General features: G+C 45.3%; 1 long non-coding RNA gene across 2 annotated transcripts; it reads right to left on the bottom strand.

The window, feature by feature from the left end:
- Positions 1-22,427: 22,427 nt before the first annotated feature.
- On the bottom strand, positions 22,428-43,891 carry LOC311603936. Of its 2 annotated transcripts, XR_014781331.1 has the most exons (4): positions 43,840-43,891; positions 43,194-43,437; positions 32,328-32,649; positions 22,428-23,672 (listed from the first exon to the last, which is right to left on the bottom strand). It is a non-coding gene; the product is annotated as an uncharacterized lncRNA (long non-coding RNA). The 2 variants fall into 2 exon arrangements; XR_014781332.1 differs by lacking the exon at positions 43,840-43,891 and having other exon boundaries at positions 43,194-43,617.
- Between the last annotated feature and the right edge of the window lie 28,198 nt (positions 43,892-72,089).

The raw sequence follows: 72,089 nt of genomic DNA, 5'->3' as shown, positions 1-72,089 counted from the left end.
TAGAAACAGAAATATGGCTCATTGATTAAGATAATCATCTCCTAAATCCATCCAACTTTATAAAATATAATCACCTGTGTAACTCTGGAAAAAATGAACAAAATGTGTGGTGTATATATCTTCCTTGTGCCTGTGTCCTTCCATGGCTAAAGGGAGCACTGTTTTACTGTCAGATATGGCTCAGATTCCTTCTGTGGCCTCAGCTCAAAATAGAGACACGCTGCAGCTGTAAAGAGTTGGGACTATAACAACTTGATACCATATATTGTTACCAAGTTCTGAAAAATCAGCTTGACTCTCTGGTATGATACACATTAAATAGTTGCAGAATGAAGGAAAAACTTCAGACGCACTCCTGGAAATAGCTTTGTGATCAACTGCAAGCTAGTCTGTGTCTCTAGAAATGCTACACTAAGGGAAAAGACACTGGAAAAATACTCACTCCAAAAAGAAAAATTAGGGTCTGTATATTGATATTTTTGGGTATAAGTGTGATTTAGCCTTGCCTTATACAGGAGAACTTACAAACAACAGAAATTATTGCTCATGGATCTGAAGGCCAGAAAGGAGCTGGATCTGGTCCTTAGGTACAGCGTATGTCCTTACATGGCCTCCCTTCAGCTTCTCCTTTAAGGTCACTATTTTCATGAATGATGGTGGGGCTTTATGACCTCAGAATCCCACAAGGCTTCCTCACAGCATTACAAGAAGATGGTACTAGAATCTCCTGGATGAATGTGCTCCCTATGCACCCTATGTGTTGTCCTACCTGTACCTCTTGGGCTCTTCTCTGCATTACAAGCTGTACTCTCCCCAACACATTGATGGCCTTGGCTACACTTGCACTTGCTTGCCTTCTTGAAGTCTATGTGTAAAGCCAGGGTAAGAGTACTGAAGTAACCAGGAGTCTCCTAAGTTGTCCTGTAGTCCACCCTCCAAGTATCATGATGCTCTTATACAAGAAAGATGCTCCAAGATTGTCCACAAGGTCAAGAGACTTCCTTGTGGTCCCCTGGAGAGCAGAGCATTTGAAACTTAACACTGTGCAAAGATTGCATGCCCAGACAATGACACCATTAGAATAAACAGCAGACATGGCAGATGGGTGTGAATGTAGGTGGATGTCATCAGCAATGGTGGGTGGCATTTTCAGTATGGACTTTTGGTGATGATATCATCCCTGTCTTTGTGAGCATTTGTACACAGGTTAGCCTTGGATGGTGGCATGGAATGAATCATGTCTCCTGATACAATCTCTTGTTGACATCCATCCTTCACTTGTGGTTGTATCTAGAAAGTGGAGCCCTGGGTGTGATTGGGTGAGATGCATGCTTCAGTGCCCTTGGCTTTGCCCAAGTCATGTATGCCCACACTGAAGTGAAGACAGAAGACTGCAGAGATGAGATCAAGACAACAAAAATTAGAAAGGAACACAGTAAAGATTCTCCCCAGAGCCACCAGAGGGGCCATCACTGCCACCCCTTTGATCTCAGGTTCCATCCTCCAGAATTGTCAGATGAGTCACTGTTACTAAAGCCACGGGTGTCTGACTCACAGGACAGCTGCTGAAGCACTAATACTGATAGATAGACAAACAAGCTTTGCTGTAATTTGCAAAGTGAGCTGAGAAGGGAATGGCAGGGGCTCCCTGACAACCATGAAGTCTCTTCCTGTGGATCTGTGCCTTTTCTGATTGGACAGGAGGGAGGAAGTCATGACACCTGAAGGACTTCAGCTCTCCTGTTAGGAGTGTAGATGAATCCAAGAGAAAGAGCATAACTTATTTTTTTACACTGGGCACCTGACGCTTTGCCACACATGTTTATATCTCTTTCCTTGGTGGTCACAATGACCTCTCCTTACCTCTCTTCCTCTGCCCTGTCTAATCAGCATCCAAAGCTCAGCAGATCTGACATCGCAACAGCTCAGTGGTTGGACCCTTTCTCTCTCCTCTTGGTCCTGCATTTTGAAAGATGTCACTATATCTTGCCTTGACCACCAAAAATGTGATCTAATTCTTTTCTCTAAAGTCAGTCCTCTGTCTCCTCCAGGTTCCCATTTCCTATTGAAACGAAGAAAAACATGCTAAGGACATCACCAACCACATGGAGTGAAGGCTGGTCTCTACTTAATGTAGGAGAAAACATCTTACCTTTCTAGAAGGTGTAATGGCTAGAAAGATAGGTCACCTGACTTGCACCTGCTCTCCACACTGCCTGATTTTGTGGCTTTAGACTCTGTAATGTGACCAGAAGACTTCAGTTTTATTATTATAAAATCACCTAGGACCTTTCTTCTGGGTCCGATGGTAAAATGCATTGACCATTGAAGAGCTCAGAAAGCATAATTTAAGAAAGATGCTTCAAAAGCAATATGGAACTCATAAAGGTCTCATGCTTCAAGTGACTTTCCTCTCTTTATTTTAATTCAGAAATGCTTAACTCTCCCAAAATACCAGCTGATAGGGTCAAGATAGCTTAGTCCATGGAGAATTTGTCCTGCAAGCCTGAAGGCCTGAGCTCAAACCTCATAGCCCATGACAAAAATCTGATGCTTGTAATCCCAGCACTGGGGAGGCAGAGGTAAGAGGATCGCTGGTGCTCAATGTCAGATACCTGCAGAAGTAATCCCAGAGTATCGCTGGTGTTCCATATCAGCCACCTCCACCTAATCAGAGCTCGAGATTTGTACCAAAACTAGCAAGGTGGGTAACTTGTGACGAACACCAAGGAGTTGACTTCTGGTACCCACAGAATGCCTACAAATGTGACATACACATATGTACACATGCATATGCACACATGACCATACATACATAACCACATACATGGTCACAAAAAGCAAAAGGAAAACCAAGTAGTATTATTTTTCAGACTTCAGGCCTAGGCTTGGTAGAACCTTATCTGTTTGAAAATGTCCCTTTTAAATGTCTAGTTTCTCTTTTAAAATGTCTCTGTGGCTTGCGCACTTTCCACTCCTCTCTCTGAGATGGGGGCTTATGTAGCCAAGGATGGCCTGAACCTTGTTGTGTAGCCCAGGATAACTTTGAACTACCTTCTGATCCTCCTGCCACTGTATGTTCAGTCCTGGTAACACAAACATATACTACCACATCCACTGCATATGGTGTTAGGAATTAGAGTGTTTTAGGCAGTTACTCTACTGACTGAGCTGCATCCCCAGCCCATCTCCGTGATTTCTTCTTACAGAGCCGTTCCTGGACTCAGTGGAATTGGTCATATCTTCTTTGCGCTTCAGGGTATATGCAGAGAATCTTTCTCGGCACTGAAAAAATCTCCCTGGCAGGAGTTGGCTTAACTCTCCTCTTCAGAAGCCAGTTCTTTGTATCTGACCAGCCATGGAAGGTCCTTTCTATGCTTGTATACTTTCTCTAATGCTTTGCTTTTTAGCCCATATTGGCCTTGTACTCTCTAGTTTCCTCAGCTAGGATACTTCACAGGTATGCACTGTCAAGCCCAGGCAACATTTTTATCGATTAAAGTATACAACTCAATTTAATCACCATTCAAGGCAATGAATAAAAAAAATGGTGGCTGAGTCGGCTGACATAGTCTTAAGGCATGCCACACCTGAACATATGAACCAGGGGTGAACATTGAGGGACACCAGCAGCCAGGATGCTGCCCTAGCCCCTTTGACAGCAGGCTGTCATACGTATGAACACACTGGCTCAGCACAGAGGAACCCCCAACAGGCTGTCAGCATCTCCCTTTGACACCTGTGTCCTCTTCACACAGAATCCATGATCTGGAATGTGAGAAAAACACACCAAGTTGTGAGTCAAGTTCGAACTCTGTGATGTTGTGCTGATATTCCGGACAATTTGTGTCTGTTCCTCAAAAACGCCATGCAGAAAAGGTAAAGTGGGGGAGGAAGTTGACCATTTGAGAAGGACTCCACTGTTTCAAAAAGAAAAAACAAAAACAAAACCTTAATATGCCTGGGGAATTAAAATGGTACATGATAAGATGGTGAGGAAGCTCAGCTCAGTGCTCAAGGATTTGGACCACTCGGACCACTTGCCACGTTCCACAACATAGACTCTCTTTTGTAGCAGAAAATGTAACTGTAAATATTTACAAACTTCTCTTAAGGTAACAATCTCTTCCTGCTAGATCTCTACTGTGTAAAAATGTCTGAGCTTTGTGTATACTGCATATTATATGTATAAATATGGAAAATAGTACAAACAAGCTAGTGACCATTGGATAGAGATAGGAAACTTCTGTTATTTTTGTTTAAAATGTGCCTTAGTTAGTAAAACTAAAACTCAATCTTCAACTCTTCATTACTCATGCAACTTCTTTTCACATTCCAAGTCAACTCAGGATGAGGCACTGGGCAGGTGTGGACACTAAGAACAAACTCCAACATCTGAGGGTTCATGTTCGCTGCGACTAACGGTCTGTGTAAACATCCTGTAAAAAAGATACCGCTCAGCAACCAACAAGACATTAGGGAATTTTCTGATTATTAACAATACTTTGTTTTTATTCTATTGTATTATGTTTTATTATTTTTAATACCTGCATGTATTCTAATGAGAGAGAAAGGCAGAGTGTGCATTTGAGTGAGTTGGGGGCAGAGTAAGGAGGTCTGGGAGGAGGTGGGGGAGGGGAAGCCATAATGGGGAGACATTGTAAAAAATAATCTATTTTCAATAGAAAAAGTGGAAAATGGACTAGTTAAGCTATAATCCCAAATGGCTAAGCAGTGGAAAGTGCATGGATTCCTATGTGTTTTTTTATGTTCACATGTATGAAAAGATGCCACAAATGAAATGTTCCTTACCTTACAGTATGTGACATACCCTGACCTCAAGGAACGCTTCATTCCTTCCCTCATAGCCAAGCACTCTGCTATCCCCTCCTCAGCCCTCCTGGCCCCCTCCCTTTCATTTGAGAGTAAGAGATTTGCTCAAAGTCTTCAAGCTTGATGATGTAAGAGTACTTATGCATTGTCTGGGGCTCATGCCCACTCGGAGGCAAATCAACACTTGTTTCAAGGATACGTTTCAAGGGCATTCTTTTTTTTTTTTTTAACCCAGAAATGGCCTGCAGTTTCTCTGCAATGAGGAAGATATGTTCTGATTCAACCACCATGACTGCATCCTCTTTCTACTGCTGGGGATAGATTTAGTGGCCTTTAAATTGTCTGCAGAGATGACTTTTGGGCCTCAGGATCAAACATGTGAATTTTGAAAAGTGTCTGCTATTTTACATGTCACAATTTTAAAAGTGTTGTCCTTCTGAAGGCAGAATGACAAAAATTCTCCTCTTTGAATGTTTTCCCAGCATTCATTTGACATGTATATGTGTACACTGTGCATACATATATCATATTTATACATATTTAGCGCATGTATGTAATATCTCTTTCTCATGTACATGTGTATGTTACATTTTCTTTATTCACTGGCCTGCTAATGAACACTTGAGTTGATTTCATATCTTTGCAATAGTGAATAGTCCAGCAGTGCAAGGAGGTGAGCTATCTTTGAGATTCCATTGTAGTTTCTGTTGGTATGTACTCAGAAGTGGGGTGGGTAGATCATATTCTAGCACTGTGCTGTTTTCCTTGGTGACTGTAGCAATGTAAATTCCCACAGATAAATGGGTGGTATTGGCATAAGATGGAACGCTTCAAGCATTCATTGCAAAGAACTATAGAAATCAAATGTATAATGTGGTGACTAGAGTTAAGGATATTGTATTGTGTGCTTGAAACGTGGTACAAATAGAGGAAGATGGGGGAGAAAGAAAGGAAGAAAGGAAAGGAGAAAGAAGAAACATCAAGTGGGAGGGGAGGAGAGGAGGAAGAAGGAAGAATGGGATGCCAGGTAGGAAGGAAGACGATGATGTGAGAACATGCCTACTTTTCACCACACACATATATGGAAACATCACTATGTGTGCTAATTATGGAGTGTTCCTACCCGAGAAAGAGATCTTAATAAAGGTAAAAGCAGAGACATGGGAGGACTTATCTGAGCACATGTAGCATTTTCAATCAACTTGACTTAGAAGGAGTGAGGTGCTGTCACCAGCTCTAGTAGTCAGTGGAAGTTCTGCTCGGAGAACAGCGTTTCAGTGTAGCCTCTGAGGCTGTGGCAGGACTCAGTTTATAAAGTGCTCGGCAGATGTGAGGTCTCCACTAGAATCCGCGGAACCCACCTTAAGGAAGTGAGATACTACAGTATGTCCTGTAAAACCAGCACTGGGAAGAGACAAGCAGATCCCTGGAGCTCACTGGCCAGAGAGCGTGTCCATTAGCAAGTCATAAGACAATAAGGGAGCCCCCTCAAAACATAAAAAGAAAAAAGAAAAGTTGCCTGGGACCTGCACACACACACACACACACACACACACACACACACACACACACACACACACGCAGTTTGGATTGCACCAAGCAGCTACTGTACACAACCACCAGATGCATGTCTTTACATGTTCGGTTCCTTAACAAATGAGCAACAGCAGCCCTCTCTGTCCCTCATGAACGTCCAGTCATTTTCACGTTGCTATTCTACCAATTTAGCCCAAAGGTTGTCTTACCTCAAGGCCCATGTAGTAACAGCACAGCAGTGAGGGGTCATATTCATGGTATTTTATTATTTTACAAAATAGACAAGACTACATTCATTAGTAGACTATGAAATATCATTCTAAGTTAAGTAAAATTGAATTACACTTGTCAAAACAAAGGAACACTGTACACACTGTGATTCAGTGTCCCTAATTCTTTTAATTATGCTTTTTCTACTTGCTAATTTGTGGAATTTGCTAACTCACAATGGTCCCCTCTGTTGCTAATGATAGTGAACCTGGATTGCCTGTGGTGCAAAGAGGTTTGCATGCTTGGCTCCTAGCATTCCGACTCATGGGCACCACATAGACTAATCAATTGGTTTCTTTTCTCTCTTCAAGCTACTTCAAGCACTGGATGAATTAACACCTTTGAGATCAGCCATTAGTAGAAGGATGTTCACAGAAGGAGAGAAGAACACACCATGCTCTGAACTTGGAGATCCCCGAGCCTTCCTGTGACAGCTCACAGGAAGGTGTCTTATTCTTAGTGTTATACCTTTACTGATGAGTGTAAGAAGCACACTGAAGCTGGTTTCAAATCTGTTGCTCTCCTATCCACATCACCCACCCGTCCCCCTAACCCCAGACGTATAAGTCATATTAGTCTGGAGTCGTGTGGCAAGGCTGTAAGTCTGAGCAATAGTTACAGGTCAACTGGTGGTACCTGAGTCTTAGTGACCTTTCTATTGCTGTTATGATACGTCATGACCAAGGGAAATTATTAAAACAAAATATAATCAGGCTTATCATTTCAGAGTGTTAGAGTAGTTTGTGGTGATGGAGCACAGGTATGGCTGCTTACCATTTTGCTCTCTGGTTTATGCTGGCTAACTTTCTTACATAGTAATAAAGCTCACCTACCTAAGGATGGTGCCACCCACAGTGGACTGGACCCTCCCACACCAATCCTTAATCACGAAAATCCTCTCACAGCCATGGTCACAGCCCAATGTATTGAAGTAATTCTTTGATGGAGGTTCCCTCTACCCTAGACTGTGTCAAGATGACAATAAAACCTAACCAGGACACCAACCAAACTACCCTTTTGTGTGCCAGGCTGTCTTTCTTCCCCATGGGTTTACACACTGAAGCTAGGAATCTTGTCTTTGGGTTGATGATAGACTGGGTATCCTCTCAGGATCCTGGCACACTGTCCATCAAAACTCCATGTTTGCTGTGACTTAACAAATAAATCAATGATACCATTTCCCACACCCACAATGGAACACCATGCTGAAAGAATGAGCTCTTTTCCCATGAGCCACATGGAACGTGGCTCCTAATCTCAGGCTTGCACAGTGCACTTGGCTCTGCACTGAGCCCAGTAGCATCATCAACCAGGCAGCAGCTGGCACAAGGAAGCAGGAAAAAAAACACAGCATAAGAACAAGAAGCAAAAACCTAGCCGGTGCCCGGGCAGCCTCCTTGCACATCCCCTCTTGGGTTTGCTCTCCCACCATTTAACACTTGAACTTTCAGCTGCTGAGATTTGGAATGAGGGAGCTTAATTAGTCAACAAGACATGACAACATTCTGTTACAGTGAGATTACATACACCTACGGGGTGTTAGGAGACACACAGCAAAACCCAGCAACTTCAGAGACCCGAGAAGAGTGTTATCTTCCAGCAGCACATGGGGGTGTTCCTACAGATAAAGCACACAAGACAAATGGCGCCTCTAATTGAAATGCAATAGAAGAATGGAGCCACAGAATTCTAAGTATGTTTCCTTTCCCAGTGTTCTCATCCCAGTGTGCTGAACTGATTGACAAAAGAATGGTGAATATTTTAAAGTAGAAAACAGAATGTATATGTCTAGAGGGGCTCAGTACAAGAGCCATAAAAATCTTAAACACGTCGCCAGCCTGAATTTTAATTTCTACAACATCTCTGATTTACTCTGTTTCTCAATAAAAATGCAAAATGCATGTGTCTTTATTTATTGGGAGTTGGGTACTCTGGACCCACTAGAATCCCTCTCCATATAAGAGTGCTGCTGGTTATGACAGTGTTCAAGAATAACAGAAAACCGAAGCTCTGTGGATTTAGAATCACACTTCCTTGGCCTTATGAGTGCACAGGAGAGGCCAGCTTGACCAAGTTGGTCAGCGTTTCTTCTCTTTCTTTCTCACTTTCTCACCTTCCTATCACTGTCTTGTCTTCCCTCAGACAGGCCATGTAGGTTTTTTGTTTTGTTTTGTTTTGATTAGCATTTTTGCATCTGGACTATCCTCTTCACTTGGCTAACCAGCACAGTTTAGTGTTTGGCTTCAAGGAGATGGTGAAATAAATGTTCTGAGGGTTGCCTATATCTTGCAGATAGACAGAGATGGAGGAAGGTTGTGGTTGTGTCAGATGACCAGAGACTGTCTTTCAAAGAAAGGGAAGCAATCACAGAAAGAACATGTGCCATTCAAAGTCTATACCCTTCCAGTAGCTCAGCTTTACCAAGCCAAGCAGCCAAATGGAAGATTCAGCTTTAATCAAAATCTGTCTGTCTCTCTGTCTGTCTCTCTGTCTGTCTGTCTGCTTGCCTGCCTGTCTCCCTCCCGCCCACCTGCCCTCTCTGTGTCTGGTGTCTGTTTGTCTGTCTCTTCCCTTTCTTCTGTTTTTCCTCTCTCCCCCTCTTCTCTTGGCCTGTCTCCTTTTTCCCTCTCTTTCTCTCCTTTCCTCCCTCCATTACTACTCCTCTTCTATTGCTCCATCTCTCTTTCCCTTTCTCTCTTTCCTCTTTCTATCACTTTTCTCTTTTGTTGGTCGGTCTCTGTCGCCACTCCCCCAAATTTTTAGAAACCTTCTCTTTAAGAACACTGCTGTCATAATAATTTATGAGGCCTAATCCTGGATGTTATGAATGTGTGCTCTAGAGTTAGCTGTTGGCGGCTCATGCCTTTAATCCCAGCACTCAGGAGGCAGAGGCTGGCAGATCTCTGAGTTCAAGGCTAACCTGTTCTATAAACCTAGTTCCAGGATAGTCAAGGCTACACAGCAAAATCTTGCCTCAAAAAGCAAGAAGAAAGAAAAAAGAAAGGAAGGAAGGAAAGAAGGAAGGAAGAAACAAAGAAACAATGGTGAGCTTTGAATGAGTGTGATAATACTGTTATCTCAGTACTCTGAAGACTGAGAGACAAAGGTACAGAGTGTCTTTTTCTGAGTTTGAAGCCAGTCTGTGGTGTTGTCTTGGCCACTGTTCTATTGCTGTGAAGAGACACCATGACTAAGGCAATTCTTATATGAGGAGACATTTAGTTGGGGCTGGCTTGCAGTTTCAGAGGTTTAGTCCATTATCATCATGGTAAGAAGCATGGTGGCGCATTGGCAGACAAGGTGCTGGAGAAGAAGGCAAGAGCTCTACATCTGGATCTACAGGCAGCAGGAGGAAGAGAGAGTCTCTGGGCTTGGAATAGGCTTTTTGAAACTTCAAAGCCCAACCCCCGTGATTCACTTCCACCAACAAGGCCACACCTCCCAATCATTGTCAAGTAATGCCACTTACTGGTGACCAAGTATTCAGATCTATGAGCCTGTAGAGGCTGTTCATATTCAAGCCACGATAGATACATAGTGAAAACTTGGCCCAAAACAATCAAAATAGCAACCAACAAAATATTTAGTTAATTTTAAAAAAACGTTCTTTCTCTACAAAGCCCAAATTTCAGTTTGAAGTCTAAAAGACCCCACTTTTAAATGTAAAGTGCTAAGAACACTTATTCTTATCAGAGCCTGGCTCCCTTCAGCACTGGGACAACCCTGTGGCTCAGACTTAGAGAACACATGTAAATTCTTTTGAAAATAAGGGGGAAATTAAAACAATAGTTTACCATTCTCATTGCCGTTATTCCACATATCTGGGTACAGAGGTTCAACCAGTGAGGTTATACAAGGTGCTTGTCGCAGGGGATAGTAGCATATCCACCCCCTTCACCTGTAACTTATGCTTTAGGAGGCTGAAGCAGGAAGATCCGAGTTCAAGGTTAGGCCAGGCTACATAGGGAAACTCTAAGAAAACTACAAACTAAAAACAAATAAGTTCCAACCTTTCTCAGGTGGTAGTGAGGAGACATAGTGAAGGGTTGGGTTTTGTGGTCACTGTAACTACAGAAACTGACTCAATCAACAGTAGTCAGGTACTGGCGATTCCTACAGTGACTCATGACACATTCATGAGTACAGCCATGACTAGATGATACTCCCCTACTGAATGAACACATACGGTCAGCACAGCCTTCTCTATACTCTCTCTGGTCTACCTAGTAGAATCCACATCTATTCAGCTTCTTCACCGTATAATACACAGGGAGGGACTAGTTCCTTGGCCCTCGGGATGGACCTTGTAATAGACTTGAACTCAAAGTGTCCTTTTCTCTGGTTAGAATGTGTGATAAGGTTGAAAAGGCAACCTAGATCTATCCTTAGAACTCACCAAGAATTTGGATTCACAAGAAATAGTTCATTATTTCTGCAAGCATTGTTTCTGCCTAAAGATATATTCCTGTGATGGGGGTCTAAGAAATGCCACCACCTTGCCATAGGTCTTCTTCTTTGGATCCTGGTGGGACACATTATTCAAGTCTGCCTCCTAAGCACTAGTTCTTTCTTTCTGAGGGCTATCGGTGCTGTTTATCTCATCTAACTTACATAAATTTCACACATTCTCATTCCAAATGAGTTTCAAATTAGCTTAGAGAGGTGACTTCAGTATAGTTTCTTTTCTTCTGAAATGATTTATGATTGCTTTGGCCAAGGGGACAGTGCTGGTGTATCTTGATTTACTCTCTCCGTGGTGACCTTTTGTGAGTCAGAGTCACTGTTCCAAGCATTTGGGGGAAGTTTTTCTCATCTAGTTTTATTTAAACACCAAGATAGGTGGGCAAAGCCAAGTATTCTTGTCCATGATCCAAGTTGGCAGTTCGTCTCCCTAGCAGAATTCTCACTATGGGTGTAAGCTTTCTCCTGAATCACACCAAGAAAAAGGGAGGGGAGGGGGTTTCATCTAGGAGGCAAGTGGATTCAAAGTCTTAACTCTGTCCCCTATGGTTTTGGGTTTCACACTGAAGCCCCTTGACAAATACATTGAAAAGCATCCCTATGAGTTTTGTTTCTCAGTCAGTTCAATGTGTGTTCACATCTTTGGCTGCTACTCATGTTCCTAACTATCTTGAGAACCCAGCCATACAGCTAAAAAAGATTTGCCTCTAGAAATGCTAAAAAAGTTTCAAAGGCAGAGTTTTGGGACATCTGGTCTACCACAAGTTACAAGAAAAATTAATAGATTATAATTATTTTCTAAAGGGCTCCTTTCAAAGTTCCCGATGATAGAAAAGCATTAATTGTATGTTATTTTCAAACAAAATATAACAACAAATTTCCTAATGGATTTTATTTTCCTTTATGAATTGTTAAACTTCTATAAAATACTCACTTTATTACACAAAAGGGCAGTCTTCAGTTTTCAGGAACATGAACAGATATTATTTCACCTAGATTTATTTGATCAACTGATTTAACAAATCCTAAAATACATATTGGAGAATTCTTTACTTGTTGGTGATTGTTTTAAGAGAAGAAAACTAAATATCAGAATGAAACTCAACAGTTTTTCAAAGTTATGACCTTCAAAACAGGCAATGATGAATATAAACCCAAATCTACTTCAATCAATAGGATTTCTTCCTTTACTAGCACTATCTATGCACCCACCACCCTGCTCAGTCTCAGCTCTAGAAACAAGAGTGCTACATTTGCCAACAAGCCTACCAGGTGATCATTTTTAATATAGTCAAAGATATTCCATGTTATATCAATATTTAGGCCCTAAACCATTGTTCTATTTATGGGACAAACAAGAATGCCATCAAGTCCCCTGGAAAATATCAACTCTGACTATAACACACTACTTTGGTAAAGAAAAGGGAAGCAAACATATACTTCTTAATGCACATGACTTCTTACTATCACAGCAGAGATGATATGGCTTAGAAGCATGCTGTTTCCAGCCTTAGGGGAATCCACGGAGATAGGCCCTCTAGTTTCTGCTACCCACATCTCCCAAAATGTCACTTACAGGCATGTCAGTTTCTCAAGCCTTAGAAATGAAAAGTGAGCCAAGATATGAGTGGAGGTAAGGAAGAGGGTAAATCCTTACATGTCTGGAGAACTACGTGGAAGTGAGGAGTGTTTGAGGAAAGAGTGTATGTGAAAAGAGAGCCTGGATGAGAGGTAGAGTTTCCCGCAAGTTGACTCTCTAGTCAGGAGCTTTTGGGCTTTGGTGGCTGCCTTGAAAAGTTACCAAATCTTTCTGAATTATCTCATTCGTATAACAGGAATAAAAATCACTGTCCTGAATAAGAAAATGGATAGGAAGTGCTTTGAAAAGAACTTACGATGATAAAAATTGTGTCATTATAGCTAAGCAGGCACAGCTTGATACTGATAGAACAGGACACTCAACTCGGCTTGGACAGGATGAGAATAGAAGAGGAAGAGGCTCTAGAACACCAGTCAAGGAGGTTCCTTAGACATTTCCCTCATTAGCCTCCATTCTATTGACATGATGAAGGGTAGAGATCCAAGGAAGGATGCTGGGAGGGGCTTGTGAAGACTCCAGCCCATCCTCTGATTACATACTGTAAGTAGCATCTATTGTGCATCATGTAGGATGGACAGCACTTAGAGAGGCTCAGAGGAAGTATTATACCCACACAGAGGAAAGGCATTACCAGGGCATCTGGAGATGGGGTAGAAGCGCTGAAGGCGGGAGAAGAAGAGCAGACATCTAAACAGGTGCAAAGGCAGGCTTCTATCTATGAGAAGAAGTCTACATGACTACTATTAAACTGGGTTTACATGTCAGTATATGTGCACTCACAAATGTGTGTGTGTATCCATCCATATCTGTGCAGCATGTAAAAGTGAGCTCCTGACTTTACACCCCAGTATTGCAGAGCTGAGAAGCCGTCTCTTCAGTCCTGAACAGCCCCACTATGTCCATATCCTGTCTTCAAGGGTAAGTATTGGGAGGCATTTGAAAAAACAGATCTTTCCTTGGCGAATCTAGTTGTTTGTTTCCCTGTATTATCACCTACCAGAACTGATTTTACTCTGAGACATAGTTGATACCTCCTATCTTATTTTCCAGTTCTTTCTCTTTTGTGTGTAATATGTCGTCTCTCCATGGCTGACACTGCCCCCCTCCACCACCTCACCTCCCCGCATACGCATGTGTGTGCCTATATTGGAGGAGGCAAAAGTTGACATCAGGTGTATTCAATTCCTGTCCATCTTTTGTTTAAGTCGGGGACTCTCACTGAACCTTATGTGTATCTGTTTTTCTGTTCTTCTGTCTGCCTTTCCCCATCGTGGGATTACAGACCATACTCAAACTTTTTTTGTGGGTACTCATGCATATGGAGCAGGCACTTTACATACAGAGTCATCCCCCAGCCCAACAGTTGGCACCTTCAGTTGTTCAAAGAAAAGAGAAATCATGAGCTTTCTGTACGCAGAATGAACAGCAGGTGACTAAGCACACGTGGTCCGCTTAGAATGCTGAAAATCAGCAAGCCCTTTAAATCTGCAATTTTTAAAAAAAAATGTCTTCAATTGAATCGATTTTGTAAAGTGTGGACTTTTCAAAGTGGAATTGTGTTTAAATCTCAGATCTTCTCTAAGCTGCAGGATAAATCTGGTCCTGGGATTCTTTTATCTAAATAATTAAAAGCATATAATAAGAATGCTTTCAGCTCTATGGAGCCAGGGAGCTCTGGACCGCGAATGGGAAAATCAAATGAGTGGAGAATGTGGGACATCCGTGGGGTCCCTGAGCAAGCTGAGCCATTGAACAGCAGAAGGTGATGTCAAGGGCAGTGTCAGGCGGAGTGTGCAGAGATGTCACATGACGGGTAGCCGTGGTGGGGGGTGGTGCAGGCAGCACAGCATGGCTACTGACAGAAGGCCCACAGGCCAGTTGTGCAGGAGCAGGAGGTAGTTTTTCCAGAGGGGAAAACTCTGCTAGTGCTCCATCGATAGCTTAGGGCTCTGTCATTTTTCACAAGCCTCCCAGACAAGGATCTCTGATCTACACTTCTTTGTACCCTGCACACATTATGAGTATTGCCTTTAGTGGCTTTACTCAAAACACAGCAACTCTCCAGCTAGGCACTGTGAGAGATTTCTGGCAGCCAGCCATCTGGTTTAGCTGCTTTGAGCCACAGGGGGCAGTATTAGTACCTGGGCCAGGCTGGGCTCCCACAAACACCTCTCTCTTGTAAACACAGCATCGTTATAGAGAAGAGAACACAAGGATGCCTACATTCCAAGCCTAGAAACACTAGGAATCCCAGGAGAAAAGACAAGGAGGGTTCATGCTGCTACAGCCAATGCAAATTGGACTAGCTTGAAGACAGCATTGAACAGCATTGTGAACGAACTTCCAACCACCCCAGAAGAAGGACCACGAAGCAGCATCCTGGCTGTAAAGGAAATGAAGCCCATGACGCTGGCCCTCCACGTTTTCTAGGAGCTGCTATCGAAAGTGACTGTCTCAGGCAGAGAATAGTACTGCCCAGGCTCCAGGTATCAAAACAATTTAAGGAGTCAAGTGGGACCTGGGTTAATTAGAGATCCCCAGCCTTCATGCAGACCTTGGACCAGGTGTGTGTATAATTTCTTGGGATAGGATACTACTTACAGCCTTGGTTTTTGTGGGTGACTGCTTTGTTCAAGCTTTTTTATGTGATGGTTATAGGGTGCATTGAGTCTGTAGCTACCTGTCTTGGGAAATCATTATAGACTCAAAAGAAGCTCTGAGAGTCACAGTGTAGAGTCATTCTGGGTCTGAATGTGCCCCATGGCAGGTGGTAAGCAGCTGCATTTCTGTAGGATGAGCCTAGGAAGAAAGGTTAAAGAACGTGCTCACGGCATCTAAAAGATCTTGAACTGCCACTGTGTGTTTGGCTGGTTCTCCCTCCAGACTCTTTGGCTCTTTTTGTGGTAGTCAGTGACCTGCCCGCAGCTCAGCAACAAGGCTGAGCTGTTATTTCCCTGTGGATAAAGTGGCTCAGCTAGCAGAGAGTCAGGCCAATAGATTCGGATTGAAATGGCTCTCGAGCCTGGGCCTCAGCTGCTGCCTATCTGGCTTGTCTCTCATTGTCCTTGGGCCCAGCCTTCTGGTCAGCTGGCTCCTGCTGTCTGTACAGCCTGCTTCTCTCCACTGACCCCCAAAAGATGAGGTTTCCTTTAGTCACCCACCAGTTCATATTTTCATAGCCTTTCAGAATGGACAGCTAGAGAAAGGACCTTGAGGGATAAGGCAGTTGGCAATGTGTTTGACAAGCCTTTGAGCGACTCATTTTGCATCCTCAGCACTCACAAGAAAACAAAAACAAAAACAATAAAACCAGATGTAGCCTTTGCCTGTAATCCTGGCGGTGCTGGTACCACAGAGACAGGAAGATCCCTGGGTCCCGTTGACCAGCCCGTCTAGACAAATCAGTAAACCCCAGATTGAATGTGGCATCCTGCCTCAAAAGCAATGTGGTGAAGAGTGGAGGAATATATCCAAAATCAACCTCTGGCCTCTATATACACATGTGCATGCCCACTTGTGAGTGCTTACCTGACTCTGTAGGATTAATTTCAGACTCATAGGTGCATCTCCGATCAATATATGGATTCCCAATTTATGGCAAGGGGAGGAGCTAGCCAGGGTGAGGAGAGCTGGACCTTGCCTCTCACTTCTTCCCCCTTTCCCCCCTGTAGATGGAGTGGAAACGTAATAGCTCATAGGACTGGGGGCCACACTGTGGGAGGACACCCTGAAAAGAGACCCAACATCAACATGGCTTGTTTCTTGGCCACACTTAGCCAAAGAGCCAGGTGCTCCCCCCACCCCCCACCCCGTGCCCCACAGGCTACTGGTAGAGCAAGTGAAATAGAAAGAGGAGCTGAGCTTTTGACTCATACACTTCTCTCAAGACCCATATCCCTACCCAGACTCTCCACCCAAGTCACTTGCATGGTCTGCTGACAATTTGGGGGTTATGTAGAATGTCACTCTGTTTACAGTGAAAGACCCAGGGAGTCTGATTTGTCTGAGTCATTAACTGAATGCTGGGAAAGCTAAGAGGCTGTCTTATCTGTATTTTAAATCAGCTGTAATTATGGCCATTTAATGCTTAATCCAGAAGAATATACTTGCTTTAAATAATGTTAGAGGCATGACACCAAGTAACGTTCAGTCTGCCTTCTGTATTCACTGGGGATTAGTTCTCAGACCCACAACAGATGCCAACATCTGCAGATGCTCAAGTGCTTATATAAAATGGTGTGACATTTGCATGTAACCTACCACATTCTCCCGTGTGCTTTAAACTTTCTCTCTGTTGCTTACCACACCTAACACTGTGTAAAAGCCCTGCAAATGAGCCTTACACTGTGCAACTCTGGCAAAGAGAAACAGATCTGTATGTGTTCAGTACAGAGGGATTTTTTTTCCTGAATATTTTCAATCTGCCATCGTTAAATCCACAGTTGTGAAAGCACAGGCAAGGAAGGCTGCTGTGCACACCCAGGACAGGAAATCGCTGCTGTTTTTTAAGCTTCTGTGTGTGCTGCAGGATTTTCCTGCCAAACAGCATTCCATGCTCCAGCTCTGCAAGGCTACTTTGCTACTCATTGTATAGATGAAGGCTGCCCTGAAAGGGATGTGGCTCAGTGAGTAAAGTGCCTGTAGTACAAGCTTGCGGATCTGCCTTCCGGTCCCTAGTATATACCTGTGGTAGCCAGTATAAAAAGCTGCAGACAGTGATGTGTCTGTGACCCCAGCATTAGGGGAGGGGGACAGAGACAGGAGGGTCCTTGGAGCTCATTGAGACAGCTTAATTAAGTTCATGAGTTCCAGGTTTACTTAGAAATTCTGTCTTTAAAAATCTAGTGGAATGTTGTCTTAAGGAAACATCTGGTGTCAACCTGTGGTCTCCATGCAGACACATGCACATGCACACGTGCACATGCGCACACACACAAAGATGAAGACTCTCTCATTGAGAAGGATGAAGTCAGAATTACACAGACAAGTCATAAAAACAACAAACTGGAAATTCAGAGCATAAACTCTCCAAGGCCAGGGGTGAGGATTCTCTGCTTCCAAGACGCATTCGGTGTTGAATCTATTTAAAACAAAAGACAAAAATCTGTTGAGAATTGTCTCAACAGATTTGGTTTTCTTAATGTAAAGTGTGACAGGATGTCAGGAAAATGTATAGAGTGTGACGTATATACAAACAAAATTGGCAAGTGTTGGGCTAAGACCCATTGCCAGAATCTTCTACCCTTTCTTTGAAGCCAAGCAAGGCTCCCACATTAGCAGGTTTTCCCAGAGAAGAGGCCTCAGCCTCATTACTTCAAGTCACATGTTGCGGACATACAGTGGTTGGCAGGAACACATCAAGCTCTTAACATCATAGTCAGGGCTCAAAGGTGAATAGTGGGAAGAGGAACATGTGCTTTTGGCCTTTTAGTCATCACCATGGTTGTTTATCTCTCTCTATTCAGTACTGTCCTAGGTATACACAAGCAAAGTTTGCATTAAACGCTTTATTTACTATCCAAAGGGCACATTAGAGTTCCTGTGTCATCACACTCAGCATCTTGGCTCCTGACCGCAATTAGGTAGATGGAGTGTGGACAGCAGGCCAGCAGCCCCAACCAGCCAGCACCTGTGCTTTGTCTATGTTTATGCACACATATGTGTCCTGTTTCCAGCTATCTCACCCCAAGAATAAATATCTATGTTTCTCCATGATGATGTTTTTAACAGAAATGATGTTATTATATTGCCAGGATTACAAACTGCAGTATTTACATTGTTTATAATTATGGCATTGTGTGCATTGGGTGTATGCTTGTACATATATGTGCGCATGTTTGAGCCCCTACACACGTGTAAAGGGCCAAAGGGGAAGGCCATGTATGCTGCTCTATCTATGCTCTCTGTTTCCTTGGGACAGGGTCTTTCACTGAACCCAGAGCTCATGGCTGTCCAAAAGGGTTGATGGCCAGCAAACCCTGGAAATCATTCTGCCCACCATCAAGGCTTATAGGGATATGCAGCAACACCCAGATTTTTTGTGGGTTTTTGGGGATCTGAAACCTGGCCTTCATGCTTACTCAGAAAACTCTCTTACACAATGAAATACCTCCCAGCCTAATCATCACATCCATGCAGGGCTGTGGGAGCTTGCAGAATTTCCACCCAAGCCTTCCACCTCTATTAAATACCAGCTGTGTGCTTGTACCCCATAGTGAGAATTTTAGTTTCTTTTAAAAAAACACAGAAATGTTATATGAATGTGTTTTCATTTAAATCTCTGGTTGTGGGGTGTGGGGCTACTTCAGATTGACCAGAGCAGATGACTATGATTTGTCTTGTGCTCTGGGAGGGGCGTAATTTTGCCAGGTGCTGATAGTTTCTGCAAGTGTATGATAAGTGTTGGTGCCCTGAGAGGGGCTCCACTGGCCACTGATGCGGCTGCTGCTGGCTGTTTAGTGGTTGGAGATTTCATGACAAAACAAAGACCACATCTGTCCCAAGGGCCTAGACCCTCCTAATCATCAGGAAGTAGTCTAAGGATATGGATGTTCCCTTTCCTTTCTGATCTTCTTTCTCTCCTACCTAGTGTTGGGGGATTGGGAGGGGTAGGGGCAGTGCAGGGAGGCAGGAAAAAGAACCCAGTAAAGCAGCCAAAAGTTAGGCTACTGTGTCCAATGGAGGGATATGTATGTGTCTATGTATGTATGTATGTATGCATAGATGGACTTATCTGTGTAAGACTCAACCTCCTTTGAGAATTTTGGCACTAAAATCACCCTTTACTTGGGAACATGTGCAAAGGAATGTGTGCCAAGTGAGCCCCCCCCCCCCCGAAGACGAGAGTGGTGTGTTGCCCAGTCCCTCTATCTCTTCTGTCTGAAGTCCTCTGTGGGATAAAGTTCCAAGGATGGAGACAAACTGCTTCTGTGAGAATCTTCCCCAACACGTTATTTCAAGGGATCCCCAGGGTCCTCTCAGTCCTTACAAGGCAGACACAGACTGATGGCTGACTGAGGGCTCCCCTTCAGGACTCAGGTTTTCAAAAACATGCTCCGTGGTCCAGAGAAGAACTCTCTTCTGGGTGCTAAGGTCTAGGGGAAGGGAGACCAGACCCTAAAAGTATTCATCACAGCTTAGGTAGACTTTGCCCTCAGTCATATTTAAGCATACCCAAAGCATAAAAATGATATTTTTTAAAATAAAAATTATCATAGCTGGGAGATGTGGCCCACGCCTTTAATCACAGCACTCAGGAGGCAGAGGCAGGCGGAACTCCGTGAGTTTGAAGCCAGCCTGGTCTATAAAGCGAGTCCAGGACAGCCAAGGCTACACAGAGAAACCCTGTCTCGAAAAACAAAAATCAAATCGAAACAAAAATCATGTTTTTCCAGGGCTGAGAGAAAAGAAAGGGGGAGGAGGGAAGAGATGTATACAATGCTGGAAAGGTTTCTACCATCAGCTTCCACTCTGAGGTGACACACTCGAAGCCTCTCCTCCAGATGCCCACGTGGAAGCAGTTGCCAATAACCCTTTATTCCCAGAAAATAAAAACCAAACAGTTAGCAAATGTCAAGGTGAAAAGTAAAATCAGCTGAATAAGCAATCAGCCGTCAGGGGCCGCTCAGCTTTGGAAGCCCCAGGTGCGATCCACAGCTCTTTCCGACTGCACATCACTTCTCTGCTTGGAAAGCCCAGCCATCTCCGGGAGAGTCGAATCGATTAGAAGCCACCTTCTGTGAAAGCGACATTATCATTGAGGCTGTAATTTATGCAAAGAAATTCTGTGGCTAGGGATGATTAAATTAGAGTCTACAATGCAGGGATTTCTACAGCACGGTCCCCCTCGGGGCTTCTCACTTTTATCTACGTTAAGATCAAGTCTGTGAAAATTTGGTGCATATGGTTTGGGATCTGGAAAAAAAAAATTAGAACACTTCCACATGTCCCTGTGTATTTTTGAAGTGGAGAGAACACCACCATGGCTCAGAGAGCCAGCACAGCTTTGGAGGCTAAGGCATCATCCTTCTAAAAGGGAAAAACAGCCAGAAAGGGCTTTCCTTGAGACTTCCGGGAATGAAGCCACGCAGCTCACTTCACTCCAAACGAAAGCGGTTAATGTAAAAACGTTCCACCATATGGAGAGGACCCCCAGACAGAGCTCCCTGTGCTCAATGGGACAAGGGCGACCTGGACCACATCTCTGCTATAGCTGTGATCCCATGGGCATGCCCATTGCATTTCCATAGGCTCCACCATATTAGCCTGATGTTTGGATGGTGGTAGGAGGGAGGCAGAAGAGAGTCTGCAGGGCTCCCTGTGCGGAAAGCCCAGCCCCCACAGGCTCAACCTCTCCCTCCAGTGATGCATAATTCACCAGGCTCCTCCAGCTGAGTCAGGCAGAGCCGAGACCCAGACTGGACTGGCCTGCAGGAGGAAGAGCATGGAGGATAACAAAGGCCGGCTTCCTTGCATCAGCCTTGCCACATTGCAGGACACCAGAGCCCTGTTTAAAGTAATCTGATGTGGGCGTTTTAATAGGATGTTTGTTGTCTAGAATTTTTTTAAAATGCACTATTTGTGAGGGGTCAGTTAATTCCCAGAATGCGACCCCTTCTCTAAATATCATGGAAAAAAAATCCACCTAGGGAACAGAGGAGCTTGTTGGAGGCTGTTAGCTGGCAGCCTGCCACTAGGCCTGGTCAGGCTTGTACCCGCTTCTTCCTCTACACCTCCCTCTAGCCCTAGAGTCAGCAGCCGCCCTCTGGGTCCTTAACAAAGGAAGCTGCTGCTTAGGGTAGGGGGAGGCTGAGCTGGAACGGAATGAGGAGCAGCCTGGGCTCCTGGAGGCTACAGTGAAAGAATGGGTCAAGCTTCATTCGTTAACACAGTATGACCTTCTGGGCCCCAGGTCGAGCCTGCCATCTATCATGTCAGGATGGAGGTAGGCATGGGGGCGTTTGTGCATGTGTGCATGCCTGGAGCATATTAATCCACACAGAAACCCCAGGGGACAGCACAAGCCATAAAGTATTTTTCCCAAAGACAGATTTGGGAATAATAAACGCTCACTCTCTTCCTCCTGCTTGGCATTGCACATACACAGACATGTGCATTTGCCCTTCCACGTGTGTGCATATAAAAACTTCTGGTCCAAGGAAACACTGACCTTGAGACAAGTCATTTTTTTGCATGCAAATTGAAGTCTGACCTGGTAGGCTGTGTGCCCTTTACAGGGCCTCTCTCTTCCCTACAAAGCTATGGGACAACAGGCATGCACATGGCCCCACTTGGCCTTGAATGAGCCTGGAAAAAGCAGCAGCTTGGGAGCATCCCCCGTGAAGCCGGTGCAGCTGGCCTGAGCTGCCAGCTGCTGGGCTTCTCAACAATGGCTTCGCTGAGGTTTCCTCCATCCACGCCCACAAATGCAGAATGCCCGATGGCTGAGAAGTGCTTTTGTTACCCTTTCCCCTCCTTAATAACCGACTGCTGAGAACCGGTGGAGGAAAGCCCAAGCCATCCTAAGTGAATGGAAGCAGAATAAGCCTGCCGGCTGGGGACTCCCTGATGGGCTCTGAAGACCACTCATGTCACCTCTCCACCCTTTAGAGACCATTGGCCACCTCTTGCCAGTGCACCAGGGAAACAGGCAATGGCCATAGTCTTCTTTTTTTCCTGTATTTGGCTCTATTAGAAAAAGAAAACAACAAAAACAACAACACACCTCTTAGGATGTAGGCAAAGAGCAAGGTTACTAATGCAACTGTTAAAACAACTGGCACTTACAAAGCATTTGCAGCCTGCTTGTACTGTAGTAATAAATAGTTTTGTGTAAGTTATTTATCCACAGAAAACACAGGAAGTCTTCTGCAGTACCCACGTTCAGGGATCTGACAAAATACACACACACTAGTTTGTCTGGAAGCTTCCAGAGACCTTCGCTACTGGCTGGGTCCCTCCCTGCCATAGCTCATGAAGCCAAGGCCACATCTCCTGCTTCTGCGTGTCTGGAAGAGTGTCTTCTCTGTCCTTCTTTTCAATGTCAGCATTCACAGGACATTATTTCCAAAGATCATGAAAGCCACTGTGCTGGATTCTATTTCTCCTGGTTGAATAAAATATGATCCTAATTTATCTTCAGCTCACTCAATCACAGCCACGCTTTGAGCCTTGAACACATATCCAGGTAGTTCTGAATGACCCAGACACTGAAGGAGGCTGTAGCTGTTTTAGTTTCAGTGTTCTCCTAGGAATACTCCCCACGCCTGCAGACAGGATGCGTGCATCAGAGCCGAGTCCAACACTGAGATCCTTTCTGTGCATTGAATTATAGTTCTGGTAGAAGCAAAGGGGGATCCTCTGCACATTGTGTCATCTCGCTGATGTCCCTCGGGCACTCGAGATAACTCAGGCTTCCCATGAGCCTGTGTGGGAGCAAAGTGCTTGTTTCAGAGTCTCACCAAACAAACGTCAGGAGGCATCAACAAGAAGCCACCCATTGTCTTGCCCAAAGGTACATTGTACCACGGTCCCAGTACACTCACAATTTATCACTAAAGGGTCTTCACCTCTACTGCTTTCCCCCCAGTCAAGGCCCAGGTTCCCAACACAGCAGCTTAAGTTTTCCCTTAGTTGTCTGGACACTTCTGCTTTGGGTCTCATGAAGCCAAAGCATCAGCGGCCTTTAAAGGCAAGAGACCACATATTCTTGGCCACAGAAAGAGGAAAAGAACAGATGATAGCTTGGAAAGTTCATGTGAAAATTGCAGTATCGACACTCTTTTTCAGATTTAGTCAGTAGGGTCTTGATAAATGTCCAGGTCCAACTGTTAGGGGAAGTGCAGGCATTGAAGAATGTGGAGTTCAAGAGTTTCGGTTGGTTTCTTCACATGTCACAGAGGTAGGGTGCTGGATAACGCAAGTGATGCTCCTGGAACCTGCTGGCCACTGGTGAGCTGGACTGTTCTATTCCCTGCAAGAAGCAGAATGTTTGTTATAATCAGAAGTCAGCAAAGTTCAGGACAGTGGAACCCACTCACTCATTTCAATTATTGCCACCAAATCATCTCATACACCTATAAAAGTCATCTCTGATGTCAAATCTAAAATTTCTCTTAATATATATATATATGTGTGTGTGTGTGTGTGTGTGTGTGTGTGTGTGTGTGTGTGTGTGTGTGCGCGCGCCTCCCCAGCCCTGGGATTATAAGTGTGTACCATAGTGCTGGTTAAGCTTTGTCAACTTGACACAAACTACAGTCACTTGGGAAAAGGGAATCTCATTCACTTGAAGAATTGTCTCCATCTGATTGGCCTGTGGGCATTTTCTTGGTTATTGCTTGATGTGGGAGGGGCCAGTCCACTGTGGAAGGTGCTGTATTGGGAAGGTGGTCCTGGGTTTTATAAGAAAGCAGGCTGGGTGAGTGATCAAGGGCAAGGCAGTAGGCAGTGCTCTTCCATGGCCTCTGGTTGCGTTTCTGCCTCCAGATGCTTTCTTTGGGCTCCTGCTTCAACATCCCCACATAGTGGATTGTAACCAGTAAGATGGAATAAACCCTTTCCTTCCCAAGTTGCTTTGGGGCATTCTGCTTTGTCATAGCAGCAGAAAAGCTAACTAGGGTAGCTTCCTAGCTTGGGATTTAATGTATGATTGGGCACAAAACACAGATCCTCCATTCTTAGGTGACAAGAACATTGTCAACTGAGCCAGTTATCTCCCTAGACCTTAACAACTTCCCTTTTGATATCCTTTTCTTTCTTTTTTTTTTTTTCTTCTGAAAATTGAACTGGTGAATTAGCTTCATGAGGACAAAGCCTACCTCAGGACCGTGAGGCACTGGGACACTAGGAGGGACAGAAAAAGCTTGTTAATGTGCTGCTTCTTCTTCTTCTTCTTCTTCTTCTTCTTCTTCTTCTTCTTCTTCTTCTTCTTCTTTTTTTTTTTTTTTTTTTTTTTTTTTTTTTTTTTTTTTGGTGGCCTGGCAACTGGAGATACCGAAAGAGGCCTGGAAATCATTCCGAACGGAGATCAGCCCGCCTAAGCGGAAACTAGGAAAATGCATCAGATACCAAGTAGGCGGCAGAGCTGTCTTCATAAATCGCCGTCTGCAGGCCTTTTAATGTGTCAGTGTACCCCAGCCATTAACCATGTTTAATTGCTATCTCCGGTAAGTTCCGTAGATCATTACCATACCAGTCATTTTTCAAAGATCCTCGTTAGCACAGGACTAGGGAACACACAAAAAAAGGACATGACAGGAAATGTCTAGAGAGATGCTGTAGGAAGGGGGCTGGTAACAGGGAGGCAGCCCTCAGAGGGGATCTGTCTCTACTGGCTCTGTAACCAGATGCACCACACACATTGGCTTTTCTACTGTGGCACACCAGGAAAAACAAACCAGCTGCTGACTCACACCTGCTGTTTCCCAGAGACTATTTAGTCCATGTCCACAGTGCCTACTGGAGCAGAGGGACCAGGCAGCAGCCACTTTTGAACTGTGTCTGGAGGATTCTAGGAGTAGTGCCTCCTCAGGGCACTCAAAGTGGTAAGGAGGGGGGTGTGTACTCTGCCTCTGCCCAGTGCCAGGCTATGCTGGCTACTGAGATTCAAGGTCATCCGGGACAAGGTACCCAAGGACGTTTCAACAGACAATAAAGAGGGAGGGGAAGGGAATCTCCAAGTGAGCCCAGTTACTTCAGTGACAATTTTCAAATTGTCATGTCTTTTGTTCATTTACATTTTGTAATTTTGACTACATCCCTTTCCTTTCTCCTTTAAAACACATCTGAAATGATCAAAAGCCTGTTCTACCTTTGGTGGTGTGTCTGATTTGACGTCAGTCATATAGGATACATTTATGTCATGGTGATGAGTCTCCTCCACAGGTGATCTGGACTCATGTTCTGTTCCTGGCATCTTACTTTCCTGGTGTCACAGAAATGCCTCACAGAATACAGGCATCTCGCTGGAATGGTTATCCCCCTCAAGCTTGCACCAAAGGCCTCTGAGTTCTGTTTAATTTTGAAGTATAACTCCACTCCTACCTTAGAATTTGTAGATGACATGGGTTGATATTTATTGAGGTCTTGATACCAGGCACGTGTGGATACGTCCCTAGCACTCTCATGTTAACCCTTGGGCCAGTGTCTGTATTATTGCTACCCAATCTACAATGGAATATTAAACATTATGAGTTTTTATCCAGCCCCATCCAAGTTCCTAGCTTGAGAAGCTGCTCAGCTCTAATGCCAGTGACACGGCGCCTACAGTCTCTAAGACAGAAAAGTCCAGGAGCTCTGAAAGTGTAGTTTGTCAGGCCCTGAGTAGATTTCTCATTTCAGTAGCTCACAAAAGTTTAGGCTGCAATTTTTAATGGTGTTCTAAGTTTTATCTCTTCTCTGAAGACTTCTGTGGAATTATGTGGCCCTGTGCTCAGTAAGGATGTCACGGTGTTCTCCATAATGTCTATTATCTTACGTTCCATCCTGCTATGTTGAGAGCACTCTAAGGACATGAAAGTGAGATGTGTACCTGCTAAGATCATAGCCCTCATGCAGGCCCATTTCCACTTCCTAATAAAAAACCGGATGCTGATGCAGAGCCAAGATTGCATAAACTCATATCATTTTTCCCATTGCTGGACTTAGAGTAGATCCCAGTAGCTTCCATAGTAAACACTATGACCAGACATCTAGCCTTGGAGCATGACCTTTCGCATCTCAGTTTTGTCACTTGGGTGTTGCATGACGGACAGTGGGTCCTTTGCTCAGTTTTCAGCAGTTTCATTTCCTACACCATATGAAAAGGAAGCTAAAAGCCATCACCACTCATGTACACAGGTTCAGTGCATTGCTTATACAGAAATACTTGGTGCTCAGAGGGGGCAACTGGGCAACATAGTGTTGCTCAGCCTCCTCTTCCAGAATCAAAGAGGGCAGTAGATGGTAGACTTTTGACAAAGAAAACAAGCAGCCTCCTGGTATGTCTATCTGTCCCAGAATCAGAATCAAGAAAGCAGGGCCCATAGCTTTGACCAGTCCTCAGTGCGTGGAAGAAAACGTGTGTCTAAGTTTTCATGTGTTCACTTCCAGGGTGGGTAGACAGCTCAGTGGGCAGAAGTGCTTGTCATTCAAACATGAAAACCTGAGTGTCACCCTGGAACCTGAGTAAAGGAGAGAACAGACTCCACAGTGTCATTCCATGAACTCCACATAGCCCTGCTGTGACAGATAGACATACATTATTATTTTATTGTTGTTGTTGTTAATTATTATTATTCAATGAAAAGGAAAGAATGCTGACCTTGCAGAAAGCAGGGGTGACAGGCAGAGGCAGATGGGTTCCAATGGCAGCCACTGACCTTCCTATCCAAGGCCTCAGCTAGGTCTGACATATGGGGTTCTGTAAGGGTGGTGAATGACCGTGTAGGCAGTGTTCTTAGTGCAAGGAACATTTGCACTTGAGTCCCTCACCCAAAAAGACAGTAAGAAGTGTAGAACGTGCTAGGGGGAAAAAAAGGCTCACAACTTGGGTGAGTGAAGAAACTAATTTCTCTAATAGCTGGTTTCATTGACTTAATCAGTTCTTTAGTTGAATTACAGTAGACTGCTACATCAGCCTCCTAAGTAGCCAAATGAGACCTTCCCTCAGCTTGTAGCTTCCATGCCTGTGACAGAGAGCCTGCTCCTTGCTCTGACAAAACCCAGGGTATCTAGCAGGCTTTGTCATCTTCTTTCCTCCCGAGGGACCCAGTGTTCAGGGGACATGTACCACAACTGCTACGGCAAACTCCTTCAGTTAACCAAGCCTCAGTTTAAACTTTTGTTCACAGCACCAAGATCCCCACCCAGGGCAGGCTGCCTGGAAGCTCAGGCTCATTTCCTTTAGACATGAAGGGAGGACAAGAAGGATGGATTGCTTCCACTTGTCTGTGATGGTTCTTCTTAACTGGCTGTATAGGGTACTTTTCCACTGCTGTAATAAAGTACTATAACCAAAGCAACTTACGAAAGAAAGGGTTCGTTTGGTGCTTGTGATTCCAGAGGGATAGGAGTATAGGAGTCTGTCACCATGAAGGCAGGGAACAGAGCATCAGACAGGCAGGCATGGTGCTAGAGCAGCAGCTGAGGGCTCACACCTGATCCACAAATAGAAAACACAGAGACAGACAGACAGACAGACACACACACACACACACACACACACACACACACACACACACACACACGAGAGAAGGAGGGCAAGCACGTGAGCACAGTGGGGAGGGTGAGCCTTTTGGAACCTTGGGCCACCTACCCCCATCTACCCTCCAACATGGCCACCAACTAAGATCCAGTATTCAAACATATGACCTATGGGGCCAGTCTTCTTATCGACACAACGTGGAATCACTTCAGAAGGGACTCTCAATGGGTGGCTGGCTAGACCAGGTTAGCCTGAAGGCATTTCTATAGGGGACTATCTTGATGGTATTGGGGTGAGAAGACCCACACATTGGGGCTGAACACAAGTAGACATTCTATCTCTGCTCCTAGCTGTGGCTATGACTGACTGCCCCAAGTTCCTGCCTTGATATCTTCCTGATGACAGCCTAGAGCCTGGAACTGTGAGCTGAAATGACCCTTCTTCCCTTATTTACCCAGGTATCTTATCATAGCAACAGAAATGAAACTAGGGCAGCGGTAATACCTGAGGAGCCTTTGTGAAAACATTCTATAGTTAGCTCAAAAATACAGCTGTAAATATCGTATAACTATGAACAACTGTAAGCTATGAATATCAGTACTGCTATAAAAACAACATCAGTTAAAAACAATAGCAGCAGCAGTGTGCGAAACATCATAATAAACTACATCTCAAAGCAATGGTCACATTCGTCTGAACATTTGGCTGAGCTATTCAGTTCTGGTGTCCAGATACAATCTTGGCTAACGGTGTTTGGATACCGATGTTCAAGGAATGGCCTCAGGTGATACAAGTTAGAGCATCTGGTGTCTATGCTCCCTCCACACAGGGCACTTCTCTGCTAACCCCGCCCCCAAACATTTTCTATTACTGTTTTTGTTTCTTGAAACAGTGTCTAATAGGATCCAGGCTACCTGGAATTCACTATATCTCCAAGGATGACCTTGAATTTCTCTTCTGCCCAACTCCCTTCCCTCCACTCTCTGAGTGTGAGGATTTTGCAGGTGTGTGCCACCACATCCAGTGGGAACAACTGCCATCAAGACAACGCTGGGAGATCCATGAAAACTCACACCTCTGCCTCAGCACTTCAAACTGCAGTGTTGGCCCTGCTCATACTCTGCCTATTCCCACCCCTGTGTTCCAGCCACTTCAAATTGGCCTGAATTAGCAGGCACAGAGGAGCCCCTGATGGCCCCTGTCCCTCACTAAATACCATAAAAACATTTGCTTTATTTGTGACTGAAAGAAGATCTTCTTCTCCCTCTTAAAAAAATCTTAACCAGATGGAAGAAATATATAAGCCTGAGTGTTTTTCTGTTCTTCAAAGCAACTGCGATAGGCCCCATACCCTGCTCTTTTTCTCCCATGCATTGCCTCAGTTGAGTGAAAGGTGTCCTAACAGACCATGGTGGCTGCCCATCCTGAAAGATGTGAACAGAGAGAAGACGCTGATGGTAGCAGAATCAGTTCTCTCACATGTCACAGACACAAAGAGTTATTTCCCAAAGCAGCAGTGTGGGCTTTGGTGTCTTCAAATATGAGTGTCCACTGATATCACAAAACAGCTTTGGGTCTCCTTAGCACCAAAGGCATCTAGCAGGGGTCAAAGTTGAAGTCTTAGCATCAGATTCCACACAGGAGCCTATTCAAGGACCCTGGTGAGAGCAGCCTCCTAGTACAGCAGCCATCACAGCAAATGAAACCATTCAGGGACCAAAAAAAAAAAAAAGACAAAATGCAGAGACGAAAGGAAGAATCAGTTAAAAATGCGTCACTCTTGGGGGTCACTGGGAAAGAGCTACACAAAAATAGACACCATTGTGTAGTACAAGAGGAACTGTCAAAAGGAAGGCAGAATGTGTAGCAGTCACCTGAGAGGGGGGCTTTCCCAACTTTAAAGAATAGGTGGCCCATCCTCCTGCAGGTTCCTGTAGCCTAACATCTGAGAAGGGTTTTTTTTTCTTCATGGTTGCTACATGTGACCCATGCTCCTTAAAGGGGAGGAGGAGGAAGACTGAAGGATTAGGAGAAGGTAGAGGAGGAAGAAGGAGGAAGGAAGAAGGAGGAGAGGTAGATGAAGAAGAAGAGAAGGAAAGGAGGAAGTAGAGGAAGACTTGGCTCCATTCATAGCATGCCACCTGCAGGGACTTCTCTTCCTGTGTGCCCATAGACACCCAAATGATTCTTCCTATTTACAAACCAATCTACACCATCTGCTAACTATGGCACATATACCCCCCAGATCACCAGCATCCTTCTTGTTGTCTTCCTGCCTCCCCCATTGGGAGGGAGTGATGAACAAAGATGAGCACAGGCACTACGGAGGTGGAAAGGTTTCACAGGAGCAGATCACTTAGTCATCACAGAAACCCAAGTGCTCAGAACCATGGACACTTGGGCTGCATTTCCCAGTGCAAGCGTGCTGGGATTGGATGTTCCAGCTCTGTGGTGCCCTGATGAACATTACGGTGGCTGTTATCTAACAAAAGCCAAGATCAGTGACTATCAGTGTGACAGGATCTACAGTCACCTAGGAGACAAGCATCTGGTCATATTTGAGAGTTTATACTTCGGGTCAATTGATATGAGAAGTCCCACCCTTATTGTAGGCGACAGAACTACATGGTCTGAGGTCCCATACTAAGTTAGGATTTTTATTGCTGCAAAGCAACATGAGTTAAAGCAGCTTGGGAACCAAAAGGCTTCTCTCAGCTTATAGTCCCATAGCATGATCCATCATTGGGTGAAGTCACAGCAGAAACTCAAGCAGGACAGGAACCTGATGGCAGGATCTGATGTGGTCACCGAGGAGGGATTCTGCTTAGAAGCCTGCTCGCTTGCTCGGCTTGCTTTCTTATAGCACCCAGGACCACTTGCTCAGGGTGATAACACCCACAGTGACCTGGGCCCTCTTACATCAATAATCAAAAATATGCACCACAGACTTGCCCACAGGCCAGTCTGATAGAGACATTTTCTTAACTCAACTTCCCTCTTTCCAAATGACTCTGGCTTTTGTTGAGTTTACTTAAAACTAGCCATCACAGGAACTCAAAAAAAGAGACAGCAAGCCGAGTGCCAGCTTTCACCTCCATTTCCTGACTGCGGACACAATGTCCGTTCTTGTGCTCCTGTGACTTCCCTCTCTACAATGTACCACACCCTTAAACTGTGAGCCAAAATAAGCCCTTCTTCCTTTATTTTTTTTTAATTTTTTATTAATTTATTCTTGTTACATCTCAATGGTTATCCCATCCCTTGTATCCTCCCATTCTTCCCTCCCTCCCATTTTCCCCTTATTCCCTTCCCCTATGACTGTTCCTGAGGGGGATTTCCTCCCCCTGTATATGCTCATAGGGTATAAAGTCTCTTCTTGGTAACCTGCTATCCTTCCTCTGAGTGCCACCAGGTCTCCCCCTCCATGGGACATGGTCAAATATGAGGCACCACAGTACGTGTGAAAGTCATACCCCACTCTCCACTCAATTGTGGAGAATGTTCTGCCCATTGGCTAGATCTGAGTAGAGGTTTAAAGTTTACCACCTATACTGTCCTTGGCATGAGTGAGTTAACCCAGAAGTAGAAAGACTCAAATGGTATATACTCACTTTTAACTGCATACTAGCCCAAGGGGCATGTCCCACGAAAGCCTCCTCTTACCAGGAAACTGGGACAGAGGGGAGGACACCCTATTGGGACTCTAAATGAGAGAAGCATGGGAGAATAGCAAAGTAGAAGGATCCAGAGAGTCCTAGAAGCCCTTCCTCCTTTAAGTGTCTTTGGTCAGGTACTTTCCTCACAGCAATGAGAAAAGTAGCCAATACCCCCAGGAAGGCTGAACTGTATGGGAATTTGGAAGTGGTTGAAGAAGTTAGCCCCACCTCAGTAGCCTGCCACTGGGTATGTGATTGGAAAAAGTGAATGTGCCACATGTTCCCTTGCTTGGCAGGTTCACAAGGTATGGGGAGTGTCAAGTTAAGCCTTCTGGAGGTCCATAAAGAATGGCGAGTGAAGCATCAGCGTCTCCTGTGCTTTCCTGCTCCAACAATCCTGCTCCAACAATCCTGATCCGCTGCTCACAGTGTCATCTACTAGGGACTCTTAGCACACCAGTGAAAGCTCAAAATGGAGCTGAGGCTGGGGAGGTGATGGCTTCCCACTTCTTAATGAAGGCTTCCAGAGGTGATCTTGTACCGCCACCCATCCCCCCCATTTCCTCATAGCTACATCAACCTGATTGATTGCTATTGGTGCTTGAGGCTAGCACAGGATAGTCTGATTGGCCCCTTCTGTCCTATAAAGGCTTATACACTGTACAATAAAGACACCTTGAGTCTGGTCTCTGGAATCTGATTCCTGGGATTCTGTTTGGACCTCATCACCACTCATCCCTCTTCCCCCCCCCCCCGCCCCGGTTCCTGATCCCAACAAGATACATACCCTGCTAGGTAGAAGGTGGGGGTCCCATCAGGAGTGTGGGAGAGAGGAAAGGCACCTTGGAGCTCCACACTCCTGCTTCCAAGAGCAGATCAAATAAGGGAGGCCGCCTTTCAGGAGATTTCAAGGAGTAGGCATCTGGAGGCGAGCCACAAGGCACCAATTTGTGGGGATAAGTAGCCACAGAGCCCCACCACTTCGGGGGCCAAGCTGCAGTCCCTAGATTCCCATCCTCTTCCAGATTGCCTTTTAAAGTGGCCAGAGAAATTTCCTTTTGCAGGATGTGACTGTTAATGCAGAGGTGCATATCTGTCTGTCCTAAGGGCTGAGAAAAAGAATGATTGCTGAGCATTCATCCTTAAACAGGACACCTATGTCACCCCTCTCCCCAATACCCAGGAAACATAGTCAAAGATGAGTTAGAAATGAGGCAAGGAGGGGAGGCTAGGGAAGGGAGGCTGCCATCCAGGTAAGACACAGGGCAACAGCAACTGTGATGGTTAGTGTCATCAAATTGACTCAAGAGTCATCTGGGAAGAGGAAATATTTTCATCAGATTGTCATTTTCTTGATTCTTGATTGATGTGGGAGGGTCTAGCCTACAGTGAGCCTTACTGTTCCTAGTTAGGGTGTCCTGGGAACTACAAGAAAGCTTAGGCAGCAAGCCAGTTAACATCATACCTCTGTGGTTTCTGCCTTGCCGTCCCTCAATGATGGACCCATGTGACACATAAGCATAAGAAACTCTTTCCTCCCCAAGATGCATTTACTCATGGTTTTCATTACAGCGACTGAGAAAAAAACTTGAATGGCTTAGGCTGGGTGGCCATGAACACACAGCAGCTGGGGGTAGCCACACAAGATGGGACCCTTCCATGCCCCATCATGGACAGAGGGGGGTGCCCCGGAAGCCTCATTCCTTCCCAAGGGACTAGTGACATTACTTGCAGATGCAAAGAAGGGGTACCATTTCTTCAGAGATGTTGCCATTGGAAGACAAGCTGAGAGGAAAGGGTTCAGAGGAAAGAAAGTTGGTGACTAAAGGTAATGGGAGGTGAATATAATCCAGCACACTGTATATTTATATGAAATGTAAAAAAAAAAAAAAAAAAAAAAGGAAAGAAAAGAAAAAATGTCCAGGTCCAAAATAATGGAACACTTTGCCTGAGAAAACCTGACATCTATTATCATGGCTGCTACAAAATTCCCTGCTTTTCATATATTCTCCCTGTGTGCTACAAAACTAATAAGTAAATAATATTAACACTTCCCCAAACATTTAGTCTCTCTCTCTCTCTCTCTCTCTCTCTCTCTCTCTCTCTCTCTCTCTCTCTCTCTCTCTCTCTCTCTCTCTCTCTCCCCCTCCCTCTTCTTCCCCTCTCTTTCCCTCCCCCTCCCCCTCTCTCTTCTACAATTAGTACTTTTGTGATTATTTAATTAAGCAAACCTTTCATACAAGCAAGGTGCTCAGCTCATTCAGTTCCCACCTGTGACCTTTCCCAAGCTTGTTTACCTGTAAAGACACAATGTAACTAAAGGCGGTCTCCCAGCCCCGAGAGCAGGCCTGGGAAGCAGCAGGCGCTTGGTGTCCCCTAAACTTTCCAGGCCACTGAGGTTTAATTACCCCCGTGCAGCTTACTGTGGGGGATGGGTGAGTGGGGGTGGGGTGACCGAGCCTGCAGAACTGACAGGCCCCCATCCTCCATCCACTCTGCCACAGGAGCCAGCTGCACACCCAGCGTACCAAGAGACAAAGAGGGGCAGAGCTGACTGCTGGGGAGTCTGCATTCAGCTGGCAACTTGAAATGTTACATTCTCCTTTTCCAGTAAATTCTGTACGTTGGAAAGATTGAGGTCTCTCTGCAGGGCTCTAGGCTGGCCTGGAAGGCGGAACTCTAAGGCTTAATTTCCAAAAGGGGGTGTGAGCTAGAAACCCCTTCAAGATCCAGGGACTGGGTTTTGTTTTGTGACCAGTCACTGCCACAAAAGAAGAACCCACCCCCACCCGGAGTATTCAATTAACCCTGTGTGTGACGCCTAGGACTGGAGGTTGGTTCAGTCCCCATTCAGGGGATTCCGAGGGGTGCTTTCTTTAAGGATTCTTTTTAACAAAGGAGGCCAACTAAGTAGCTTTTTTTGTTGTTGTTGCTGCTGGGCTTTGGCCTATTGTTACCTCCAGAGGGACCTTTTCCACTTAATTGGGCTTTAGAATCCCACCACTATTGTATTTGTATATAAGGAATACCAGCTGAGGAAGTCTGCAGGTTTAAGTCTATAAGCACTTGGGCAGGCAGCCTCCCAAGCTTCTATAGCTGTGCAGCCAGATGTAAATCATCCTGATAGAATTTCATAAAATTCGAAGCACAACCAGAACGTGTTTCCTACACAGAGTTTCGGTTAGGCATCAGACACTGCCATCCTGTGTGTGTGTGTGTGTGTGTGTGTGTGTGTGTGTGTGTGTGTGTGTGTTGGTGTCCAGTGAATCCCTTGTGTTCAGGCAGGACTGGCTTTTATGAAAAAGTCACCATTAATTGGATAAAAGGGATGGGATAACAATTGAGATGTAATATGAATAACTTAATGAAATATATTTTTAAAAATTTCTGCTCACTCCAGATGCCCCACCCCTCCCAAAAGCACACAACATGGTTTGGTTTGGTTTCCTCTGAGGCTCCAGCATTTTAGCACTGCAGTTAGATACAGAGAGCCATCCTCCCACAGAAAAGAAACTGTCGTGAAATGTACACAGCATAAGTCAGAGAGACCTGGAGAGGACCAGTGGGGAATATAAATGTGAACAGGGCCTGGTGTCAGACAACAGGGCACGGTGAGGCCTAAGGACAAGCCACCATGCCACATCTCTCAGAGACTCACTTTTGCAGGAATTACACTCTTTCATTCCTTAATTCCACCCCCCCCCCCATCTGGGACAACAGTTCTACTTCCTGCCTAGGGGATTAGATAGATGTCTCAGAGGGTGGTGTATCCTATTGGTGGGACTAAGCAGAACACCATAAATTACGGTGGCTCTTGCCCAGCATCTCTTCTGTAGACAGCACTATGGGAAGCTAGAAGACTCCACATTTAATGAGGTGGTCTCTGGCCAGTCATGGGAGTCTAGGATAAGTTTCAATCCCAGGACTGTGTGTGATGATGACTACCATCAGCAGCTAACAAGGGGGCCCTACCTATTCACAACCCCTGGTCCGCCTCACTACTGAGCACTAGTTGCCTGGCCTGGGTAGCTGTCTGGGTGTGCCACCTCTGTGCCCAGAAAACCTAGTTTTCTTTGCTGAGTGCATGATAGAGCTTGCCATTGTGTGTCCAAAATACACATGCATGGCACATACAAGCTGAGCGTGGCAGCTGGCCTAGGACCCACAGATAGGACAGTGTATCCAGGGATGTTTGTGAAACAGACAAGAAGGCACTCAGCAGTGGGGTCAGAAAGTGCGCTTCTGCCTGCACTTCATTTATGACACCTCCTTTCATTTGCTCTGTAGACAAAGAAAGCAGAGACACTTGATGCTTCGGCTGGGGAGGGATGGCTCAGTCAGTAAAATGCTTGCCTTGCTATCATGAGGACCTGAGTTCCATACCCCAGAACGCACATTTTTAAAAGCAAGGCATGGTGACATGTGCTTATCATCCCAGGAGTGTTGTTGCAGCAGATGGCAGAAACAGGCAGATCTCTGAGCGGCTCACTGTCGAGCAAGTCTAACCTTCTCTAGGGTGAGCTTCTCCTCATCAGTGGGAGACCTTGTTTTGAAAATCAAGGTGGACAACACCCGAGGGACAATGGCTGAAATTGTCTTCTGTCAACCACATACATATAAGTGTGCCTCTGTGCATACTTGAAAACACACACACACACACACACACACACACACACACACACACACACACACACACACACCACCTACCAGGGCTATCCTTGCATGAAGTGACTTGGTCGTGTGTGTCAGTGAATCTGAGAAAAGAAATCATGTCTTCATATAGAGCTGACCCTACGAGCCAGAGTTTCATCACGAAGACTCAGCAGCATACTGGGTGAGACTACATGTTAGGGAAAGCACAGCCTTGGTCAGGACCTTCCTCCAGTCCCTTTAGAGACCCTTAAAAGGGATTAATCCATGTTGGTAAAATCATATATTTGGAGATCTAAATTAAACCTAAACATTTTAACCATTTTACCAAGTGTCATGTTCATAGAATTGAGAAGTGATGCTCCAGAAACCCCATCTATTAGCAAAATAAAGAACTGATAACAAGGGGTCACCATAATAAGAAGCAGAGATCTTCCATCAGTTGAATTTGAAGCCTGGAAGCTGGGTGAGGTGCCAGCACAAAGTGCCCTTTCTGAGCCCCCGCTGCTTGGGGGTTTATACGCACCTGCCAGCTTTCTCAGTCTCCACTCTAACTCGCAAAGGTAAGAAGACAGTGACTCCTTCTGAGATATGCAGCTGTTGTGAGGGGATGTGCCCATCTCAGAACAAGCAAGAACTGACACCAGATGCAAGCCAAGCCGAAGCTTTTGTGATTGGCAAGGATCTGATTAAAGCACAGGGGATGGCACAAAGAAAGAAATGCTGATACTGTATATTTAAAGGATCCCTATGCGTGAGGGGGGCATGGCAAAGTGAAGATGCTTATGAAATCAGGCTCTGGCTGTAGCTCAGTTGCAAAGCACTTGCCTGACATGTTCAAAGCCCTGGGTTCCATCCACAGAACCTCAAAAACAAATAAGCAATAAATAAACAAATGCTAGTCTTCCAGGAACTTCCTCTCCTGTGCTGACATCTTATTCTGAGGATGTAAAAATATCTGCTGCTACTCTCTCTTTTGGGCCATTAAGTGCTTCAGCCTATACACTATTCAAATTATGTAAGAATTTTGTTAGTGTGGAAGCCAGCAGCAGTCAGCCATTCAAGGCTCCCACTATTTCTAAGTGCCAGACAGAGACCAATCAGAATGTAGGCTCTGTCTCTTTAAATAAACAAGGGAGCTTCTCACTCCTTCTTGCTTCTTTACCCAGTGCTCACAGACTGAAGCTTCCCCCGCAGCTGGGGAATCCCCATGGGCGCAGCTGCGGCCATTTTGTTGAAAATCTCAGCCCACTGGTGCAACCCCAGGCTAGTTCACGTCCTATCTATTCTCTGGGAACATGTAGCTTTTGTCACTTTTTTTGGTCATCACCTATTGTCAGCTGCTGGTGTTGAGTGAGGGGTGGAGGAGAGAAGGGAGGAACTCCAGAGAGAAGCGAACATAAACAGACCACAGGGCATGACTGGCTCCATCCATTTGGGAGCCCAGTGCACAGGTGTGTGTCTATAGTGTACATAACTTCCAGTGTGCATAGCTCCCAGGGAAAGTCTACAGGATGCTGTGATGATGCGAGGAAACAGGCACTTAAAACCAGCTGGAGGGAAACAGTGTCCTCTTTGCAGACCCCTATGCCTCTGTGAGTTATGTGTTCTCACAGCCTGGAGGGGAACACAGAACCTTCCTGTGGCATTCAGAAAACCAGGCAGGACCCAGAGAGTCTAGGACAAGGTGGATACAGACCGAGGGCCGTTGGAGAACCTCACGCACAGAGCAGGCTAATGGTTGGGGACATTGGCAATCTGAGGCTCAGCATCACACTTTCCCCAACCTGAGTACCAAGCAGCTTCAGACCTCAGCAAAGTTCTGCCCCCAGCACTGGACCTAGCCCTGTAGGCTTTTCCCAGCGTTCCTCGCTCCCTCAGCCAACTTCTCCTCTGTGATCCTCTACTGAACCCCCCCCCCCAGAAGACCTTTGCTTCAGGCCTTGATATTTAAAAATTAATTTCACTCACCCATTAACACAGGTGGGGTCTTATTTATAAGACATCCTCTCCTGCCTCATCTCCCTCTCCCCTGGGACAGTTGGTGGCTTGTTTACAGGCCATTAAGCTACAGTGGGGGTGGTGGAAGGAGGCTGTGAGAGGCAGGTCAACAGTTCTGGTGAGACCAAGAGGACAGGAAGCAAAAGAGGCAGAGGGGTAGGAGAGCCAGCTGATTGGGCAACCGCTCAGTAGCCCAGAAAGCAGGAGAATCCCTGTTCAGCACACAGAACCCACACAACAAGGCTGAGGTGGTGACAGACACGTGTAATCCCAGCGCTGCTCTGACAAGATGGGAGATGGAGAGTTGCCAGGGTGATCTAGGGCTAGCCTGGACTATATACAGCTCAGAGGCAGTGGCAGCAGCAGCAGCAGCAGCCACCCTGTGGCTGACAGTCAGGGTGGGTAAGTTCTTCTTATGCCTGCCACATTAGTTAGCACCACATGGAAGTAGGAGATGGGAGCCTTGGTCCCCTCAGATCTACCCCAGGAGATGGATGTGCAGGCCTCATCTGGTACAGGACAGATCAGCAGTACATGAAGAATATTCATGCCAGACCAGAAGTCATACAGGGTTGGATCTCTTGAACCTGACATTGTCTGTCCACTTTGCTTTCTGAAGAACGTGAACATGGGGGCAAGCAGCCACTGTGAGGTCACGTGTGTGGAAATCATATGACTTTTAGGTAATTTACCGCTCTCTAGGAAATTGTACAATCACTCCCCATGCTGTTCTTCAGCCCAATCCTTCCAGCGCACACACAGGGCTGTGGCCTTCTCAGCAGGGACATTCAACCCTGACCCCTTCCCCACTCAGGGCAGGGCACGTTTATCTGGCTACCTAGATCTCTGCTGAAATCCTTATCAGTCTCCTGTAGCCATGTCAGCCCCCTTAAATCCAGTCTCCCTGAAGCATGCATACAGACACACACACACACACACACACACACACACACACACACACACACAACACACACACACTCCCCACATCCAATCCAATATGCCTTGCAGCCCACACTGAAAAAAGCACAAACATCTCCCGGGCCTGGGCCTGGGCCTGGGCTTTATCCTGCCCCACTGGTCTTTCACATGGACCGGTTTTACTTTGCTTCCTCCAGTGTGCCTTGGGAGGTCTACCTCCAGAGTTCTACACTTGCTGCACTCTTGTGCCTTAAGGCACAGCCTTCCAGAAGCTTAGTCCTGCCATTCTTTTCATTTTCCTTTGTTTCTCTGAAGTTTTCTTTCAGCTGCTTGGTCATGAGAGCCCCAACTGTTTCACTTGGTATCATGCTGAGAGAAGAACCTTGCATAGAGTAGGTGACAACAGGCATTTATTTGCTTACCTCATTTGATTTTTTTTTTCTTTTGATGAAGTAAATTTGTTCTTGAACATTTAAAACATGTATAAAAATGCATTCTCATTGCTTCTCGACCTCTACGGCCACCCCCTCCTCCTCTCAAGTCTTCTCCCTACATTCATGTCTTTTTTTTTTTTTTTTTTTTATGGCCGTTGGCATTTAATGAATACAAAGGTGGGTGTGGACTCTTAACTTGCTACACTCCCACACACATATACCTATGGCCTTTCTGGTGCCTTTCACACATAGTCGCCCAGTCCTCCTTTGCCAGCACCTGAGAAACGCCCTACCTTCCTTCTGAAGCCTCACTGATACCATTTCATTCGTGTCAGGCACTTCTTGCTCTCTATTCTCCATCAAGTCACAAAGTCACCAAGAGGAAACCTGAATTGGCTCTCTCTTGTTTCTGGTGGATGTATGAAGGGAGACTTTAGGTAAGTCAGTAAGTCCCCGCTGTGCCTTTATGATAATGAGAGCTGACTTTGCCCATCTGCAGAAGGAAGGAATGGGATTCAGGAAACACAAAAGACTCCAAATGCCTTATGGATTTGACATGAACTGACCAGAGAGGTTCATGTGTTGAAGACTTGGTCCCTGGCAGATTCTTAAGACTTCAGGAGGAGGAACCTAGTTAGAGGAAGTGGGTCACAGGGTGTGTGTGTGGGCAGGCCTTTGGAGGTTGTACCTTGTTAGTCCCCTCCTCATCGCTGTTTTGTATCTACCATGTGGTAAAGAAGCTGTCAGGTTACCTACTTTTGTGGCCAGTTCCATAAAAGACAAGTAACCCCAGACTAAACCCTATGATATTATGAGCCATAGTGACTCCTTCCTCCTTGAAATCAACATATTAGGTATTTTTGGATACAGTCACATAAATTAACTAATATAGTTACATTTAAATTGTGCTAAAAGTCATTCAGATATTTTTTTTAAAAGCCTTCATGTGATGGTTGGTGCAGTCAACTTCACAGAGCCTAGAATCATCTGGGAGACCTCTGAGTATGTCTATGGGGGGCAGGGGGCTTGATTATGTTACTTGAGGTGGGAAGACCTTTCCACTGTGGGCAGCACCATTCCTTAGCAAGTTGAACACTAATGTGTATGCAGTCAATGCTCTTTGTTCCATCACTGTAGATGTGTTGTCATCAGCTCCCCACCATGATGAACTATGCCTCCGACCTGCAAAAAACCCTCCCTTCCCTAATTCAGTTATGTCAAAATATCATATTACTGCAAAAGGAAAAGAAACTAAGATGCTTGGGAATAGGATTAAAACAGAAACTATGACTTCAAAATATAAACAATATTTAAAATCAATGTACAAACCTTTAAAATGCATTCCAGGAGATAGTGAGTATTTAGATGTATACCTCCACACTTGACCACCATGCCCAGTATGCATTCAGTATAATATAGTGAATTAAATTGTTGCTGCTAAGTATGCAGTATTTTCATGGCATGACCCTCCTCATTTCTCTCATGAGAGCAAGTTATGTATAACTTCCCTATGGCCCAGCCAGTGGATGACTTAGGCTCATCAAACCATGGTAGTTTGCAGAATTATCTGCACATGCATTCCCCACCCCCACATAAAGCAGCTGCATGTTCATCTTTCTGGTCAAGTGACTGACTTCTTCAGCCTCCGATGGAGAGAGACAGAGCCAGCTGCATGCTAATCTTCTCTGGCACTAGGTGGCCTGTATTTTTTTCCTGGACCAGCTCCGGTACAATTGTCACAGCCTTTTACTAAGCCCAGCTCCCATCTCATGTGCACAGCCTGCCATCTGGGCTGAGGTGGTGTGGTGGACCTGGAAGGTTAACGGGGACCATAGTCCTCCAGCTACACAGTGAAAGAAACAGTGTGGTGGTACCAGTCCCGCCACAAATGAATGACTTGGTTTTCAGATCATGAATTTGATGAGGGGACAAAAACCAAACGTTATGATTATCCAGTTATCTGAGTGTGATGCTGAGTTGTCCTCTGAGAGACAAACAGTGCTGGGATAGCCTACTCTCTCTGTACCACCATTGAGTCTCAGCTGGATTGGGGCCCCACTCAGCGGTACAGAGGAAGGGCCCTGTTAAATGCTATCCTATGTGTTCAGGCTGCCTAGCCCTCCCACACTGGGCCCTAAGCCTGCATCTCAGAGCCTCTGCCCTGCAGACTTTGGCAGTAGCATCTGGACTTTGGTTGCCACTGTCTGCATTTCTTGCAATCCCCCCACAGTGGTACGATCCTGGGGGAAGCCTCCTGAATTTCCCAGGGTTCAGATTCTCTTTGTCTCTCCCTGTAGTTGAATGGGGTCCTCCCATTTGTGTGCCACACACCACTTGATGCAAATCTCCTGGAACGTGAAGCCATAGACACCCCCACCCTGGAGGAACATCAGTTTTGGGCTGCTACGGATCACTGGATCATTATAATCTAATACATAACCATCAACACTGGGTGTGCCCAGGAAGAAGAGACATGAGCTGGAGGGGGCTGTTTGGAAATGGTGGCTAAGCTTAAACAATCAATGCAGGTGATTGATTCAAGCACGGAGCCTGCCTGAATAGTGGATAAGGATGAGAGCATCCGGAGGATGCAGGAAGATGGAAAGCAAGCACGCTGTTAAAGAAGGAAGCAGACACACCACCTCCAGGACAGGACCAAAGGGAAGGTCGGGAGCTCAGACCCACCTTCATCAATACCCTGAGGTTCTTGCACCTGGCCCTACAGGTAGACAAGGACTCAGCCAAGCCTCATGCCAGGATTAGCCTGCTGGACAAGAAAATAACTTGCCTATGAACCAGCACTGCCCTTCCAGACCCTCACCATGGGTCAGAATTTTGGTTAGGCTTGCAAGACCCTGGAGTCTTACCTAGCCCAGGGCTGTGACCACCAGGGCAGTGTGCCTGCCTCAGCCTGAAGCTGATCTAACCTGAGCTAATGTGCTTCCCCACACAAGAACACTGCTCTCTGGCTCCTGCGATGCCCTGAGCCGCTCCGCCGATGTGCTGGGGCTATGACCTATATCTCATGTCACTCTTACGATGACAAACCATTCTTGTGTGTGTCAAGCACCAGGCCCAAAGCCAGGGATGCAAACACAAATGCAAACCAGGGAAAAATTCTATTCTCCAAAAAGCCCAAGCTTGCTACAGCAAGGATAATGATCTTTTCCTGTGAAGAATTCAGACACCACCAGCTTATGTGATATTTTCCCCTAATTCCAGCCAGCTTCCTGGTATGTCTAGGATGGGTTCTGAATCAGAAATTGGCCACCCCACCCCCACCCCTGTGTATTCCACGGCCACCATCTCAGTCCCTCGTGAAGCCTCCCAAGACATTCATTCCCCTGGAGACATGTTAATCAGATTCTAGGCTGCTGGGACTCGGCAGTCTGGACTACAATTCCTCCTTGGCTAGGTCCCCTCTAAGATAGTCCTCCTGATTCTGGAGGAGGCTTTATGATCCAAGTGCAAGCTCAGCCTGGTTCTTCCTTTTTAACAAGGAATTATGGAAATACAAGAAATCTTCCGGAATCAATTTGCTGCATCGCAACAGCCAGCCTCAGCAGAATGAGTGTTCCCATAAACACAGCAAAGGCATGGGCCAGACAGCCCGCATTATGAGACCCCCCCCCCCATCATCCCCGACTCACCTGAGCAGCGCTGCCCAGGTCCGGCTTCCTCAGACTCCAAGCCCGGAGAGCTCTGTGTCTCATCTCAGAGGCAGTGTGCAGTGCGCTTTTCCCTGTAGCCCAGCAGACGTCAAAACACTCCCCAGACTGCAGCATGAATCTAAATTTGGGGTCCTAGGCAGGGGCTTCCAGAGGTGCTTGGCACTGCTTGGCACGGGCAGTAAGTGTCTCGGCTCCCATCTAGACTGCTGACCTGGCATGGGCGCTGTGTGGTACAACGCCATTTAAAGCTGGCGTGAGGAAGCTTTAACTGTCTGTTCCCCAAGCTCCTAAGCCTTAAACTGCAGGCTGAGACAATGTCCCACGATGCCACAAACGCCCCGAGCTGCATGCGTACAACCAACCCCTGCAAAGTGTGCCAACTAGAAGGAAGCCATCACTTTCAGCAGAGTGAGTCGGAGTGGAAGGCTGTTTATCTCCACCCCCTCCCCCTGCATCAGTTAAGTCAATCACAGTACATCTTAAGTGGGAAGATATTTGTATTTATTCTTGTGTTCTTCCATACATTCCTGGCCCATTGAAGCCATCCTCACCCCCCCATCACCCCCCATGCAAACAGTTCTACCACCTTCCCCTTTCTATGCTACAGCATATTGTTCAGATTTACCTTATCTGCTTAAACCTCCGTGTGGGAAGGATACGGCTGCTGGAGGAGACACGGCTATTTAAGCCCCGTAGCCACTTCAGAGGTTAATAATGCACACCAGGGCAGGACTATGTGGTTGGAGGGCAAAGGAAGGGGTGTGTGACAAGAACGGAGTTGGGGCTCCTGGGATCTGAGTTCCTGGTACAGCAATGATGTTGCTGTGCAGATGTTGGTGATGTTTGGTTCCTGCGCCTCCGGAGCTGCCGGCTAGCCCACGTTTTTGGCTTGCTAATGTGACTGTCCCAGCCAGCTAACAGCATCTTCATTCCCAGATTTGGGGTTCTTTTCAACAAACATATCCACCCATAACTTGCAATGGCAGTACACCATAGCAGAGAATTCCTGAAGGCTCTTGGATTTCAGAATCCCCACCCTTTCACTTAACCCTATAATTCTTACCCTGTTTCAATAGCAGCAGCCTCAGCGTCTCCATTGGTGAGATGGGAGAAGAGGGCTTGGCATGGGCTGATACAATACCTGTGAGTATTACGTGCAAAATCCCCCAGAAACCATGCTCAGCCCACTACGTGATCAACAAAGGCAGTTACTGCTGCTATAGTCAATGGTTCAGATTCTACCACAGCTACCTGTCTCACTTACCATCTTAGAGGTGCTGCATCTGCCAGTATCTGGCTACCGTCAGCCCTCCATATCAATTGCCTGTGTACCTGTGATTAACTATGATTTTCAAATACTAGGCTAAGCCATGTCACAGGCATAGAGAGCTTGCATTTGAAAGGCCCTGGGCTTAATACTAAGCATTAGAAACACAAAGGAAAGAAAACATCCAGAAAAATAACTATACTAGTGCAGACCTGGACAGGTCTTCTTCTCATGGTTCCCTAGGCAATAGCTACGAACATCACTACCTCATTATATCTAAGGGGCTTGGACATCCATGACTCCTGGATCCTGGATCCTGTTGGTATTGACAGGCATCTTTTTATATCAATGTCACAGTCTTAAAGAAACTCTACAGAGGCTTTCAAGATAATGCCACACATCTGTGTCTAGCCAATCATAATGGCTAGGAAGAGAGTCTATAAGGGCTTATTCTCATTTGGTTTACATGAGGTGGGAAGACCCACTGTGAATGCAAGCAGCAACATTTCATGGACTTGATCTTAGATTGTATGAAAGTGACAGAATCACGCTGAGCGAGTGATCACGTGTCCATGCATTCATTCTGTCTCTGCCCTCTGACTCTCTTCTGGATGTGATGTGGCCAGCTCCCTGAAGCTCCTGCCACAGTCTGACTCCCCTATCATGGTGTACGTGTAATTTTAAGCTAAAATAAAACTTTCATTTCCTAAGCTGCTTTTTGTTAGATTTTTTTGGTTGTTGTTGTTGTTGTTGTTTTGTTTTGTTCCCCCCCCCCCCAGCAATGGAAATAAAGCTAAAATTAATCAATAGAGCCTTGTCCAACAAAAATTCCAAGGGCATTTACTTTTAGGACTTATTGTGTGCTGAGCTCATCACACAGCATCATAGTCAGTGTGTTCATGATCTGTGTAAAGTAATTTTCCTTTTAATAGGCATTTAAAACACACCGATTTTTACAAGATAGTACCAGTGCACAGGAGGCATCTAACTTTCCCTGGGTTATGGGTCTGATCAGTGTACATAATGACTGGGAATGCAGAAAGTTTAACTGCACATCTTTGCCTATTGTAGCATTAACTGCCGAGCAAAGGAATATTACACATAAACAGAAAGGCAAAAAGAAATTTTTTTCTGGGCTAAGGGGACAATGGTCTTAATTCTTTCCCTCTGCAAATCTGACCATGGTGCCCAACTCTTCAATGGTATGTGGACCTTATGAAAACTTTTAAAGTGTGGGTCTCCCGTATACGTCTTGCTTAACAGTTATAAATATACTCTACCCTTAGTAGCAACAGTGATGTTAATGAAATCAGAATTCGGTTTGTGTTACCTGCCATATATAGAGGCCAGTAAAGCAAAGATGGGAATTGAATCTTAAAACTTCATCTATCCAGTCAGCTGGCAGTCCGAGGAGACAGCTGATCGGTGTCCTGGACACCTGTCTTCATCCCATCTCCTGCAGGCAGGTTATATAGGACGAAGGGGCTCATCTTTCTTCTCTTTACTTTTGTTCTGGTACTTAACAACTATGCAGCCAGTTAATTCATTTGTGCAGGAAGGATGTCAGGTGGTGGTCCTTCAAAGTTAGGGTCCATTAGCAATAATCCTGGCTTCTACTCACTAGAGTTCAGAACCATCCCTTAGTTGAGACAGTGAGATGTCTCTAGGTACAACAGGAATCCACATTGCTGGAGAATAGCCATATGAGGCTGGCTAATGGGTCAGAGTTGATGTTTAGAAAACAATAGTTATTGAGAATATTTTAAATCATGATTTAAAAAAGTCTTATGTAGGGTGGGTTTTAGTCATTTAGAGCTTCGCCTTCCTTAACCTATAAGAACAGATGACAAAGGTATCCGTATATTCATTCACCTGGCTACTGAGTCAAATGGACATGCACGCCACTTATTTCAGCTTAGGTCCTGCACCGGCCCTAATTTATGCTCACACAGAGGTTGACTGACAAACTGAAAACCTTCTTCAAGAACCAATGGCAATAATAGACACCCATGCCCAGTCATGTACAGGCATGTCTATTTAGCCATCTCGCAAATGCTATGGTCACTGCTCAGATGACATATTTATTCATCAAATAACTATTCAGTCAGACCGTGGCGGTCTAACAGTATGACACTGAGTAAAATTGACATGATCTCATGCACAGGCTGTCTGAGGAATAAGAGACACTAACTGTGAATAAAGAGGATGTTGCAGGGGACAAGATGGCTTGGATAGAAGCTCCTGATTTAAAAAAAATATTACATGTGTTTGTGTGTGTGCACATGTGGGTGGATGTCCATGTGCAGATGCGCTAGCTACTGTATAGGTATAGGGAGTGGGTTGGTATTGATTTTAGCAAGACTGTAAGTGGTGTGCATGTGTGTGTGTCCATGGTGTGTGTGTCCATGGTGTATATGTACGTGTTCATGGTGTGAGTGTGTACATGATATGTGTGTGTACCCATGGTGTGAGTGTGTACATAGTATGTGTGTGTACCCATGGTGTGTATGTGTACATGATGTGTGTGTGTGTGTGTGTGTGTGTGTGTGTGTAGCAGACATAACACAGTATATACATAGAAGCTAGAAGGGTTTGTGGAGCTGGCCTCTCCTTCCACCCTTACAGGCATTCTGGGGGATCAAGTCCACACTGTGGAGCTGGTGCAGCAAGTATTTTACCCTCTGAGCCTCCCGCTGGCCCTAGATTATAAGAGTTTTGACATTTCCTCAAGGGAAAGAGGTCTAGCTCACCTCCTTTGGATGTGGGTTGACTTTAACGATGTGTCTCCAGCAGGATAAAGAAGGTGTGCCCTGTGACTCACAACTCAGGGTGGTCCTTTGCAGATCTTCCCACCTTGGAACCTAGCCGCGATACTGTAAGGATGTTCAGGCCATGTGGCTTGACTGTGTATACATTTCCCAGCTGATTGCTACAGCAAGGTCCTGGTCAATGACCACATCGACTCATATCAGTGAGTAAAGAGCTTTGAGAGAGGAACAAGTTCCACCAAGCCCTGCTCAGATTCCACATTTGTGAGTTAAGTCATCACTGGCATTGTTCTAAGTCACTAAGCTTTGGGGTAGCTTATTACACAGACAGAATAGCCAATAATATCATATGTATGGAATTTTTAAAAAGTAGAATCTTTCTATGTGGGGCATATCAAACCTCTTCCAGGTCACTCAGGGTCTGGGAGGAATTCCACAAGCCAGGTCTATGAGCTCCATATCAAAACGCAAGTGCATGTGCCAAGGAGTACTAGCCAAGGCACAAGATGACTCTGGGCTCTAGGATAGAAGCTTCCTTCTTTAAAAAAAATTATTACAGGTATTTGTTTTTGTGCACATGTATGTATGTGTGCAGATGCACATGCAACAGTATAGGTATAGATGTCCGAGGTCAGCTTTCCGGGGTTGCTGCCTTCCTCCTGCTGTGTGAGTTCTGTGTGACTCTTTATCCAAGGAGTCTCCATGGAGTGGGGAATCACAGTGCATGGGTGGGGTAACAGTGCAGGAGTAGGGGTGACAGTAAAGGGGTAGGGGTGACAGTGCAGGGGTAGTGGTGACAGTGCAGGGGTGGGGTAATAGTGCAGGAGTAGGGGTCACAATGCAGGGGTAGTGGTGACAGTGCAGGAGCAGGGGTGATAGTGCAGGGGTGAGGTAACAGTGCAGGAGTAGGGGTCACAATGCAGGGGTAATGGTGACAATGCAGGAGTAGGGGTGACAGTACAGGGGTGGGGTAACAGTGCAGGAGTAGGGGTCACAATGCAGGGGTAGGGGTAACAGTGAAGGAGTAGTGGTGACAATGCAGGGGTGAGGTAACAGCGCAGGAGTAGGGGTCACAGTGCAAGGGTAGGGGTAGCATTGCAAGGGTAGGGGTAACAGTGCAGGAGTAGGAGTAACAGTGCAGGGGTAGTGGTGACAGTGCATGGGTGCAGTAAGTGCAGGAGTAGGGGGTCACAATGCAGGAGTAGGGGTAACAGTGCAGGAGTAGTGGTGACAGGGTAGGGGTAACAATGCAGGGGTGGGGTAACAGTGCAGGAGTAGGGGTAACAGTGCAGGGGTGGGGGTGACAGTGCATGGGTGGGGTAACAGTGCAGGGGTGGGGGTAATAGTGCAGGGGTAAGGGTAGCAGTGCAGGGGTAGGGGTAACAGTGCAGGGGTGAGGGTGACAGTGCAGGAGTAGGGGTGACAGTGCAGGGGTGGAAGTGACAGTACATGGGTGGAGGTAACGGTACAGAGGTAGTGGACTGAGGATACAGCAATGAAGACAGCAACCTTCTGCCAGTTTAATGAGGTATGAGCATGTCCCTCTGGTCAGCCCACAGAGAACAGGGCTGCAATGGGATAAGGGGTAAAATGGCATATGACACAAGGTGTGCGACTCAGAAGCACCTCACGGACTCAGCCGTGGTGGTGCCAGCACTGGCTAGCTCCAATGTGTCGACACCATCCCCCTGGAAACACTAGTACTCATTTGGTAATCACTTCCCACTATGGGTCTCAGCAACCAGTAACTTGTTTTCCATCTCTACAGCCTTCCCTATGCTGGGCAGTGCTTTGAAATTAAACCCTGCATTGTGCAGCCTTTTGTGCTATGCTTGTTTCCCCGCTTAGAATGGCATCTTCCAGGATTATTCAAATAATGGAATCCTATCGTACTTCACTTGTTTTTATGGCTCAATAGTAATATCGCATTGTGTGGGTAAGCCACACTGTTTACTCATTCAGTTTTGTGTGGTGGCTTGGCGGGATCTGGAAGCCATCGGTCCAAATTGGTGCTTTGTAACTGGTGGAGCAGAAGAACCAGGTGAAGGAATGGTCACCAACGACCTGTCTGTACCCAAGGGCTCTCTCTTCTCCTAGGTCAGAACACCAAGTGGCCTGGAAGAAGATCTGTTTTCTCAATAAGCTGTAGTGACATGCAGCCTGCTTCCATTTAAATAAAATCACATGTATAGCCAGAAAAGGTAAGACACCCTGAGCTCCATCTAATGTTTGGCATCTGTTTCAATCCACTGATGGGTGGAGCCTCTCAAGAGGAGAGTTGTGCTAAGCTCCCGTCTGCAAGCATAGCAGAGCATTATTAATAGTGTCAGGGGTTGACTCTTTCCCGTACGGTGGGTCTCAAGGTCGGCCTGTCACTGGCTGGCCATTCCCTCAATCTCTGCTCCATCTTTATCCCTACACATCTTGCAGGCAGGGTACATTTTGGGGTAAAGGTTTTGTGAGTGGATTAGTGTCCCCCTCCCTTCACTGGAAGTCCTCTCTGGCTATGAGGGGGCCACTTCAGTCTCCATGTGCTCAGCTACTAGGAGTCTCAGGTGGTGTCGTCTCCTCATCCTCCCAGGACCCTACCCTGTTGCAGGTATCCAGCTTCTCCCAGAGATGCTTCCCATCAGGGTTTCCCTTCTTTCTCTCAGCCCTTTTGCCTCCCACCCTTTCTCTCAGAGTGGGCAGAAGAATAGGAAGACCTAGAGGGGATAAGAATTCCACAAGAAAACCAGTAGCGTCAACTAACCTAGGCCCATGGGGGTTTACAGAGATGGAAGCACCAACCAAAGAGCAAGCATGGACTGGACCTAGGCCCCTGATACATATGTAACTGATAGGCCATTTTATATTCATATGGGTCCCCTAGCAAGTGGAGCAGGGGCTGTCTCTGACATGGACTCTGTTTCTTTCTTTTGGATCATTTCCCCCTAGCTGGCATGCCTTGTCTGGACTCAGGGGAAGAGGATGTACTTAGTTCTGATGTGACTTAATGCGCAGGGGTGGGGTGGTATGGGGTGGCTGCCCTTTTCTTAGAAAAAGGAGAGGGAAGAAAGGGGGAAGAGGGTGAGAGGGTGGGACCGGGAGGAGATGAGAGAGGAGGCTGTGATCAAGACATAAAGTGAATACATAGATAAATTTAATTTTAACAACAACAACAACAAGTAAGATAGCCTCCAACATGACTTAATCTGAGGACCTTTGACATGGTCTTGTGACCTCAGTTTCCTCATGTATACACAATAATAGTCATCCTGTGGTGACCTAAATGTTTTTACCCTTTACTCCACCTTCACAGTTCTCATGAGAAAACATTAGCCCCATTGGGAAGGTCTGAGGCCTTGGGTCACACTTGGGGCTGGAGGTTCCTGGGTAGGATTAGTAGCTTTATGGAGACAACCCTTGAGAGTCCATGTGTCCAGTGTGAGTCCATGCTGCAGTCACTGTAGTCCCACAGTAATCACTGCATCTGTGATCTGTGATTCCCTGCCTCCAGAAGTGTCAGAAATAAATTTGATGCCTTGCCTGCTCTGTCAGTGGTAAGGATGCTGTAAACTCCCGAACCAAGTTTGTCCTTGCTGAAAAATAAAAGTAATTGTCCTTCCTTTTGCGAGTGCTGTTTATCCACCACCAATTTTCTTCAGAAGGCAAAATAATTCCCTAAACAAAGGAAATGAAACAGCTCTAAAAATGAGTATTGTAAACTACAAAGTGTCATAAACTACAAACGTGCATAGGCAGACACAGCCAGCAGGAGGGTGTGTCGGAGTGTTGCCACACAGCAGCTTTCAGGCTCTCAACTCCATCTTTCATTTCCTCTCCAGGTTTTAGGTCAATTTACTAGGATGGGGCACAAAGGGAACTCAAGAAAGCATTGACCGTGTACAGCAATGTCTATAGACTTATGTGCCGCTGAGGATGTCCTGGGGAACACAAGGTAAGCCCCTGGAGTGCTTTCTAGGAACTGGCTACTCTGAGCACTCAGTGTGGCATGTATTCTTCTTTTCCAATAATTCACCTGAGAAGGGTTACAGAAGACCCTGAGTTCCTGGACCCTATGGTATCAATGGCTGGGGCTCCCTGTTAGTAATAACCAGGAACGAGTATTTTTCTTTCTTTTTTTTAACCAATAATATTTTTTATTAATTTATTTAGATTACATCTCAATTGCTGCCTCCTCACATGTATGCTCCCGTTCCTCCCTCCCTCCCCTTTTCACCCTATTCCCCTCTCTTAGATCTGTGACAGAAGGTTATCTCCTCCCCCACGATAGGGTCACAGCCTATCAAGTCTCATCTTGGTAGCCTGCTTCTCCTTTCTCTGAGTGCCACCACACCTTCCCACCAAGCGGAGGTGGTCAAATATGGAGCACCAGAGTTTGTGTCTGAGTCAGTCGCTGCTCTCCACTCAACTGTGGAGAATGTCCTGACCATTGGCTAGATCAGAATACGGGTTCAATGCTTACTGCATGTATTGTCCTTGGGTGGTGCAGTAGGTTGAGCAGACCTCCCAGGTCCAGATCCATCCGTCATGATGATCTTCTTGTGGGTTTCTAAGACCCTCTGGATCCTTCTTTTTCCCCATTCTCTCATCTTTCCCTCATCTAGAGTTCCAATAGGAAGTCTCCTCATCTATCCAGATCTCCTGGTAAGTGAAGACTTTCATTGGACATTCCTTTTGGGCTAGTGTCCAACTATAAGTAAGTATATACCATGTGAGTCTTTCTGGGTCTGGGTTAACTCACTCAGGATGGTCATTTCTTGTTCCATCCATTTGCCTATAAATTTCAGGATTTCCTTGTTTTTAATAGCTGAGTAATATTCCATAGTGTAAATGTACCACAGTTTCTTTATCAATTCTTCAACTGAGGGACATTACGAATAAGGTTACTATGAACATGGTTGTGCATATGTCCTTGTTGCATGGTGGAGCATCTTCTGGATATATTCCAAGGAGTGGAATAGCTGGATATTGTGTTAGCCCTAGTCCCAGTTTTCTGAGAAAGCACCAGATTGATTTCCAAAGTGGTTGTACAAGTTTGCACTCTCACCAGCAATGAAGGAGTGTTCTCCTTTCTCCACATCTTTGCCAGTATGTCAGTTGAGTTTTTGATCTTAGCCATTCTGATGGATGTCAGATGGAATCTCAGAGCTTCTGTAAGGCAGGAGACACTGTCAACAGAACAAAGCAACAATCTACAGCCTGGGAAAAGATCTTCACCAACCCTACATTTGACAAAGGTCTAATATCCAAAATATATAAAGAACTCAAGAACCTAAACTCTACCAAACCAAATAACCCAAATAAGAAATGGGGCTCAGAACTAAACAGAATTCTCAACAGAGGAACACTGAATGGCTGTGAAACACTTAAAGAAATGCTCAACATCTTTAGTCATCAAATAAATGTGAATGTTTTTCTTGGACAGGGGAGGAAGGCAAGTAAGGGTGCTCAACGGTGGGAGGCTAAGAAACTGAGGTCTTCCCTTGACAACTCGACCTTTTCCCAGTCAACCATCATGGGCTCTTCAATTGCCTGCATAGGCATGCCTGTGTCTGTTAGTCCAGGGTAGCCTTTTAGGAGGAACAGGAAGGGCTTTTTCCTCCAGGGTTCCCAGACAGCTTCAGAAGAGATGAACAATGTCTATGACTAATTCATAAAGAAGTTAAAGTGGCAAGGCAAAAACATCCCAGAGTGTGGGGGAAAGCCCCCAGCCAGCTGATTGTATTTCTTCCCTGAGTGAGTTGTTTTCTTTTCTGGCTACTCTCAGTCTGGTCAGATGTAGATTTAGAGTCGAAGCAAAACACTAAACACAGACCAAATGTGCAGGAGCAGTCATCTGCTGGGTTCCTCTGTAACACGTTGCAAGAAACAGAGAGATGTTAGCTGCTGTGTATTTGCTACAGATAGGCCAACTGTATGGAAGAGTCAAAGGGTCTCAGAAAACAGTTCCATGTCACAGCTATGTCCAAGGACTAGAGTAGAAACACCAGTTATCTGTCTGGTGACCCTGAACAGTAAGTGCATAGGTTGACAGACAGCTTAAGCATCCCATATTCTTCATATAATCTACATTAGCCATGCTCCAAAGTGGAGGGACTCAAGCAAGCCACGTTACTAATGAGTGGCACAGATTCAGGGAGAGGGATGTCTTAGAAGCTGGCACTGCCACTCTAACCAGCTTTTAAAAAAACCAGCATCTAGTTGCTGAACACGGGAGGCCCCTCCCTCAGTCTATTGTACGCACCCTTCTTTCTTCTCCCATTCTACTGCCCACAAGAGCTACCCCCAAGCCTTAGTCTCTGCTCAATGTGATTCCACAGCCAGTCCAAGCCCTAGGACGCCTCACCTGGGGCTGCCTCTGAGCAACATCTCTCTCTCTCTCCTGCCCCAGAGATCAAGTGCAGATAGCCCAGGCTGCACTGGGCTATGGTCTGCTTCTCTTGCCAGCAGCAGTTTGAAAGCTGATAGCTCAGTCATGTTAGAGTTTAGGGTGGTTTTTCTCTTCTTTAATTATTTTGGTCACACTGCATGTGCTCCGACTCATGTTACACACAGACCTCTGATGACCGACCAGTCAGAGGCATTCTTACAAACCTTAATTACCTTTCAAAATAACATCAGGCCAAGTCCAGTTTTCAGAAGACATCTCCGTGTATGTTTCAGCTCCAATTACTATGCGGGTTCAATTTCAGCAGGCAGTTTTGCAAATAAATGTGGTTCAGTTGAGTTTGGGTTCATGGTTCGGGTCAGGTCAAGACCCTCGAAGCATTCCTAGATAAGGCGGGTGATATTAATTTCTTACAATAATAGCGATGAAGACAGACATGAAAATAACCCTTTGTCTGCAAGCCCATGGTCCTTGCAAAAGCACAGATGAAAGATGACGGAGAGGTTTTCCTAGCCCAGCGCATGGCTGGAGCTTCTGTGGGCATGAGGCAACATGTGTGAGCACATCTCCTGGTCTATGATCAGGCTGAGGTGGCTTCTTCCTAGAACAAGTATTTACATAAAGTATTTCAGTGGATTTACCTGAAAAGATAGACTCACGTGACAAAGCTAAAATGCACACTGATATAGGACACGATGTTTTGGGTATTTGGCTTGATGGTATGACAAAATTTATTAACACAACAAAGGCTTCTTAATAAAGTATTGGAGGTCATGAATGGCCATTTGTATCACTGTTCTGACCTGCCCACCCAGGCCAACCAAAGGCCTGCATGTGGAGAAAGGACATTTTGATGGCTTAGAGAGTGGAAGAGACCTCCTCTCCCAGGGATGCTCTCCAGCTGCCTCCTTCTTACCTCATGTCTGAGTGTATTAGCTATGCTAATGCCTGCTTGGAAGCTGCTTGTCCTACGTGGTCCATACCTCCACGCAAGCTTCCCTTGTGCCAGGACAATGTTGCCCTCCTCTCTTTTCTCATCTTACCCATGCTCCAGGGCTCCAGGCTCTGACTTTTCTTGTTTCTCCATTCCAAATCCTTGTCACAAATAAAAATAAAAATAAAAAAAGAAAGAAAGAAAGAAAGAAGAAGGAAAGAAAGAAATAAAGAAAGAAAGAAAGAAAGAAAGAAAAAAAGAAAGAAAGAAAGAAGTGAAACTTCCTGGGGCAAGAAAGGAAGGAGAAATGATTCTCAGCAGTAAAGAGAGAAGAAAGGTTGAAGGTGGGAATTGTAGAGCGAGTGGGTAGAGTGCACAGTTGCAGCCGGGAAGGCCTGGAGAGAAGCTGCTAGATGAATGGGCCTAAAGAAAGTTATAACAGAGATGCCAGCTATACGGATTCATGGGTGGCAGAGGCTGTGTGTGGCACCAAAGAGGGTCATAAAAAGTTAAGTAGGAATTTGGTTTGTAGTTTTCTTATGATGTCATTGTCTGGTTTTTGGTATCAGAGTAATATTGAATTCTTAGAATGAACTGGAAAATATTAACTTCCCCTTCCGTGCTTTAATTTATCTTTGGATGAGCATGAGAGGAATTGGTGTGGATTATTCCTTATGCATTTGGTTGGATTCAGCAGAGAACTACATGGTGTGTGTGTGTGTGTGTGTGTGTGTGTGTGTGTGTGTGTGTGTGTGTGTAGTACTTTTTTCTTTGAGACAGAGTTATATCCAGTCCCAGCTGATGTTGAACTGGTTTTTGTGCACGCTAAGGATGGACCCTAGGGCTTTGCACTTGCTGGACAAGCATTCCAACAGCTCTTTGTAGCACATTCTCAGCACTGTGTGATAGCCTACTAACTAGTTACAAGTTTACTCAGATTTGTTTCTTTTCAAGCTTACTATTTTTGGATATTGGTCCTCCTTCCCCGAGCCTGCTCACACATGTTCTGTCTCTTTTTAGGAAGCAAGGTAGTAGTCTCTGTTTTCCTCTCCTCCCTTTGTGCACGCACTGGCTTCATCTTTTCTCCATTTTCTTCTCCTCTCTGCATTTCCACACATGGAGATTTGCTTTCGGTGTTTGATATCCTTCTTAGCCAAGAGCTGTGTGTCATGAACAGCTGTGGCTGTCTGTGTTCCCTCTGTGCACCACTGCATTCTGAAGTGTTAGCATATTTCATTATCTGTCCAGATGAACGCCTACTTTCCCTGTGATCCCGCCCCTTACCCTAGAAGCACTTTTGACTTCTACATCACACGGAGTGGCCCTGTTTCTTTCCGTTCCTGCTCTTTTATCTTATCCTCAGAGTTGAGGTTCAAGTTCTTTTACAGTTATTGACTCTTTCATGTTTTAGCCAGATCTACCTGAAAATCTCCTGCATGTGAGAAGCCTGCCTGTTCTGTAGAGGATCTACCTGAAGATCTCTTGTATGTGTGAGAAGCCTGCTTGTTCGGTAGAGGATCTACCTGAAGATCTCCTGTATGTGAGAAGCCTGCTTGTTCTGTAGAGGATCTACCTGAAATCTCCTGTATGTGAGAAGCCTGCTTGTTCGGTAGAGGATCTACCTGAAGATCTCCTGTATGTGAGAAGCCTGCTTGTTCTGTAGAGGATCTACCTGGAGATCTCCTGTGTGTGAAAAGCCTGCTTGTTCTGTAGAGGATCTACCTGAAGATCTCCTGTATGTGAGAAGCCTGCTTGTTCTGTAGAGGTTCCTTCGATACTCTTTAGAGCCTGTGGGTGTCTATAACTGGTGTGCAGTGTTGCTGAAGTCTTGTCTTTCTTTGTTGATATTCTAAGTGCTCTATTTATTGTTGACAGCTGGGCATCAAGTTTCACACAGCGGGTTAAATTGTCATTTTCTCCATCAGTTCAGCCAGGTGTCTCTCACAGTTGCATGCTCAGCATTGAGATGTATATGTTTATTATTGCAAAGTCTTTTCTAACTGACTCATTCGACATTATAAAGTGTCCTTTGTCTCTTGCAAAAGCTCACTGGAAGGGACTGTAGCTACTCAGCTATCAGTGGGTTGTGCTTTTCACCTTTGTCTGCCTTCTCCCATTCTGTTGCTTCCAAGTTATTTCTGTCTTTCAACATAAACTGTGACTTTCACAGACATCTTAAACTGACACTATTATAAAATCTATTCTTACAACCAGTGCCTTTGAGTGGAATATTTAGTTATATTACACTTAAAACTGCTACATACAACCATTATAATGAGGACAGAAGGGGCCACTAGTGTTAAGAGCTCCCCTCCTTGTGCAGAGCCTCCAACCCTTGTGTGGGGCAATCAAGACCTTAGGTAAGGAAGCCCCAGGGGAAACAAAATCCCCAGTTAAAGAAGGCAGATGCTTTTGACAGCTAAAGTCCCCAAGCAGAACCAGGTCATAAAACAGCATATGGCAGTATACAAAGACCACCATAACAGAACAAATTAGGGACTTTTGATAGCTCTTCCTTTGTTAACTGGATGTGGTTAGAGATCCAGGCGTTCAGGGTCCTGCTGGTCTTCAGACTTGCTGGCCCTTGGGCTCCAACACACACTTTCACCACTGGAGGAGGAAGACACAAAGACTGTCAAACCCTTTCCCAGGGCCAGCCCCATGTGTATTGCCCCAAGACATGGAGATCTGAGATTGACTTGGCTACTTATGTGTGTGGATTGTGGGGGATTCTCCAGAGACAGACTCTGTTCTCCACAACCCAGGTTTTTAGCTGTCAGAGAAATTCTCTGGAGACAAACTTGCAAGATCTCTGTTTCTGAGCTTTCATCTGAGAGAGAGAGAGAGAGCACACTCAAGCCAGTGTCAAGGACTCAACTAGAGGCTGCAGGCAAAGAGCTTCTTTACTGCCTCAGCCTTGCACATCTGAAACTCCATGGCTCAAGCCTTGCCTGATACAGACCAGCTTCCACTCCTCCTGTAGGAGATTTGAAGCCCCACTCAGCCAGGGACTGCTCTTGATTGGCACGCCAAAGTCTCTGAGACCCTTGGGGTGTATCATTTTTCAGAGCCGTCTTGCTCTCCCTAGTATCCTGCTGCTACTGAGAGTTCTAACTTGCTTCACTTAAATCCTATGCAAAAAGCCCTTTAATGCCGTTTTACCTGCTTAAAGATTGCTAATCCCAAAGTCACAATAAAGGGCCTCCCATCTGTATTCTTATCTGTCTGCCTACACTGTTCTTGGAGGAAGCAGACAAAAAAGCAGTAGAAGACAGGTGGTCCCCACTCACTGATGTTTTCAAGGACATCTCCCAGCATTTGGGAATGTGTTCCACTTGTATGACAGATTACGGCACTTTAAATCCCCCACCTTAGCCTTCATTTCCTGCTTACTGAGCCAATTAGAGGTAAGGGTGCCCATCACCTGACTGAAATTTGTGTAGCCCAGTTCATATGGCCTTTAAGAGCACATACAAATAAGAATTGGCATATCCTCCACGCTTTTTTCACTTCTTTTTTAAAACTTTTTGTTTGGCTTCTTTTTTATTAAATATGTTTTATTTTTTTACATATAATTTATATTATTACACATATATACAATAAACTACATACAGCAAGAAGAACCATGAAACAATCAGCAATTATATAAATGTTACATTCTGAGTGTTTTGGCTGTTTGTATTTGATAGCCTTGAAGAGAGCATCTTTCCTATCTTGGTGCATCTAAAATTCTGAATGTAAATCAATATCTATCATATCTTGTCTTATCAAATTAAAACATCTATCTAGACCGAAAAACATCTTAACCTCTAAACAGCTAAGCTTAATTGTAAAACTAAACTATCTGGTCTTCAACCCCATCAGAGACTTGAGAAGGAATAAAATTAATTACCTGAGTATATAAGGGGTAAAATGTCCTTGTTTCTACCACAGACAAAATACTGGCTGAAAAAGGGAAATCTTGGATACAGGCAGAGTCGGTGGCCAAACTATGCTAAGACAGGGTAAGCAAATCCTCAACAGTTCTGCCTCACAAATATGTCTGTCAGATATATAGGGCCAGAAGGCTGATGGTGATGCTCCAATGTTATAGAGAGTTTTAGGTGACTAGTCAGGTAGCAAACTGTCTCTGTCATCTTCTCATTTATTTGGCTTCCTATTAGTCTCAACTAGTAGAGCCTCATCTAGCAAACACAGATCAGTTTCCAGCCACTGCCTTAGGATGGAGCTGTGCCCAAAAAGCAGCTGTGAATCAAGCCAAGTCCAGCTAAGCACAAGCCCCTCTTCAGCTGCCCCTAAGCAGATCAAATAGGTATTCTGCTCTGGAGAGAGGCATGGGGAAGCCTAGGACACAGGCTTGCTCTGACATTAGACTTTCACAGACCCATGCTTTCTCATCATGGTGGGATGATCAATGAAATAACAGGCTTATTGCTCTTTGTGGCGATTCAGAGCTGGTAACAAAGATTAAGACTAATAAACACTTCAAAAACTCATTGTTGTAATTATTATTTTTTTTAACGAAGATCCAGGTATTTTTCTGAATACTTTTGTATTCATTGTAAACATTCACTCTGCAGTTTCCTGTAGATGCTGGCTCTGAGAGTAGATCTCCTTTGGAACAAAGAAGAAATTGGGCTGAGCACTAGAATTTAGCTGTCTGTGCTTCTTAACTATGACCAACCCCTTCACACTCCTGCTACCAGGCCTTTGCCACTGCAATAAACTGTATCCTAAAACTCATGAGCCAGCATAAAATTATAGTTCCCTAAGCTGTTTTTCTGTCAGGTATTCTCTTATGACAGAGAAGAGACCTGATCCTGGAAATTGGTATCAGGAGTGAGGCTGTTGCTGTAATTAACCTGACCATGTGTGGATTGTAGGCTTTGCAGCTGCAGGGCAAGTAGAATAAGGAAGAGTTTAGAATTGCAGGGTACAGAACCCCAAGAATGTTTTAAGCAGCACCTAACGAGCTACTCTAGTGAGATTTTGGAAGCTCATAATGTTAAAAGAAACAAAGACACTAGAGACCTTGCACAGGAAGAGCTAGAGGGCAAAAAGACTACATTGTAGACTAGGATAGAGGTACTGTGCTGTGTTCTGGCAAATGATATAGTGTATTATATCCACATCTTGAGAACTTGAATGAGGCTCAAGTAAAAAGTAATTGATTAATATGTTGTTGGAGGAAATTTTAAAACAGAAGAACATTTGGGCTATGCTGCAGCGGCTGCTTGTGGCTCTTAACCAAGTGCACATCATAGAGCAGCAAATTGAAAGAATGTGCAGTTTGGCAGGAAAGAAACATAAGAAAATTTAAAATTAAGGATGAAGATAAGGACAAAGAACCTGTAATTCTTTAGATACACAGAGATAGACAGATAGATGATAGATTGATTGGTTGATTGATAGATGATAGATAGATAGATAGATAGATAGATAGATAGATAGATAGAGGATGATAGAGATGGATGGATGATAGAGGTATACATGATCAATAGACAGACAGATGATACATAGATAAATGATAGATGAAAGATTGGTAGATGATAGATAAAGGGTTGATTATGATAGATGTATAATAGATAGATGATAGGTATAGATCTGGAGATAATAGACAGACAGACAGACAGACTGATAGATGAGAGAGAGAGAGAGAGAGAGAGAGAGAGAGACAGAGAGAGAGACAGAGAGAGACAGAGAGAGAGAGAGAGAGACCTTATGCCTTCCATTGCTACAGACTACATCTCAATCTGACAGCAGACCTTGGCAGTGTCATCCATGTGGTTTTTTTTTTTTCAAAATGCAGGAGTAATTGAGTCACAGAAATTCATCGAGACTATGCAACATGTGGCAGGACTGGATTCTTTCCAACGAGTCCCTGAGGTGTATGAAGCTGGGAAGACAGCTTCTAACTTGCAACAAAGGCCCCACCACACTGTTAGAGATGCCAGAACACTGAACCATCTGCTGAAAAAAGCTGCAAGCTTCCAGCTGAGCTGACCAAAGAGAAGGGCCCCATGTGAGGCAGGAGAGCCTCTATGACCCACACATTGGTTTTCAGGTTTTGCCAGCATTCTTTTTACAATAAGTGAGTTGTGTTTAATCATGTGTGTATGTGTGGGTGGATGCACAGGAGTGCAGATGCCTGTGAAATCCAAAAGAGGGTATCAAAACCCTTGCAGCCAGAGTCACAGGCAACTGTGAGCCACCTGATAGAGCCGCTGTGGTCTCTACTTAGGCTCTTTGTAAGAAAAAAACAAGTGCTGCTTTTAACCTTTGAGTCTTCATTTTAGCTCCCAGAACTCTCACTTTTATGGGAGAATAGATCAAAGATCCTTCTTTCTACTATTCCATTAATGAGTCTTTCATTTCTCTTTAATCTGGAAGAAAAATCAACGAGAAATATTCTCCTTGCTATGGAGATGAGGGCAGCAGAACGGGGAAGTCAGAAGAGTGGGCCGTGGGAGTCCTGGAGGCTGCTGGTCTGGGGGAGTTTTCCGAGGGTTGTAGATAGGAACTGATTTCACGCTAGGTAGCCTGGGAACAAAACCACCAGGTCAGCAGCGTAGTTGTGAGCAAACTGTTGGTGTTTCTTGTACCTCGGATTTATAAACATAGGACGGCTAGGGACATGGACTAAATATAACAGGAATTGGGCACCACATTCAGAGCTCAACACACTTAGGGACAAGCTGATGTCCACAAGGACAAGGAAGGCGTACGGCAGGAGCAAGTAACCAAAAGATCATGTCTCAACCACACACAGACTAACATCCAGAAAAACGTACAAAATGACATATAAGTGCTGAAGTAAATTAACAAATCCTTGATGGAAAAGTGGCTCAATGAGTAAGTGTACTGGTTGCTGTTGCAGGGGACCCAGGTTTGGTTCCCAGCAACACAGGCTGGCTTACAACTGTTTGGAACTCCAGATGGAGGGGACCCTGAAAACACTTCTGGCCTCTGCAGGTACTACATGTACTTGGGACACATGCATACATACAGGTAAAGACACATACACAAAATAAAACATTTTTAAATAAAAATTTATGGGCCAGGAGGTGGTGGCGCAGGGCTTTAATCCTAGCACTTGGGAGGGAGAGGCAGGTGGATTGCTGTGAATTTGAGGCCAGCCTGGTCTACAAAGCAAGTCCAGGACAGCCAAGGTTACATAGAGAAACCCTGTCTCAAAAAAAAAATATGAATACAGACTAACAAGAAGCTAAGAAAAACATAGAATACAACTATATTATATTGCAGTACCCTCAAATGCTTAGGACAAGGTGGTTTTATTTTTGTTTTAATCCATATTGAGACTCAAAATTGAAATGGAAAGAAAGCAAAACCCTGGAGTACTCAGCCTCCCTCTGTGTTCCCCTTTAGAGACCCTGGGACAATCAGTTTGCCTTGAGCTGTTGTCCTGAACCAGTCATTTCTATCCTGCTTACTGTAGCCATCTACTGGGTAGTGGGCATTCCCAAGGCTCAAATGGCTAGCAGCCTTCCCATCTACCTTGGAGACCTTTGAGTTTACCATGTTACATCTCTTTAGCATAGATTTAAGATACAATAAAGTACATATATACAGCATCATGAGAATCCATGGAATTTAATTCCATTTATGCAGGCTTTGCAAAAATTTGGAGTTCCTTTTCCAAAAACATTGCTCAGTTAAGATTTAAAAATAGTAATGAGAGCTGAGCAGGATGGTCCACTTGAGGAGTTTGAAATTATATAGTAGAAGATTATGAAACAGTGCCCAGGGAAAGGCTGAAAAAGACACTGTAAGCTGTACACAAGGAAATCCCAAAGACCCACAGAAAGAAGATAAGAGATTTAGCATGGAGGTAGTCTGAACATGCTTTGAATCTGAAAATGTACCAAGTCAAGACATTAGCTCCTTGGGCTTCACCTTAATGGGACCTTGAATGGCGTTTCTGCTTATGTCAAAAGCAAGAGAGTAGCTTGGGTCACCTAGGGGACTAGAACTTAATGGTGACATCCTCCAGGGAAAGCCACAGACTATTCAATTTGACTAGAAAACTGGGTATGGAAATATCTGTAGGACTCCATATGCTTTGTGCCTGGAGGACTCATTGAATGTAACACAAAGAGGTGATGGAGGGAAAAAAAAAACCCATCTGAGCTAGGCTGGGCAGATCGGTGGCAGTCAAGCTTTCACCAACAGAACCCCTCCCACAAAGCTAACCTCTAACCTCCACAGCAGCACCATGGCATGTGTGCCACCAAAGGTGTCAACAGCAGTGGGGAAACCAGCACTTTATCCACTGAGGAGGGGTCATCCTTTGAGGACCATGAGTCATCTACACTCAGATCCTTGAGTACCCTGCAGAAGAGTTTCAGAGTAAAGCAGAGTTAGCAAGTTTTTAAGTAGATAAAAGGGCTAAGACACCACGGACTTGTGCATGGTCATTTTAAGAGAGAGAGGTGCTGCTAAGAGGAAAATATGGCTGAAAAGGCATGACCATGTGTACACATGATTCTGTGGCTTTTGAAGTTATGTTGATCCAAGGCTTAAAGATTAAGCAGAAAATTTTAAAGTACAGTTTTAAAGCTAAGTGAACAATGGATCATCAAGATGGCCCATGAGAAAAGGCATATGCAACTATAGCAACCTGAGTTGGTCCCTCGGTCTCATATGATAGGAAGAGAGAACTGACTCGTGCCCATTATGCACATGCGTTTACCCTGACATTGGCAAGCACCAGCATACACACACTCATCAAGTAAGTAAATACATTAAATCTTGAAGGAAGAATTATGAAGCAATTTGCATGTTGCTCTTAGCTTAAAGGGTGTCTTTTAACAAATGAAGTTGTTGGGTGTCTTGGTACAGTTCAGAGTAAAGGGTTAAAGAGAGTTAAAATCAGGTCCTCAGAATCCTGACCCTGCCTCAGCACTGTTATTCCAACATCCTTGATTGAACATTCTTTAGGAAGATGACCACCATCTCGTTCAGGAGTATCGGCCCCCCTCTTCTAAGCATCCTGCAGCCCTCCTTTGGATGTGGGCCATATGTTTAGGAGGCTTATCAGTAGGTTCCATGTCAACCACAATGGTTTGAATCTCCCCTTTCCTTAAAGTGTTGGGGAACACTCTGATCTGGTTCCTATTTCTCTTGCCTTTTCACTTCCTTGGCTTGCCCATCCTTTTCTGAGCGCAGAGAATGGAGTGGGGCAAGAACTCTCCCGTTCAGACGGATCCTCCCCAGCCTTCGATACCTTGAGGCCACTCCACTCCACAGAGATCCCCTTGGCATGAAGGTAGGAGGATCAATGTTTTGTGTTATGAGAAGGTTGGATAGCATTTTCTTTTGTCTGGGGGCAGTAGGCGGGGCAGGGAAATGGGCAAGTTAGACTGTGTGACAGAACAGAAGCAGCAGATGGTAACGGTGGAGAAGCCTTCACTTCCCTGGACCCTGGGTAAGTCTGTACCTAGCCTTGGGAAAGTGCAGCCTTTAGAGAAATGGAGCTTGCCTGGTGTATCTAGGCTTGACTCTCAGGCCATCATCTGAATGATACAAGTCTATATTTCTAGAGACAAAAAGGGAGACCAGGAGGTGCCATCTGAGCAGATTTTCATGAGTGGCGATAAACTAAAGCTTCCTTAGGCTTAACTCTCTAAGACTGACTGGACTTCACACAGAAAGAAAACACTGATCCTTCAGTTAAACGGGAGCTTTGACCAGTAGTGCCATGTTGACCACAGAAGCAGCTGGGGCAGCATCCTTGCCCTCAGCCAGGTCACACATTTCTCCTAGAGGACTCAGACTTGGGTCACAGAAGCCCTCTTGTCATCCCCTGGCTACCAGACACAGCTGTTTACAATCCAGCCAGTCCTGCTTGCTGCAAGCAGCCTGGAAAATCCCTGTAATTTTAAACAGATCTCTTCTGCGAGCCATGCTCTCCCTGACCCTGAGACCTCAAGGCAAGCAGAGACTCTGGCTGGGTCTGTCCTGGTTGAAGGTTATCTTGATGTCATCCCACTAGGAAATGAAAATGGCTCAATAGCTGTATGGGAGTTCGGGTATGGGGGTTTAGGAGGCACCAGAGGAGGGGAGCTCTCCCTGGGATTTGTAGGTTACAATGGTCCTTTACCTTTTAACTTAGAGACAAAAGCCTTGTGTGCTCTTGGAGCACACAGCACTCAGGAATGCCCCCCACCCCACCCCACACACAGCTGACAGATGGGTCTGCCTTCCATTTAAAAGGGTGAGGTAGCTGGCTGCCTGACCCTCCTGTATGGTTCAGGAGATGCCAAGAAAGCCTCCAAGACGAATGGAATAAAAACACTACGGACCACGTTCGTGTTCCTCTCACTGCTACTCTGAACCCGCCCTGGCTGATGTGGGCGTGAGAGAAATCCTTTCTATTTATCCAGTGCACTTTCTGGTCCATTAACACACGTGATCCTCCAGACAGCACTAGGAAGCCCGAGGGAAGCTATTATTAGCCTCCCTTACTCCCCTTCCGTCATTCTGTGTGCATACCTCCTCTCAAACACTTATCTCTTGGCGCTTTGATGCTTGAAGCAAGTAACAGGAGACAGGACACAACCCTTAGACTCATGGTCTGCCAGTCATCTGCCCAACCTCAGGTTGAGGGCTATACCTCCTCAGATCGAGTCAAGGTAGAGGTGCTGAAGGCTGCATCAGATTAAATTGTGGCACTAAACAGCAGCACAGCCACGGAAATCCCAGGACTCTGTTTAAAACATCCAGCACTCCTAAAGATGGCTTCCTGTCTTCCCCAAGAACTGTGACACTGGCTAGAAGGCCAGCCTACAGTTCCTACTTTGTATTAACAGATCACCGGAGCTCAGTGTAGAATATGCTCAGTGGGCATTGTTCAAAAACAGAACATGAGGGGAGGCATCAAGTACATTGGTGAAATGCTGAGTCCAACTTCCAGCCGGGCACTGATAGCATGTGTTACAATGTCTTACGATCTCTGTGCTGTGAGAGTGGAGAAGGGAGGAGCCCTGAGTCTCCTCGGTCAGCTAGCCTAGCTTTAAAAATAATGATCCCCAATCTCACAAAAGACTGTCTCAAAAGATGAGGTAGACAGTTCCTGAGGAATAATGCCTTAGATTGATCTCTGGCCTCTTCCTGAACACACACACACACACACACACACACACACACACACACACACACACACGCACATGTGCACTCACGTGCGCGCACACACACACACAAGCACACAGACAAGGGGGAACAACCATAAACAATTAGGTTTTTATCACGCTCACTCTAGGGTACACCTCAGAGTTCTGCTAATTTATCTGACCTCCTTCCCCGCCTCTTGGGCCCACCAATCTCTATGGTCAATCTTCCCATTACATTAGTTGATTGGACTTCTCCAAACAAGGACCTGACTGTTGCTGCTCCTGGCTCTTCCCCAGCAGAGTCAACTCTTCCGAAAGACTAAAGTAACTCTTTGCTACAGAACCTGTGAGGGCCCAATCGGCCAGCATCTCTCTAGCTCTCAGCTACATCTGTGCAAAAATGGTCCAGCTATTGATCTGCAAATGTGCAGGAAGATGGCTGGAAAAGGCCTATTCTAGGTCTAGGTAACTTGCGATTGATTAAAAAACTGTTTCTGGTTAGTCTTATCTGAGAAAGCGGATGCCAAATTGATCCTTTCAAGTTCAAATCCAATTATGTCAACCTCTAGCTTAAACCTTCAGTGGCCTCTCTTTTCCACTTAGGGTCAAAAGTGGAACTCCTGTGGGGAAGAGCCCCTCACCAGGCCAACCTTTGCCCCAACCCACCTCCCCAGAACGTCCCCCACTCCCTGGCCTCCAGCAGTAATGATCCCAGGGTCCTGCACTCCACCTCAGGCTTACTCTGTCTTGATTGGGGCTCCTTTCTTGTTTCTGCAGGAAGCCCCCTCTGATGCCCCAGCTGAAGTCTTGTTCCTTTATTTGACCACAAGTAATAGCGTATCCCTTCCCTTCTCACAGCGTGTGTGCATGCATGTGTAAGGGAGCATCTATCTGTGCATGTAGAAGCCAGACTTAAGTGTTGTTCCTTAGGCACTTTTCATCTTGTTTATTGAGACAGGATCTCTCTCTGGCCTGGAGCAGACTAGGCAGGCTAACCAGGGATCTGCCTGTCTTTACCTCTTCAGCTCTAAGATTGTAAGTAGGCACCCTATGCCTGGCAATATTTTTCATTTACTTACTTATTTATGTATTTGTACAGGTGAGGAGGAGAAGGTGAATATATATATATATATATATATATATATATATATATATATATATATATATATATATATTGTGTGTGTGTGTGTGTGTGTGTGTGTGTGTGTGTGTGTGTTATACTCATGTAGAGGTCAGAACAGGATGTTGGGAACCTTCCTTTGTTGCTCTCTATCTTAATGTCCTGACAGAGGCCCTCCTCTCACTGAACCTGAAACTCACCATTCTCTCAGCTGGCTGGCTATGAGCCATTGGAACCTGACTCTGTTCACTCCCCAGTGCTGGCTTCCTGGCTGTTTATGTGAGTACTGGGGATTTGAACTCATCCCCATGCTTACAGAGCAAGTGAGGCTCGTCGTAAGCCCCTCGCAATCACTTACAGAGATTGTACTGACTCTGAAGGCATATGCACCCTCAGTGGTCAGCACCTAGTAGGTGCTTAGCACTTGCTGAACAGATAAGTATAACTAGAAAGACAGAGATCGGACTGATGTTGAGGGCAGGGCACTGCTAGCCCCCCGACCCTCCCCAGGTTGTGGTGTGGAGAACACCCAGATCTTTGAGTTGGTGAAGTTTCTTGAGCTCAGATACTATTGAGAACAAGCTATGCCCTACTTCATGTTACTCCACACTGAGTGTATCTATGGTTTGTCAGGCTACACAGTGCCCTAGGAGACTCCATTTCACAAGCAGATTCTGACTCCATTTTGAGAGAAAATGGACTGTAGATCCTAGGTGGACCCTGAAACTGTGCCATCTGCCATATACCTGTCTAGCCCAAAATTGATAAATGACATCTCTAGGAGTAGATAGGGAGTCATTGTATATGTTTAAGTGAGGTGAATTGAGGCTATGGAGGTACATGAATTATTAAAATACTATCAGAGAAGCAGGCCTAGAAACTTAATGGACACGGACTAAGGAAAGGATATAATGTCTTCACTTACACCCCAGGAAGTAAGGGTCACTTGTCATCATGGTGGCTGGGCCCCACAACACCAAGTATTGCCTGATACTTGCTGATACTTGCTGTATGCATTGAGGAATGAGGCTTCATCGGACTCAGTTTCGTCCCTTGCTGCACACAAAGAACCAGCTCAAATGCCTATCTGTCCACCCATCAGTCACCCATGTACCTGGCCTTGACCCATCAAGACCCCATCCAGCCTTTCACCTCACAGGCAGATTCTGCACCTTTTCTCCTCAAACCAGGACACACAGTTCCAGCAGCAGCTTCTTCTACCCTGGTCAGGTTTATCACACCAATACAGATTCTCTCAGCCTGCTTCTAACCCTCTTGAGTTCTGTTGCAGCATTTTTGACTTGTTTTTATTCTGTAACCTATAAATATGCATATAGATATGTGGGTATACTAACTGTGCTGTGTGTTAAGAGGGTTAATATTAGTGATTAAGACTGTTTATATTAAAAAAAACTGCTTTTGCCTCAGCCAGGGCACTAAGGTAAACATATTTTATAAGAAATGGTTGTTACCAAAACCTCTAAACCTTGGGAGCGTTACTGTTATTCAATCAATTCTGACACTGTGGAAAGACACAAGCTTAATGGTGTGTGTTTCTAGCATGATGTGCTCACAACAGTTATTTCTTAGAAAGTGATGCTATCAGAGATGAAGATACCAGCCATGACCCCACGCCAAGCCCCTCTCTTTTCAAAGCTTCCAGGGCAGGCCTCCTGCCTCAGAAACAGCCTTCTAGCCTTTGCTTGGCCTCCTTCCATGCAAGAGCCCTACATAAACATGTAATAAGATTACATTACCAGGAAGAACCTGTAAGACATATGTAACGATGAGCAGGGGGTGAGAGCGCTCAGGAGAACTTGCCCACAGTTGAGAAGGAACCCCGTTACATCTACTGCAGCATCAGCAGCATTGGGCTCCTGGAGAACAGACATCAAAGAGCAGAGCTGGTGCTCTGAGTTTATCTTTTAGTTCCTCCCTTCTGGGAGAATGGACTTCCCTGTCTCCCGAGCCAACCATACACATCCTCCCTCCACTCTCCGCTGTCCACCCCGCTGCCCAGCTTGCTTCAGATGGCTGCATTGTCCGCTGTCTGTCTCCGAACTCCACCACCGGCTGCAGCTGGGGAACCAGGTTGGGCGTTGCTTGTTTCCTGTCTAGCTTTCCGACCCACCGAGCACTCTCAGAGTCCCTCTCATTTGCTCAGAAGTCCGCACCTCAAAGATCAAATCTTTTCGCTTAAATTACAAAGGGTTCCCCATGTGCTTTCTGTTTCCTCTGCTGAGCCTCTGTGTCTCATTAATCCCCATGTGCTCAGGATCTGGTTCGGCACGCTTGATTCACACCAAATCCTCGCTCTAGCTTAGCCTAATTTCTAGAGCAAGACCCCAACACAGAGTAACTCTGCGTCTTGTAGATACAGGGATGCCCGAGGACCACCCCTCCTCCAGCAGCTTCCTGTAGTGTCCAAGGACATCTACTAGGACCGAGGGGCTCAGAGTCATTACACACATAATTATTTTCAGGCTGCATGTAGCCTGAAAAGTTCTCTTCTACTTTCCATATGTTCTTTTCTCTTGATTCCACCTCCCTCCCCCTTACTCTTTGCTACAAAAGTCCCTTGACAGTGTCCCACATTACAACTACACACTTGCCCCAGGCCCCGACTGAATTTGCTGTCTGTTTAATACCTACTCCATATGGGATAGATTAACACAAAAAGCTTTAGCCTTGTACAACACTCAGATACTTTCATGTAGTGGCTGGGAGTTTGGGGGGTGGGACCTGAGCACATAAGTGGGTGCATGTACCAAGAACAGAAATCCATTGAGCTCCCCCAGACCAGACGTCTACGTTCTGCAGGGCTCTCAGCAGCCAATAAATTTGACTTGAGCTGGTAAAGCAAACCCGTCTCTCTAAACTAAGCATAATTGCGAGATGCTATTCTGAGTGCCAAAAACGTCAACCGTGAGTTGCAAACATGGACACATTTAAGCAGAACCATATGTAGGATTGAAAGGAGAAATTAAAAAGAAACCAACCATTCTACCTTTTGCCCCACAGATAAATTACAAGGCAGCAGTAACGTCGGGAGAGAATTGTAAAACCAGGGATGATCAGACAGTGACATGCTGATATGTTTCCATCGGGCAAATGCGATCAATGTTCTACAGACACCATCAATGGGAATAAGCCTTGTGACGACACAGGCATTGAAGACAAGGGACCATAGTCCTGAAGTGTATTCAACATGTAACTAGCTTGCCATACTCTGTACCAGTGACATTGGGCTCAGAAATAGCAATGTTTGGTTTTGTCCATGGTCTTCTGTTAAATAACCTTGACTGGTGGCTTTCTATTCAGAATAAAATCAGTCTTCATAAGGGACTAGGGCCTCTTCAACCAGTAGTGCCCCATTTTACTCTCTCTTCCTTGAGCTCCTTTGACACACCAGAAATATCTTCTGAGCTCAAGCTGTCACTTAAATTACAACACCATTTATATGAAAATTAAGTTTTGCAGACCTCAACCAGTTCTAAGTGTCAATGGTGTGAATCTGCAAGATGAGGCTTGGATTCGAATTTCCACATTAGGATCATGATTTTCCTACCAGTCCATGGGCCATATTTTTTATGTCAATATGATATATCAACTGCTCACCTGAATCTAGTGAAATTGGGTCACAATTTAAGCCCCTGCCCCCCCGCCCATTCTGCGGTGTGCGTATGTGGAGTTTGTCAAGTAGTTTTAGATGAAACGACTAAGGTGGAGAAATATTAAAGAAGACACTAAATATTAACTTCTGGAAGGCATATACATGTGCACAGATGCTCATGCACACACATGAACATGTATATAAATATATACCCAACCCCTGTGTACAGTTACCATATTTATTATGATAAATATCTTTTTTTTTTTAAACCAAGCTGATTTGGAACTCAGAGATCTGCCTATCTCTTAATATGCCTCCTGTTGGAGGTTGGTCTGATGTGTTTTGGTGCTAATTACTGCTTGCTGTCTCTGTGCCCCACTTGTACCTTGCCTAAGGGCCTAACCTATTTGACCATTAAAAGGCCATCACACGTGGGCAGGGCAAATGGGATAGGCATGGCTAAGATTCCAGGCTTGGGGAGACAGAATTGAGAGGGGAGACCAGAGGAGACTAGAGGAAGAAGAAGGTTGCACCATGGGTTAGGTGGAGAAGCACTGGCCAGTGTGGATGGAAATTTGGCCCAGGTGATGATAATTAGCAAGTATTTGGAATTATGGATGGGAGGTAGCTTGATAGAAATTATTAGAAGCAGATGGCATGGGATTGGGACATGGGATACCTGCCCCACTATGGGAAGTAGTTTATGGGATTAATATCTGCCCTGCCCCAGGTTAAGTAAGGCTATTTTAAAATATAACAGATGACTGTGTCTTGACTGATTGCTATCGAGTTAGAAAATACTGCTGTAATAATAATTATAGGCCTGATAATAAACATTATTAGGCCATACTGGTAAAAGAACTGCAACAGCCTCCCGAGTGCTGGGATTAAAGGCACGCACCAGCACTGCCTGGCTTCATTTTATTTTTAAAAAATATTATACAACAAATCTTGGCTTTAATGAGCTGATTTTATACTATGAAAGCACATAACACGACACTTCCCCTGGGTGGGGGGCGAACTTAGGGAGGAAAAGGTTTATTTCAGCTTACAGTTCCAGAGGGGTAGAATCTATCACAGTGAAGAAGACAAAGTAGCAGTCAGGGAAACTATGGCCACAGGAACCACAAAGTTGCCTAGATACATTTCTACCACAGAGAGAAAGCAGAGCGCATGTGCGTGTGTGTGTGTGTGTGTGTGCGCGCATGCGTGTGTGTGTGTGTGTGCATGCATGTGTGCATGCGTGTGTGTGTGTGTGTGTGTGTGTGTGTGTGTGTGTGTGTGTATAGGGAGGAGGAGGAAGGTATAAGCTCTCAAAGGCCACCCACAGTGACACTTCTTCCAGTGAGGCTTCCCCTCCTAAGTATTCAACTGCACGAGTCTGCGTGTTTGAATGTTTCTCGTTCAAACCACCGTGGGAGTTCTGAGACTGCACATATGCATTGATGTACCCAGATTTCTGCATGGGCTCTGGGGTTAGAACACCAGTCCTTAGGCTTGTATGCTCTCTCCCTGGCTCCCAAAAGAAGTAGTATTTGAAAATAGCTGGAAATATGGGCACAAGGGGTGTGTCTCAGGGGTAGAGCCCTTTGCCTGTTACGTCCTAGCTTCAAACCTGCTGAAAATATGTTGTAAATAATTGTGCAGAAT

The sequence above is a fragment of the Acomys minous genome (assembly GCF_964271855.1).
Source record: "Acomys minous genome assembly, chromosome: 8".
NCBI lineage: Eukaryota > Metazoa > Chordata > Mammalia > Rodentia > Muridae > Acomys > Acomys minous.
Note: the sequence above shows the minus strand (reverse complement) of the source record. Positions and strands in the feature narration are given on the sequence as shown.